Source organism: Tursiops truncatus, chromosome 17, assembly GCF_011762595.2.
Source record: "Tursiops truncatus isolate mTurTru1 chromosome 17, mTurTru1.mat.Y, whole genome shotgun sequence".
NCBI classification, from domain to species: domain Eukaryota; kingdom Metazoa; phylum Chordata; class Mammalia; order Artiodactyla; family Delphinidae; genus Tursiops; species Tursiops truncatus.
The window spans coordinates 19,646,058-19,718,146 of NC_047050.1; positions in this window are offsets into that span (position 1 = coordinate 19,646,058).

The window sequence follows — 72,089 nt, forward strand, 5'->3', positions numbered from 1 at the left end:
AGTAAGTTTCAGTTTACAATTTTCAAGTGGAAATCTGCCAGTTAAACATCTTTGAAAGGCTTTGGCATTGGCACTGAAACTGCTGGCTATCTTTTGTGTGAGGAGAATATCATAGGTAGTTTTCTTGGATGGTAGGATATACATAATGTGGCAGAGATTTTGATGGGCAAGAATAATCTCAGCAGCCCTCATGACTTTTGGTTGAAGCAGTGAAGTTGTGGCAGAAGGTGTTTGTTTCCACAGGAGCATCCAAGTCCTGAAGGACTTTATTCTTAGATTAAATCTCTATATCTGGAAGAGTGGTAAAGAGTGTACACTTAACTCTAAAGAATTATCAGTAGTCTATAGAGGCTTTTTGATAATGAAAATCTAAAGGATGGGGAGAACTAACAATTCCCAAATAGGAAATAGTTCTTATTTGGGTCCAACTGGGTAAATAGTGTCTGTGTAGATGTTAGATTTTCAAGTTAATTTTAGTAATAGAGAATATCTTTTCATTGCCGTGCCTGGTTTCTTTTTCAGACAATTTCACCATCCTCATCAGTGCTGATAACCATAGAAGTTTAGTTTCTGTAGCAAAAACATTTTTCTTTCTTTCTTTCTTTCTTTCTTTCTTTCTTTCTTTCTTTCTTTCTTTCTTTCTTTCTTTCTTTCTTTCTTTCTTTCTTTCTTTCTTTCTTTCTTTCTTTCTTTCTTTCTTTCACATCTTTATTGGTGTATGATTGCTTTTCAATGTTGTGTTAGTTTCTGCTGTATAACAAAGTGAATCAGCTATATGTATACATATATCCCCATATCCCCTCCCTCTTGTGTCTCCCTCCCACACTCCCTAACCCATCCCTCTAGGTGGTCACAAAGCACTGAGCTGATTTTTGAAGACTTGTTCATTTCTTCTTCTTGGTCCCTCTTTCTTTTTTTTTTTTTTCTTTTTAACTATTACCTACCACAACAGATAATCAGTTAACCTCATACAATTTTTGTTTTCTTAGAAGGTTAATATATTTAATATTTCCTTATTTTTGTGTTAAATACTATTATATTTTATTCTAAAATAGTGGGTCAATTCCAGAAAAAAATAAACAAACCCAGAAATCTAGTAAGATTTTATAACAAACAACTGTAGGTCAGGAAAAACTTAATCATACCAGAGAAGGTCAAATCCTGGAAAAGTAGAAAATAAATCTAGTGGCATGGAATTTTTTTCCATATCAATAATTATGTAGGAACAGGGCTCTGGCCAATGATTTCTTCTTCTCTCCAAATGTAATGCAAATTGCATAAAATGCAAATAGCAACTATGTATTGATTGACTAAAATATCTCCTTTAATTCCTCTCCAGTTTTTTTTCCCTCTTTATGCTAAGGCTTGTGGGTAAATTCACATAAGGTTAATGATGTGGAATCATTCCTCAGGATGTGAACCTTAATGAAGGAGAAGGATATCAGATAGGAACCTGGCATTTCCTAATTTAATAAGTACATCTTAATTATGAAATATAAACCTGGCACAATGTTTATTTGCTCATGATTTCAAGCTTTTTAACTATCATACTTCCAATCTAGGTTAATCCTCACACACACATTTTTAAAATTACTTATAGAGTATTGTCATTATTTTGTCATGCGTAACATTCCAGAAAGATTCAATGTCTAGAAAGTTGCATAAATCAGTTCAGCCATGGCTCTTCTTAGAAGTTTGTAATGTGTTAACTTTGTACATAATTTACGTAATGTGTAAATGATATACCTTCTTCTTTCTTATTTCAACATTAACATGATTAGAATTGATTAAAGTGCTATACTTGTCTTGTAAGTTGTGCTTTTCACCTATACCCGCTTATCATAAGAAGAATCATTTCATAATAGCAGCCCAAAACTGTTTGTCAAAAATTTCTTCCAGAGAACAAAAAATATAAATACAATATCCAGTGTATCATTTTAAAATATTTTCTATGTTATAGCCAAATAAGCTATAGCATAGTGATGCTTTTTCCTGTTAAATTTAATATGGGATGCTGACCCTCAATGGTGGAGTCTAGCTCTTCTGATGTATTATGCAATTACATTGATGGATGGTTAATTGAGTCACTGTGGCAGATCATATGTTTACTCATGACCCACATGTCATTGGTCAGGTTATGGCTTCACATCTCTGGCCTATAAACATATTTTGTTTAGGAAAATACCCATTTTAACTATAAACTTCTGGTTTAAACTGCCCATAGTAAAATAAAATTATTAACTTCATAATCAGAAATTTGCACACAATTGCTTTTGTTACTAAGATGACTTAGACTGTGCTTGTAACATGGTTTGAAACTACCAGTAGATCTAGTAAGACTTTTGTGTAAATGGTATCATTGTCTCAACTTAGGTGTTCTCTGTATTAGGGTCACTTGAACTTTCATAAATATATATGTATAGATGTTTAGATAGTAATCAGTTTTCTGGTTTATTGAGAATTTCCCTGAATATCAGGTGGTAAGAAGCCATCGTTTATAAGGTCAGATAGGTAATTGAAGTGAATGGGCTCCCGTGACTTTTAGGAAAGGTGTGTAGCAGAGAGGGATGACTGCAAGCATAGGACTTAGTTGGAATCTTCACTCTGCTACCAACCAGTTCTGGGCTTTGAGCTTATCTTATAACAACCGTAATTGGTTTCCTTATCTGCACAATGGAAATAATAATATCTATATCATAAAATGTTGTGAGGATTAATTAAAATTCTCTCTATATTGCATCGATTATCACTTCTATACTATATTTATATAATAATAAATATATTAGTAATTTTTGTTATTCCTTGAACATCTTACATAAATGCTTGGTAAGTAATATCAATAAAAACAATAATAATACTACTAATAACAACAACTGCCCTTTATTGAGTACTTGGCTTTATGGAAGAATTAGGCTATATGCTCTATCCCAATTTTCTTCACAACAGTTGTATTACATACAATTATTATTTCCATTTTACAGGTAACAACATTGAAGATCAAAGGGTGTATTAGCTTGTTCAAGATCACAAAGTTAATAAGTGATAGAGCATGAAATCAAATTCAAGTTGTGTAATTCCCAAACTGAAACATTGATACACATAACTTATCCCAATTTCGTAATGAAAATAATTGACTTTCATATTCATCTCTCTTTTTTGCATGTCTGTACTTTTATAGCTTGCCCAAAATTATCCTAGTAAAGAAAAAAATGATAGGAAAACCGAGATGAGTTAGAATTTTGACCAAAGTGCTTCTATAAACTACTTGAGTTACCTTTCAGTGTCATTTGATTTTGGATTATGATTGTGGTCTTCTATTATTGGCAATTTTGAGAAAGAAAAGAGGGCTTCAGTTACCTTGTACCATCTACATAATGCTGTATGAAAGCTTGTAATTCCCTGTAACTGTACACTTACCTTCTATCTTGGAAAAAAAATTACAATTACTTTTTTAAATAAGTTTCTCAATACTGTATTACATTCAATCTATCTTGAGTCATATATATATATATATATATATATATATATATATATATATATATATATATATATATGAATGGCACCTGTCACATGAAATAACCAAGTGCATTTTTATCTCATGGTAGACAAATTCTAAGGTGAGCCCCAACAATATCCACCCTCTGGTATATACACCCTCCATAATCCCTAGGACCATGGATATAATGGGCTTTACTCCCCAAATTAGGTTAATTTATATGCCACAGTAGACTTTAACAAAGGGAGATTCTTTAAGGTGAGCCTGACCTAATCAGTGGAGCCCTTTAAATGTACTGGGATTTTCCTCAACTCAGAGATTCAGAGAATGAGAGGGTTTCTACATGAGAAAGATTCTCCTTTGCTGGCTTTGAAGGTGGTGGGAGGGGCATGAGACAAGGAATGCAGGCAGCTTCTACCGGCAGAGCAGAGTGGACCCCCAACTAATAGCCTCCAAGGAAACACATACTTTAGTACTACAATCACAAGGGACTGAATTTTCCCAATAACCTGAATGAATTTTAAAGTGATCCTATCTGAGAGCTTCCAGAGGAGAACTCAGTTTGCCTGACAACTTGATTTCAGACTTAGAACGGGTGAATTCTGACCGGGACCGGAAATTGTAAGCCTGTCACGCTGTGCCTGGACTCATTAATATATCAGTGTTGTTTTAGATACTAAATTTGAGATAATTTGTCACACAGCAATAGAAAACTAATATACACCATTGATAACATAGCTTATTTATAACCAAAAAGATTGCTTTTAGGAGCTAATGAAAATATAAAAGAATAAGCATGCTAATGAAGTAAAATACCCACAGGTTCTACTAGCAGACAATTGCTATGCATCTTTATAATAGAACCATGATTGTAAAGTGTGGTAAGTATTTCAGTAAAATACTTCCTTGAACTGTGACTGTTATTTTTAACTAACCATTTGGATTTTGAGAGTCAGAATAAACGTTTCTGCTTCTTTATCAAAATGACATAAAATGCTTTCTATACGTGTATGAGCTGCTTTGCATAATTTCTCTCTGAACCAACAATTTTTAAAGCTATCTAAATTTCCCAAAAGTTTTAAAGTAAATACTGTTACTTTTCTACATCACCGTGGTATAATATATATTTAAGCAATACTGCTTTGTCTATGACATGCCTTTGATGATGCATCCAGTTTGACAAGTAACTCCTAAGCTCTTTAGTTTGCATCAACACTGAGATAAAATAAGACTTGGACAATGTGTACCATTGAAACGAAATACATACATACATATGTATTACACTGCATTACATATAACATATGTAATACATTGTAAATAAATACATAACATACAATCATTATATTGTTAGGATAAAAATAGCTAATGGAGCAGTACGTTTGCTTCAATCATTGATTTTCTCACAAAACATTTAGAATTAACTTAAATATCTTCTGTCCAATGACTTTAACTTGTAATAAAAAAAAAAGAGGGCTCATCTCTGCTGTATAGTTTTTAGGGTGGCATTGAGAAGGATTACGATAATATACATATAATAGAATTGTCGACAATGGTTGAGTTCTGTAATTGTGAACTAAATTCAAGGAGGCTGCCTTGAAGATGAGAAGTAACAGTGTCTTCATTTTGATTAGCTTACCTTTTCAAGTGTTCTGCTAGGAACCTCTATCACACAAATAGAAGCAGGAACTTTATTATCATCACTATAGCAACTGCAGGGAAATTTATTTCAGAACACTTGGCTACCTGAAAATTTTTTCAGGACAGAAAGAAGAGCAGATGATATGTAATATTTTAATTCATTTAAATTTCTTTCTGTGGTCTAAATAGTGCACTTTTACAAGGGCAAGATAGTCCAGTTACTTTATAAATTTTTTATTTAAGCATTGAGATAATACATATATCTGTGTATAGGCATAAATTAATTTCAAATTTCTTAATGAATTAATGTGTAGAATCTCTTGCATTTTTGAAAGTAGATTACAAAACTCCTTTGTAAGGAATAGTTTTATATGGATCATTCAAAATCTGAGTACATCACTACAGAATGCTTTTTCTGTGAATTATTATATTTAAGTAAAAAAGAGTATACCAAATATTAACATATACAAGCAATTGGAAAATAAATTGATACTATCTTCTTTGCCTTGTATAAGAATTATCACAATTTTAAAGCTGGTTTATTTAACATTTTGTGTTACATTTAACATTTCTTTCTTAAATTTCTGTGCAAAAAAATGCTCTTCCTCCTCCTATAGTATCTTTTCATTTCTCTAAACTTTATCATGAACATGCATGGTTCAAAGTTGCTGACAATCTGCATTTAAAATAAGATAATCATAGAATAGGACTTCCTAGGCAATTTTTAACCTTTATATCTTTGCTGGAGCCAGAGTTCTAAGAACTTCTTTTATAATGGCCTTTTAAAAATGACTTTCTGGATGGATAGGATTTACCTTTTAAGTACTCTTCTCATACTTTAACTGAAAAAGACATGACAAGATTTCAAGATTCCCTGAAATACATTCTTATGTATGAATTATGCACATTCATAGGATGGCATGACGGCCTTTAGGCTTCCCTCATAAAGCCTCCTACTGATAGATTGAGGGAACAAGACCCCTACAAAATGTAGGGGAATTGGTTGCTTTACAAGGCAGATTATGGTATGCATCCATTCTCAAAGCTTCCATAATCTTTGTGTGAATTCTTCTCTTGGAATTAAATCTTATAAGTGTGAAAAATATACATGAAAGAACAATGAAAGGATAAGAAAATGCTTACAGTAAACCAGTAAAATGATGCATGGATTATTTTTTAAAGATCTTATTGATGCTTTAAAATCAAAAGTTGATTTTCCATGTTCATTACTTTCTTTTATTTTAGAATCAATTGAATGAGACATCTGGAATATATATTACAAATACACATATATAAACATCTGGAATATATATATACACATACATATGTATGTACATATGACATTATAGGTATAAATTTAATATTTAATAGTTAATATTTTTACTATTTAAAAATAATGATTATATTTGGTAACTATACATTTTTAAAGCTTTTCCTCAAAAGGCTTATTAAGTCAATTAGTTACATAACTAACTATAAAATTTCATTGTGCTTTTCCTGCAGCCTTTAATCACAAAATCAGCTTTCAATAAAACTCTCATATCTATGCTGTGTACAATTTCTATCAATATTCTTTGGAACTAAATAGTAAGTTAAGAAATAAATTGGTGACATAATGATATCTAGAAATATTAAACAATATTTTTGAACCCTGAATACCTTTTTTATTTAAGGGAGTTTTACCCCTGAAAGTTAGTAAGAACATTGGGATATTAGCTATTTGGTACTTATATCATTTATATTATTCTATGGAAGCATTTCCCTATGAAGGTAATAAAATGTAATGTGCATTTAGATAATACCTCAATTTTTAAATATGTGAGCATATTAATATAGATATTATTTCAAAATCTAGGTATTTCTTTATCAAATATATATATCTTATTTTAAATTGATTAAGTATAACTTGTTTTGTTTAACAGTTTACAGAATTTTGGAGGTTGCCAGTAGATGGCATTCTGGTTTCTGTAAGAGATGTTTATTAGGGATGGACTCTTTTCTTTGGAAAAAGGAAAAAAAAAATCTGTGACAATAGGATTCTGATTGAAAAGATTATTAGACCTTCTTGAGAAATTGTAGCCATTCTAAAAACAGTTAAGTCTCAAGCCTTGTTTCATTTATTACCTTAGTTTACCAAGCCAGGTCAATTTCTTACCTTTCAAAGTTGTGATTTGGATAAAATTAATGTAATTTTATTGGATGCAAATTTAATGTTAAAATATAATGTTATGCCGATTCTACATAAACTAGTGAAATAGTGTTTTAGATTCATTCAAAGCATTTTAATCAATAATCAGCTTATGCCAAGAACTATTTTATTGCCTACTGGCCCAAATTCATACATATTAGCATTATTTAATCATGAATAATCACATGATTTAATTTTACTTTTGTAAAAATATTATTAAGCTCAAATTAACTTCTTCCAAATGATAAACATAATCTAATAAAGTCTCCTGCATAGAGTAGATGATTATTAGGTATTTGTTAAATGAATAAATGAGAACGTACACCTATAACTCACTAAGAGTCTATTTCGGAGTTTATTTGTAAAATTACATATATTGAAAGCCCTCAGGAAACTCTTTCTAAGAATATCAACTGTCCAACACGGAGAATGTGCTGCTCTTTTCCAGGAAGCCTTTCCTTAATTTTTATATCACTTCATAGATAATTAAATTTATGCTATATATTCAGTTCCTCTCTAAAACACTATTCTTAGTAGTTATATAATTTATTTTAGGGCTGGGTTAGTTGAGGAAGTAAACCCCATGATCACTAAAAATCACCCAGCAATTATTTATTTCTAACATGTTTTAAAATACCTAATAAACCAAATGTATTTAAAGCCATTGAGATAACCTTTTCACAAACCATGACAAAAGAATAAGAGATAATTTTCTAAACTAATTGAAAGTGCAAACCAGATCAGGGTAGATGCTCATTCAAAATAGCAATCAATTTCCAAATACTGTTTTCTTCATTGCTTTAGAATTACATGAAAATAATTAACATAGTAATTGCAAAAGTAATCTTTTTATTAAAGCAATCATCCGTAGGAATATGCAATAAAGTACTTTGATAGTTTATATATGCTGAGCAATTGAAAATGAATTAAAGAATTGTTTTCAAAAATTTAGACTTTTATTAATTATAAAATATTTTCCTCTATTGGTCTAATAGAAAAAGATCTGATATAGTAACACTGTACTAGAGTACAAATGATAGTCCATGTTGGAAGAAAGAACTAATTAATCTCAGTTAATACCTTAAAATTTCTGGTGCTATCAATAGAGTTTCCAAAGCAACTGATTTTTCTGAGTCACTATTGTATTCTTCCACTACAGAAAGGTGAGAAGCATGGACATTTCTGGCTGTCTGTACAATTCAAAATGGCAGTTACCTTCCTATTGTAAACCAGAATCTATTTAGAATGTGGTTATTTTAATCCACATAGTGTCAGCAAGTTTATCCATTCTTGATGGCCTTGCTTAAAAGTCATCTCCTCCAAAAATTATTCCCTGATATCCTAAATCAGAAGTTATATTTCTCGGGTTTCAATTCTCATGGCATTTTACACCAATTTTTTAATATAGTTCTAGTTCTTAAAAATTTTGTATTATCTTCATGTATATCTTTTCTATGCAAGAGGTTCTTTAGAGAAATGTTCCTTATTGTATCGCTCACACTGGCTACTATATTGTCTTTTATGTGCCAGTTTCTCAACAATTATTTTCAAACTTAGAATAAAAACTACTGCAATAATACAAAAAGTATTTTTTTTAATTAAGTATGAGATCAATAAATATGAATAAGTTGAATAAAAGAAACATAAATAAGTGATTACGATAGCTTTCAAGGGAACAACAAAGACTAAAGTTATTCCCTGGGGAATGGCACATTATAAATGGTAAATTCAGGTTAATGTTTTGTTTTTGGAGGTTCATCAGTGTTATTTTCCCAGTGGGTTTTTTTCATTCTAGATCAGTGTCTCAACTGTGAATGTCCATTTAGAATCACTGGGATCTTTAAAAATCAATACTTGTTCCTGTGATCCAATCCTAGAATTTCTGATTTAATTTGTTTCACTTTTGCCTCTTCCATCAAGATTATTTAAAATTTCTCCCTAAATGATTAAAATATTTAGTCAGTGTCGATAGCTACAGGTAGAAAAATATAACAGACGAAGTCCTATGGATTCTTCCTCTAAATAGAGAACTAGTTGAGGAATATTTTTCAATATAATTATGCACCTGGGACAACCTTTACTGTGAACATTTATGTAATTTGCTATTTTAAAAAAATTATTCACACAGTTTGCAAGACGTGTTTGAACTGTGCATAGTCTCTGGAGGAACTATTGCCTGAAATAGATATTTCCTCATGGAGAGGGATTCATATGAGGTTTAGTGAACAGAGGACTTGATTTAAAATTCCAGGTCTATATGAGGTCAAGCTTGTAACCTTGAGCAAGAACACTTTTACCCATTCATAAAGAGAAGGTTATCATCCCTTTCTCATAAGATTGTTATGAGGTTTATGTTACAGGAAATTGCCGAGTGATTAGTGTGCAAGATGGCCTTTGGTAAGTTCTATTATAATTAGGCCTATCAGATTGTTAGCACTATAATCATTACTGTCTTGGGTTCTTGTGCCTGGGTGCTGCTATTCTCTTAATTATTTTGGTTCTTATTCAAACTTTATGTCTCATTTTCAAAGGTTCTTTCTTGAAAATGTCTTGAATTATTCCCCAGTATAAGTTAGAATCACCCAATCTGTTATTCTCTCTCATCACATCTCTTTCAGAATGCTTGTTTTAGGTTACTTGCAGAAGATGGTTCAGTTCTCTGCCCTTGACCGTACTTCACTTACTATGCAACAGAAATATGCTCTAGTCATGGGGTGAAGGATACTTCTTCACTACCGACACTTTGAATTTTGGTTGAAACTGTAACTTGCTTTGACCAATATAATGTGTGGGAGATGTGTGTGCCAGTCCCTAGCCAAGCCTTTAGAATACTGATTGCTCTCTAGAAATTTTCTTCCCTTTTAGAGAGGGCCTACACACATGGGTAGTGAAGACCCAACAGGCATAGCAGAAAGTAAAAGCCAGATGGATTGGAAACTCCTTGAATTTTCAATGCATTCCTCAAGTTGTTAAAACATAAGAGAAAACCCAATAGAAAAGTGAGCAAAAAAGGAACAAATAGTCCTTGGATATTTATTCTTTTAAGCCTATGAAAAAATGTTCATCCTCACTTATAATTAAAGAAATGCAAATTGAAACTACATTCATATACTGTATCTCACCTATATTGTCTTCTATTGGGGAGGCTGTAGAGGGACAGATACTCTTCATTTATTGCTGGGGGGAAGAGCAAACGGGTATATCCCTTTTACAGGGGAAACTGGAAATATCTAACAAAACTATTGAGTGCCTACATTTTGGCAAAATAATTCTACTTCCAGTAGTTTATCCTGAAGATACATCTCCAAAAATATGAAATGCACATGCCAAGGTTATTTACTGTATTGTTTGTAGTTTCAATATATTGCAAACAAACAAAATGCTCATATAAAATAAAGCAGTTGTTTAAATTGTGTGAATACTATTAAGCTGAAAAAAATGACAAAGATTTTATATATTTTATGAATATATAAAGAGTGTTTTCTTGGGTATATTGTTAAATGAAGGAAGGAAAGTGCAAAATAATATCTACAATATGCTAGCTTTCCATAAAAGATCATGAGAAAGCTGATCCTTATCAAATATTAAGTATACTATAAAGTCCCTATAATTAAAACTGGTACATGGCTAGACAAACATATCAGTGGAGTAGAATAGAACATTCAGAACTAGAACAAGTACCCATGGAAATTTAGTAAATGATAAAATTGTCATCTCAAAGATAGTATTTTTAATAAATTGTTCTAGGACATAGATTCTGCTTATTTATACAAAAAAGAAACAGGAAAGATAAGCAAACATGACTGAGATTGCTTCTCTACAAGAAAAGGTAGGAATAGGGTAGAAAAGATGGAGGGATGAGAATGGACTAAAAGTGATGGGGAAAATAACACTTTGCTGAGTATATATTTTTATGAAGTTCTGACTTTTAGAAGCATGTCAATGTTTTACCCAGTTAAAAAATAGATACATAAAATCAGCCAAAACTGGAGAATTTGAAAGGAAAAACCCCCACCAATACAGAATATAAACTGAAACAAATAAACCTATGTTCCAAGTGAATATCACCTATATTCTTCTTCTCACCTATAGGTGAGAAGAGTGGGTACTCAGGAAGAAGTAACCTAAGTAACTTTGGAACATAGGACTTTGACAAAATAACTGAAGATTTAAGACAAATAGAATTATAAATAATTATTGTACTAGTTAATAAGTGTTTGTCACAGTAGTACAGGTTAGCAATTCTGAAACTACTTTGTGTGAATTCTAGGACTGAGCAAATTAGTGAATGTATTTGATTAGTAAAAAGCAGGTTTTTCTTTTTTGGAAAAGGAAGTTAGCAATAAGAAAAGGGAGAAGATGAGAATGAACCCTTTGTTGTTGGAGGCATCAGTATGAACTTATGACTTTTTAAAAATATATACATATAGAAATAAATATTAAAACATATCTTAAGCCTTTATTTAATTTTAGGTACTATGAGTGATGATTTTCATACCCATATGTACATTTACAATATTTGTGACAATGCTCTCCTAGAACCTAGAATCTCATCAAGCAGAAAAGTGAACTGGTATCACAAGAGATGCATAATCACTTACTTTTGTTCAAAAATAGACCTACTGGGTTTGGAGTATCACATGAAAGCCAAAGTTTCTCAGATGTGTTCTCTAGTACTTTGTTACCCACACCGTGACACGTGGATTTGCAACATTATTTTCATCTTGAGCTTGTTAGTAATGGAGAATCATGGGTCCCATCCCAGATCTCCTAAATCAGCTGTTCAGGTGCACATTAAACATTACAAGGCATTGCTCCAGTAGTGATGAAGACCAAAATCCACAGTAATGGTCCTTTGCAGGCTTACACATTATTTATCATATTTTACCCACTAGGCAGAAGTAATGATATGGAATCCTTTGTTTAGCCATAGGTAGACATCCTGAAAGCAACCTGAATTCATCACACTTTAGCAAATCGATAGCATTTTAATAGCATCCATGGCAATTTTCTAAAATCTTAATACTATTAATGAACAAAAACTGACTTTTCTTCTTAAAATCCAGCAAATAACTAACCACTGTTTTTCTATCTACATAACTAGCTAAATTATGAATCCAAGTTTTCACTATGGTAAAAGGTTTTGAAAAAATATATTCCATTAAAAATAATACGATGAGTCTTCTTTGAAAAAAAAATTTTTCATTTTATATTAACATCATCTTTGCTTTTTCTTTTGCTAAAACAAAATAAATATATTTAGACAAATTATACAAACCAATTTAAGGATTTTGAAGGAAAATAGAGAGGCTCTGAAGTTTATTGACACTGGTGGTAAAGGTTAGGTTGGAGTGTAGCTGTTGATTGTAAACTAGAGCACCATCCTTATTATGCCTCTGAAGATGTTGTCCCATATTGACCAGCTGGTAACAGTCTGTGCAGGCTTAAATTACTTATTTCATATAATAATCTATGTTGAAAAGGTCCTGCTACCAACTGTTTTCCTTGTGACTAGCTCTTCAGAGCAATAAACCAATTAGTTGAGTCTGTAGAGAGGTCTATATTTTACTCTCTTAAATAAACATTGGTGACACAAAGTTCTTCACATATTTGAAAAGTTAGCATTTCTGTTGATTATTATAAAAACAAATGTATTACCTCACAAGAAAAGAGTTATTAAAAATTGTTACTATATTTTAACTCATAAACATATTTCCGATTATTTGGTAATGAAGTTAATTGCATCAAGTTTATGAGGAATGTAATTTTTAAAGGAATTTACAGAGGATACTTGTTTCCTACTCTCTTTTCCAATCGCAATAAAATCGTTAATTGTTGTTGGGTTGTTTTGTAAATTCAAAGATTAAATAGTCTCTTTTAATACCTTAATGTCTACTTTAAAATAGATGTCTTGGACTTTTATATCTAGAATTTAATTTTGCCTTTTTGTATCTCCAGGCTTTTACCCTCCAACCCTCTATGACTAGAAAGAGAACACAAACATTCAGTTCTGTCATTTGCTTTTCATAGATTTACGTGAGTATATCTGGATGCAGAAGAGGTTATCAGAGGCCTTTTCTACCAAATGCTGTTAGTGGCTAACCTATGCAAAATCTCATTAGAGCCTTGGAAATTGGAAAAAACATAATAATTTCAAAGGAAATATCTTTCAAGATATTCTAGTGCTTAGAGAAAAGGAAGTTTGTACAAGTATGCTTCTAAAATACTTTAACCACTAAATTTTTCAAGTTAGTAGCAATTATATTGCTCTTCAAGTGGGCTGAAATTTTTACTAGGTCTTTATTATGCATCAAGTCTCAGTGGCATTGTAATTTTGCCCACATATTTGTTTCCTGGAGCCAATTAAGTTGGGAAAAGCACTATAACCCACAGTAGATGACATATAAGTTTTTTGATATGTGAAGGATGTCAGGCCCTGCATTTTTTCACATCACATCATAGGATCTTTTGCTACTTATCAGATATTAAGCCTATAGACTATTGTGCTATCACCTAGGACTTCTTCCTAATGGGAATTTTGAGTCATGCAATAGAGATACAGATATAGATACAGATATGAGTAGAGTAAGGCAAATGTGTCCCCCATTTAAAAGTCTAAAAAAAAAAAAGAGCATACCTGCTTAGAAAAACAGAGGCAAAGGAACATAGAAGACCAGTGAAGGTCTTCAACCAGTTCTGTATTTAAATCCTAGCCTCAGAATTTATGTGCTATGAAACTTTGGATAAGTTACCATCCTTTCCGATCCTCAGATTCATTGTTAATACAATGTGTATATTATCAGATATAATATTAAAAATTTTAACTAGCACTTTTGAACAATTTGAGGAGGCTGTAGCTCTTCTAGCCATTTCCTGACCCTGGGCTAGAACAAATATTAGTCCTTTAATTTCTGCCTCAAAAGGAGATGTAGGTATCTTGGGAAGGTACTAGGGTATCAGAAACAATGGGAATAGGTTGGGGGGGCTGAAAGTTTTAGAACAATAGCTATTTATCAACCAAAAAGACATTTTAAAAATATTTAAATTGGTGCATAAGAGGATCAGGCCACTTCTGTTTATTGTGATGATTATATGGGGGAAATGCATATATAAAATAGTTCATTGAGGAGGATTAATAAATTTGGTTATTAGTATTAAGAATAAAAAGTCAAATAAAATGCAAAGCAGTAGGGAAAAGGAAGAAAGTTCATATTTAGCAGAAAATTCCAGAGTAAATAAAGACAAAGCCCCTATGTATTATAGAGTTTAACTTACTCATAAGTGAAAACTAATCAATATTAATGTTTAAATGTGAATATTATCAAGAACTGTGAAGGATGTAAGGTTTTGTCCTACTTGAAAGCTAGTAAGTTAAACTGCCATAGTTTCAGGGAGGCTGACAGAAGACATGAGATCGCTGGGTCAGAGAAAAAAACATTATTACTCATGGTCCAGCAAGCAACATGAACATCAGCATATCTGTGTCAGTTCCCCTTGCTCGAAATCACACTAGGCAATGTTAATGGACCCAGATTAAAGCCTGCATGCATAGCAAGTTTCATTACAAATGAATTCTGAATTTCGGCAAAAGTGCTTGCCCACGCTTTCCTTAGAAGGCAGACATTATCTCTGTCTCCAAAACCTGTTCATTATACAAATATCCTTAAAAAGATAGTCTGGAATAAAGGGAAATCAGTTCTCCTGTTCACAAAATGTGTAGAAATAGAGAATCATGAAGAATTGACTTCCACTAACAAAACATTGTAAATCAACTATCCTCTGACATAAAATAAAAATTAAAAAATTGACTTCCAAAAAAATTGGATATTTTCCTTAACTTATTTTGTGTGAACTATGTCAGATATGTTACAAAACAGTTAGCTGTTACTGCAGTGATTCAAGGAAAGTGTGAAATCAAGCATATTTTAAAAATAAAACCTTTAATTGACAAACATTTTACATTTACAGAAAGATTATAAAAGAGAGAGACTTGCCATACTCCTCATACCTCTTTAGCCCTATTATTACCGTTTAACATTATTATAATACATTTGTTACAATTAATGAACCAATATAGGTACATTATTATAACAAAAACCCTTAATTCAGATTTCCTTGTTTTTTTGACCTACTTCCCTTTTCTATTCCAAGATCCCATTCAGGACACCACATTGTGCTCAACACATTATGTCTCCTTAGGCAACTCTTGCCTATGATAATTTCTCAGACTTTCCTTGTTTTTGATAACATTGACAGTTTTGAGGAGTATTGGTAAGGTAATTTTTTGAATGTCTTCGTTTGGTTTTGTCTGATATTTTCCTCATACTTAGGCTAAGGTTACGTGTTCCTGGAAGGAAGTCACAAAGGTAAAGCATCATTTCCATCACTTCAATGCACTTACTATTATAGCACGGTACATACTATTGACTTGATATCACTAAGGATATTAATCTTGATTACCTGGCTGAGGTATTGTCAGGTTTCTGCATTGTAAAGTTACTGTCTTTTCTCCCTTTTCATACTGTTCTCTTTGGAAGGAAAGCACTATGCCTAGCCGACACTTAACAGAGTGGAGATTTATGCCCCATCTCCTTTGGAGCAGAGTAGGCACATAATTTATTTGGAATACTGCAAGTGAGTTTTGCTCATTCTCTCTCTTTTATTTATTCCATTACTTCTTTATGTAAGTGTAGACTCAGAGATATGTATTTTATACTTAGGGTTATAATCCAATACTATTTCATTTATTTTGTTCAAATTGCTTCAGTTTTGGCCATTGAGAGCTCTTTCAGTTGGCTCCTGTATCCCTTTGACATATTCCCATTAGTGTGTGTGTGTGTGTGTGTGTGTGTATGTGTATGTGTGTGTGTGTTTCTGACACTACAAACGCTCCAGGCTCATCTTGCATATTTCTTGCCCCATTTAGAATTTCTCTAAGGAGCCTTGGTTCTTTCAGTGGAGAATAGTAATAGAAAACAATATCTGGGCACTAGGTAGGCTCGTTATTAGAGGTGCTATTATTATCTAGAGCTGTTGCTTCTAGCCAGTCTCAGCTGACAATGCAACGAGATATATGTGTATATATCAACTCATGTATATTAACATATCAATAAATATTTCTATATGTAACCATCTGTATCTATATTAAGCAAAACATGAATCTGTACTGATGGGTATAATTCTAATCCATTAAACATGGATCATTCTAGCCCCCAGCATTTGCTTGTATGTAACCTCTCAATCCAACAGTGAATAATCTGACTCCCATCATTAACATAAATTCAATTATTGTTCAGTTCTGATATTCATATATAGCAGTAACAGAGTAGTTAACACACACTCCTATGGGAAACAACTTCATCAACTAAGACCACAGTGCTTAGTATAGTTGTTTTTGCCTTTAATCTTATAGTTTCCACTGATTTGCAAATTAACTTTGGCCAGCCCTTTTTTCCTGAATCCCCTTTGGTGAAGTTTTTCACATATTTATAATACATTTAAATTGTTTCTCACACTCTCATTCATTCTTGGGAGCTCCCAACATCCTAAATGACATTTAAAAACTTGCATACATTAAGGTTCACTCTTGTGCTGGAAGTTTCTAAGGTTTTCGACACATGCATAATGTCACGTATTCATCATTACTGTGTCGTAAAAAAGTAGTTTTGCCACCCTAAAAAATCATTTGTGCTTCACCTCATCAACACTTTGTCCTAGCAACCACTGATCTTTTTAGAATCTCTGTAGTTTTGCCTTTTGCAGGGTATCATACAATATGTACACTTTGTATACTGGATTCTTCCACTTACCAGTGTGTATTTAACATTCAGCCATGTTTTTTTGTGGCTTGATACATCATTTCCTTTTACTATTAATAAATTGCCAAACTATCTTCCAACATGGATGTGCCATTTTTAACTTCCACTAGTAATGAATGAGAGTTCCTGTTGTTCTACATTTTCACCAGCAATTATTTTTATTTTTAGTATGTGGTTTTTATAGAATTATTTTTTATCCTTGTAATGTTTTGGGGATGAGTAGATCAGTAGTGATGAATTCTCTTTCATTTCTCATTTTGGTAACTTGTGTCTTCTCTTTTTTTCTTAGCCTGTCTAGAGGTTTATTGATTTTATTCATTTTTTTTTTTTAAAGAACCAGGTCTTGGTTTCACTGATTTTCTGTTATCTTTTTCTGTATTCCATATTTCACTTCTGCTTTAATTTTTATTATTTATTTTCTTCACATTGCTTTAGGTTTGGATTAGCCTTCTTTCTCTAGTATCTTATTGGGGAAGCTTAGGTTATAATTTTTAATCTTTTTTCTCTTCTAATGTATGCTTCTTTGCTTTGCTTTTGCTGCATGCACATAACTTGACATGTATTTTCATTTAGGTTGAAATATTTTAATTTCTCTTGAGACTTGTTCTTTGAGCCATGTGTTATTTAGGAGTATGTAGATTACTTCAAATATTTGGGGATTTCTAAACTATCTTTCTGTTATTAATGTCTAATTTAATTTCATTATGAATTGAAAACATATTTTGTATGATTTCTCTGCTTTTAAATTTGTTTAAGAGTATCTCATGCTGCAGAATATGGTCTATCTTGGTGAATGCTTTATTTGAGCTTGAGAAGAATGTGCATTCTTCTGTTCTATTGATAGAATGGAGTATTATATAAATAACTCTTCCTTCATTTATGTATACCTGAGTTTTTGAACTATATCATTTTACTTCTGCCTGAAAAACTTCTTTTAACATTTTTGCAAGAACAATATGGTGGTGATGAATTCTTTCAGTTTTTGATTGTCAGAGAATGTCTTTATTTTTCTTTCACTTTTTAGAATAATTTTTCTGGATATAGAATTTTACATTGCTTCTTTTTTCTTTTAATAATTAAAATATTTTAGTTTATTCTGTTTTTTCTTGTATGGTTATTGGCAAGAAATTTACTGAAATTCTTATCCTTGCTCCTGTATAGAAAATGTGTATTTCTTTCCCTCTGGCTTCTTTCAAGATGTTTCCTTTGTCTTTGGTTTTCTGCAGTTTGAATATGATATGTCTTGTGTAATAGTTTTGGTGTTTATTCTGCTAGATTATCTCTAAGCTTCCTGGATTTGTGCCTGGATGTCTGACATTAATTTTGGAAAGTTTTCTGTTATTACTACTTCAAATATTTCTTTTGCTCCATTCTTATTTCTTCTGATTACATGTATGCTACACTTTTTGAAGTAGTTCTTTTGTTCTTGGATAGTCTATTCTGTTCATTCTTTTTTTTTTCTCATTACATCTCAGTTTCTGATGTTTCCATTGATTCATTTTCAAGGTCACTGACTTTATTTGTGCATAGTCTACAGATGAGCCCATCAAAGACATCCATCATGTTTGTTACAGTGTTTTTTTTTTTTTTGCAGTAAGTGGGCCTCTCACTGTTGTGGCCTCTCCCGTTGCAGAGCACAGGCTCCTGACGCACAGGCTCAGTGGCCATGGCTCATGGGCCCAGCCGCTCCGCGGCATGTGGGATCTTCCCTGACTGGGGCATGAACCCGTGTCCCCTGCATCGGCAGGTGCACTCTCAACCACTGCACCACCAGGGAAGCCCTCAGTGTTTTGATTTTAACTATTTTCTTTTCTTAGAATTTCTAGCTCTCTGCTTTCATTACCAATCTGTTCTAATGTGTTGTCTACTTTTTTCCTTAGACACTTCAGTATATTAATTATAGTTATTTTAAACTGTGACAATTCTATCATCTGTGTCATATCTGGGTCTGGGTACAGTACTACTTTTTGTCTTTAGATTTTTTTTTCTTATATTTTGCATGCCTTGAACTTTTTTCTTGGAATCTGGAAATTTTGTATTGGGTATTTGAAGCTGGGTTAAATTGACTATTAGTGTGAGGATTTATTTCAATCAGGTTAAGTGTTGGGCTGCGTTTAATATTTACTGTTGCTGTAGGTGCCAAAGGCTTCAATTCATCTAGTGTCCTTTTTGTCTTCACGTCTTTTCTTCTCTAAGTACTCTTCTTCAAAGACACTTTGCATTTTGAAGTTCTTTCAGATGTAATCCACTGGTATCATACTGTCACCCTGTTTCGTGGTGGTTATATGTAGAAGAGGGGAATTTTTGTACAATCTTTGGATTAAATCATAATTTAGTGGTCTTTTTGTCTCTGGGCTGTGATTGCATAAGTGTTTCTTCATTGTTATAGTCTTTTGCCTTCCATAGATTAGACAGAAAACAAAAGAGGGCTGGAGCGGAAGGAATGATGTTTCTCTAGTTTGGATAAGTCTCTGGCAAAGTCTTATATTCTAGGTTTAGGCATTTATTACTGATAATGTGCTGGCATATCTTGCAATGATTACTCTTCACCTCTCTCTGCAGGAGCCACAAAGAGATTTATCTTGGATCTTCAGAGTGATACCCTTGCTCCTGAATAGTATGGTTCTTTAGCAGTAACCCCCTAAGACTACAGGTACAAGGAATTTATGACTCTCATGATAGTCTATACTCAATTTCTAGCAATTCATCAAAATTACCATTACCATTGCTCCTAGTAGCTTATGTTTCCAGTGGGTGGCTTTTGCTCTAGGCAAGCATATCTTGGTTATGATTCTGAATTGGCCTATTTCCAAATGGGGTGATGTTTTCCTCTACAACCTCAGTTCTCTTATGGGTGCTAAAAAAAATTGTATTTTCAGTTAGTTCAGTTTTTTTCTTGTTATAAGGACAGAGTGAAAGTTTTTAAGTTCTTTACATGTCAGAGTTAAAACAGGAAACAAAGTATTTTATTTTTCAAGCATAAATTCAAATGCAGCATTAGGCCACAGTTTGCAAATTGTGAGAGTACACGATGTATTGATGGCTATGGGAAGTGAGAAGATGAGGATCATCATCATCTTGATTATCGTCATGATTCTTATCAAAACTTGGCAAAAGAACCATAATATGACTCTTCTCTAAATTTTCATGGAATGATGAGATGGGAAAAATAAGCTAGAATAGCTCTATTTGTATCATCTCATCTTTTCTTAAATAAGCCTTCACCTCCTGTGAGGAAAGACAACTGAAAAGAAATGTCAATCAAGAACTGCAAAAGCAGTTCCTCTAACCGAAGAAATTTTATAAAATAAAAAGCATTTTTATATTTTTTACGAATAATAAAAAATAATTCTCTTTCTTAAATGAACACTTCTGTAAAGAATAAAAGTGAGAAGGTCTAAGTGAGTCTTAAGAGAAGAAATTGAGAGCTTGGCATTCTGGTTTTAATCAATGAGTTGGGATAAGGTTTCCCAGTCCAGTCAGATACACTTTTCCCCAAAACTTGGCTCTCATTTTTTTATCTGCTCACCATGATATCTTTATTTTTTATCTGAATATTTTTGATTAACAATTTTCCCATTGCTACTATCTCTAGTCACCTTTTGTCAGCCCTTCTCATGTACATAATTCTTCTCCAGCTATCCCTAATGTTTATGTATCAAATTAAAGCTGTCTAACTTTCTTCTTGAACTTTCTAAGGAATAACAACTCAGTATGTCACATGGCATTCTTTATAAACTAAAGGTGGAAGACACTATTGCACAATAATTCTTTGGGGTCTCAGCCCCAAAGATCTCCTATCTCTCATTATTGAATATCTAATGAAAAAGCTAGGCCAAAGTTCAACAATGCATAAAAAGAACTATACACCATGACTAATGGGGTTTGTTCTAAGTATTCCAGGCTGGTTCAACATTTGACAATCAATAGATATAATCCAACACATCAACAAGCTAAAGAAAAAAAATCATATAATTATATCAATTGATATAGACAAAACATTCCACAATCCAATACACATTCATAATAAAAACTCTCAGCAAACTTGGAATAATAGGAACTTCCTTAACTTAATAAAGAATGTCTACAAAAAACCTGCAGCTAACAATATACTTAATGATGATGGACCATTACCTTAATGGTAGTGGGACACCTTCCCCTAAATTGGGAACAGGCATGGATGTCCTCTTTTACTACTCCTATTCAACGTTGTACTGGAAGTCCTAGCTAGTGAAATAAGCAAAGCAAAGCAAAGCAAAGCAAAGCAAAAAGAAAAGAAAAGAAAAGAAAATGTATATTGACTGGAAAAGAACAAATACAATTTTCTTTATTCACAGATGAAATAATTGCCTATTAAACTTCTAGAAGAAAGTATTGGAAAACATCTAGATGACCTTAGTTTTAGTAGTGAAACTGCAAAATACAACACGCAAAGCATGATTATGAAAGAACAAAATGATGTTGGACTTTATTAAAATTCAATTTTCTGCTTTGTGAAAGACACTGTTAGAAAACAAAGACAGGCCACAGACTGGGAGAAAATATTTGCAAATCACATGTGTGATAGATGACTTGAGTCCAAGATCTACAAAGAACATTTAAAACTTAACAATAAGAAAAACAACCCATTTAAAAAATGGGTAAAAAATCTGGATAGACACTTTAACAAAGAAGATATGCAAATAGCAAATAAGCACATACAAAGCTACACAACATGCGTTTTCATTAGAGAATTGAAAATTAAACAAGTTACCACTGCACACCTATTGGAATGGCTAAGCTCCCCAAAACACTGACAGTATCAATTGCTGGTGAAGAGGCAGAACAATAAGTGGGGGATTGTTGGTGGGAATGCCAAATGGTACAGTCATGTTGGAAGAGAGTTTGACAGTTTCTTATAAAGCTAAATATAATTTTAACATAGGATACAGCAATCACACTGTTGAATATTTACCCAACTGATCTGAACATTTATGATGAATTTTCATAACTAATCAATATTATGCATGAAAAATTTCAAAAGTTCAAGAATCAAAAGGAATTTTTTTCCCTGTTCTTAATAATCAGAGGCATAAGGCATTTTTGTATATCTACAGTAGTGAAACTTCCTTAAGTATTCTTATAAAAAGAAGAAATTAGGAGCTGTTATGTAGAAATTTATCCAGATATAATTTTGGCTTATGAATAAGATCAAAATGTCAAATCTTATGTCTCTGAATAAGTCAATTGTAATATTTTCTTCTTGGTTTGAAGATATTTGCCATGTTGTTTTACATTTTGGTGACACTGACAATGAAATATATTAGATTTTTCTTCTGGAAAGAGTACTTCATATATATATTTGATATAGTCACCTTAGGTAGGTATCAGTTGCAATCTTTCTATTAGGCTAAGCTTAATAATTGATATAAAATTGATGGATTCCCTGAGTCAGAGATAATTCATTGATGGTGCAGGACATTTTTCCAAAATTTACTTCAGAATAAAGAGATTTTTGGAGAAAATGTGCAAAAACTGCTATTATGTTATTTATTATTGCCATCTTTTATATAGAGATGTAAAATACATTTCAGAGTGTGAATATTTAAGGCTCTCAATAAATTTAATGAATAAATTGCTTTTCAAAATTATTGTGCTAACTTTTATTCCCACCAATTAATGAGGACTTAACCTATTAAGCCCTGTGAGCATTGGGTATTAAATATTTTGACAATTTATTTTCATTTACATTTCTTCTAGTTTTTTCAAGTTAACCTTTAAAAATATATTATTTGTAATTTTGTGAATAGTTTTTAATGTCCTTTATTTATTTAGATCTTATTGCTTTTTGTTTTTACTTTATTTTAGTAATTTTGGTACTTTGGACTTTGAAAAAATGTCCATTTTGTATAAGTTGTCAAATTTATTGAATGCAAGATGTTCAAAACATTCCCTTATTATCTTTCTAACAACAGTATGATCTACACTAATGCCCTTTCTTCTATATTTGATATTTGTAATTTGTGCCTTCTCTACTTTCTTATTAATTAGTCTAAATATAAGCTTAAAATTTGTTAATCTTTTCAAATAACCATCTTTGAGTTTAATTTACCTCTATTGTATATAATTCTATCTTAGATATATTATACCTTTTAACTTACTTAAGGTTTAACTTCCTCTTGTTTCTCTATATTTTTAAGGTGGAAACTCAGATCATTGATCTTAGACCTATCTTCTTTGGAAATATAAGTACCTAAGGCTATAAATGTTCCTCTACACAATGCTTTACCTTCATTCTACAAATTTGGATGTGTCATGTTTTAATTTTCAATAATCCAAAATATTTTCTAATGGTCTTTTAAATTTTTTCTTGGTTCTACTGGTTATTTAAAATTTATTTGTTTGATTTCTAAGTATTTTGAGATTTTCACAAAAGTCTTTGTTATTGATTTTTAGTTTAATTCCATAGTGGTCAGATTACAATTCCATATGATTTCATTCTTATTAAATTTATTGAGGCTGGTTTCATGTTCCAGAATGTGATCTATGCTATTGAATGCTTTATTTGAGCTAAAAAGAATGTGTATTCCATCATTTTCAGCAAGTTGATCTCTATTTAATGTTTAGGAAAGTGGGGCAATGTTTTTCCAGTTTTCCCTATCCTTAGTATTTTCTGTCTACCTTTCCTAGCAATTATTGAGAGAGGTGTTGAAAACTCTAATTATAATTTGTCTATTTACTATTTGCTTCCAATATTTTGAAACTCTGTAATTAGATGCATACACATTTAGGATTATTACATCAGTTTGTTAAATAGATCCTTTATCATTTTGAAATAACTGTGTTTATCCTTAGTAATATTTCTTGTTCTGAAGGCTACTTTACCTGATATTAAAAAAGCTACTTAATCTTATGATTTTTGTTTACATTGGATACTTTATTTTTAACCTATCCATGTTTTTGTATCTAAAGTAAATTTTTTATGTCCCGTATACTGTGGGGTCTTGCTTTTTTATCTAGTCTGACAATAGCTGCTATTTAACTTTTTGGTTTAGACTGTTTGAATTAATGAAATCATTAATGTGGTTTTATTTTTCAAATCTATCTTCATGCTACTTGCTCTTTCTAAAAAATTGTCTTATAATGTGATTTTTTTACATAACACAAAATTATTTTAAAGTGAACAATTCAAAGGAAATTAGTAATTTACAATGTTATAAACCACTACCTTTATCTAGTTCCAAAACATTTTAATCACCTCAAAAGGAAATCACATACCCATTAAGCAATTACTCCCCATCCTGACACCCTACTCCTCAGCCCTGGTTCACCACAAATCTGTGTTATGTTTCTATGGATTTACCTATTCTGAATAGTTCAAACGAATGGAACTATACACTATGTGCCTTTTGTGTCTGGCTCCTTTGACATGGCAGAATGTTTTTTATATCATCTACTTTGTAGCATAGATCTATAATTCGTTCCTTTTTATATTGTAATAATATTACCAACCCATTGTATGCATATACTACAATTCATTCATTCATTGCCATTGAGCTGTTTACACCTTATGGCTATCATGAATAGTGCTGCTACAAATATACATGTACACGTACTTGTTTTAGTACCTACTTTCCATTCTTTGAGGTATGTGTATACCTATGAGTAGAACTGCTGTAGGCTCACATGGTAATTCTATGCTTAACTTTTTGAGGGAACACCAGTTTTTCACTGTGATCAAACTGTTTTACCTTCCTGTCAGCAATATACAAGGGTTTCAATTTCTCCACATCCTTTCCAACACTTGTTCCCCAACCCCCTTTTAAAAAATAACTATCCTAGTAGGTATAAAGTAGTATCCCTTTGAGGTTTTATTTGAATTCCCCTAATGACTAAGGATGTTTAGCATCTTTTCATGTGCTTTTTGGCCTTTAGTGTATCTTCTTTGGAGAACTGTTTATTCAACCCTGCCCATTTTTTAAATTAGGTTGTCTTTGTATTGAATTGTTAGTATTCTTTGTATATTCTGGATATGAGACTCTTATCAAATATAAAATTTGCAAACATTTTTTGCCATTATGTATGTTGTTTATTCACCTTGACAATGGTCTTTCATGTACAAAAAGTTTTTAATTTTGATGAAATCCAACTTATCTATTTTTCCTTTTGTTGTTCATGTTTTTGATTTCATATCTAAGAATTATTCTTTGCCAGATCCAAGGTTATTGAGATTTACCCCTGTTTTCATTTAAGAGTTTTATGGTTTTAGCTCTTATATTTAGTTTGTTGAAGCATTTTGAGTTAATTTTTGTATACGGTGAGAGTTAGGGGGTCCAATTTTATTTATTTTTGCATGTGGATTTGCAGCTATCTACATATTATTTGTTGAAGAGACTTTTCTTTTCCCCATTCAATTTTCTTGACACCCTTGTTGACTCTCAGTTGACCATATATGTATGGTTTTATTTCTGGAATCTTATGTCTATTTCACTGATCTACATGTTCATCTACATTGCTTTGGTTACTGTAGTTTGGTAGCAAGTTTTGAAAGTGGGAGTGTGACTCCTCCAGTTTTATTCTTTTTCTATATTTTTTAGCTGTTTGGGAACCCTTGAAATCCTGTATGAATTTGAGGATCAGCTTTTCCATTTCTACAAAAAAGCAGCATTAGAATTTTGATAGGGATTGCATTGCACCTATAGATCACTTTGGGTTGTATTGTCATCTTGACAATATTAAATTTTCTAATCCATGAACACGGGATGTCTTTCCCTTTATTTAGGTTTGTGAAATAAATTTGGTTTTGATTTGCCCCATGTGTTGCTTATTCTTCTTTTCCTCTAATTAAACTTCTGCATTTATTAAATTTTTGTTTAGTGGTTTTATTTAAGGACTGCTTTTGGATTATTAGCTATATCCCTGTTTTTTTTTTTTTGTGGTTACTCAATGGATTGCAACAGACATCCTTAATTTATCACAACTGAGTTTCAAATAATACTACATGACATCATGCTTAATGTAGGATTACAGTTCACTCTTGAACTATGTGGAGGTTAGGGTGCCGACCACTCACAGTTGAAAATCTGAGTATAGCTTTACACTCTGCCCTCCATATTTGTGGTTCCAGATCCAAGGATTCAACCAAACACCAACTGTGTATTATTGTAGTATATATTTATTGAAAAAAATCCTCCTATAGATGAACCCATGCAGTTCTAACCAGTGCTGTTCAAGGGTCAACTGTTTTACAATAGTATCTTTCCATCTCCCTTCCATTCTTTATCCTTATCCCCTTCCATTATATTTACAACTTTTGACATGCATCAATATTTGGGTAGATTCTAGTTTCTATCTAGTGTCATTTTCCCCTCAACCTGAAGTACTTCCTTTAACATTTCTTATAGTCTACACCTACTGGCAACAGATTTTGTCATCTTTATTCATAGTTCTTTATTTCATAATAGTTTTTGATAGATGATTTGCTAGTTAAAGAATTCTAAATTACCAGATTTTCTTTCAACTCTTTAGAGATGATGTTTCATTGGTTTTTGTTTGCAGTTTCTGAAAATAATTCTGTGAACTTCTGATCTTATTTCCTGTGTATATGCCTTCTTTTTCTGGGTGTTTGAAAGATGTTTTTTCACTTGCTTTCAACAAGTAGTTTTCATTGTGTTTATTCCATTTTAGATTACTTGACATCTTGGATCTGTGTATTTATAATTATGAAATTTATATAACTCAATCTCTTTCTGGAACTCTAATTACATGTATATTAGACTACTCTTTTATCTCTATGCTACATTTTTAATAGTTTTTATTGCTGTGCTTTCAAGTTCACTTATTTTTCTTTTAATGTATTTCATCTGATGTTGATTCAAAATGTGAAATTTTTACTTCCAGAATATTTTATTTCCAGATATTTTTATCTCCAGGATTCCCTTTGATTATCTTTTATACCTTATATCTCTCTCTTCATTATGTCCATGTTTGTCTTTAAATCTTGGAACATATTTATAATATTTATAACAGCTGTTTAATAGTTTCTGTCTCTTAAGTCTATCATCTGTTATTTTTCTGTTTGTTTCTAATGACTGCTTATTCTGGATATGTTTTACATTTTTCTGCCTCATTACATTCAGTAAATTTTGAATGGATGCTGGATATTGTAAATTTTATAATGTAGAGTACTGGATTATGTTATATTTCTTTAAAGAACATACTTTATTCTTACAGGTAGTTAAACTCCTTGCATAACAAGGTGAGTTTCTTCCGGCTTATTCTGAATTTTCATAAGGTGAGTCTAAATAGCCTAGAGTCTACAGCTAGTTTCACTTGACTTCTAAAGCTTGACCTTTCTTAATCTTAATATATATATATATATATATATATATATATATATATATATATATATATATATATATACAATTTCTCTCCACTTTGGTTAGTAGGAAAACTGGAATTACTCTCAGATCTCTCTGAAGTCTGAAATTATTAAGCTTATAGATTCTTACTAATTGTTCTTTCCCTATAGCTGGTTGATGCCTGTCTCATGAAATTTCACTTTATGGATGACAGATGGGGTTCAGACAGAAATACAGTAAAGCTCTTTCTCTGTTTTGTTCCCTACTCTCTGTCACTCTGCCCTATAAATTCTAGAAACCTCTGCCTCCCAAAATAGTAACCTTTGCTTCCTTAACTCAGTGAAACTTCAAATTCTGTTTTGTTCAACCCTCTCTGCCCCTGCTTGGGAAATTGCCTCTAGTCAGAATATGAGCATTAAAGTAAGGTCTGCCTCAATTTTTTTCCTTCCTAGTTAACCAAGGGAGAGCAAATTACAAAAAAAGTATACTTCATGAGTGGAAACATATTTTTACCAAAATTTACAAATTATTTTTTTCTTTTTAGTTGCTAAAAGGTAGACTTTACAAAGAAATGTTTCCTAATTTTTTTCAGAGGTTTCATTGTTTAGAATTAACAAGAAATTTTCTTTATAGACCAGATGAAATCAATTTTGAATCATAATCTTAACAGTCTGAAAAAATCTCAATTCTGTAATTTTAACTTATCATAATTTCATTAGCTATACAAACAATAATGTTTCTTTTAAAGGTCTTAAATGTCTTTCATAGATTATACCATTTATCAGATTTGGGAGGTGAAAAACTTATAAGTTAAAGCAAATTATTTCCATTATAAGTGCAGATACAAATTAACCAAGGAGTAGATTTCAAATCTCTCAAGAAAGCCTCATGATTCATTCACCTGTCATTCCAGCATATATTTATGTTGTATGAGGCATCAAAAATTTTCATGAATAATCTCTATTTTCATTTCTTAGATCAAGGTTTACTTCCTCTGTGCTGCTACATTTTTGTTTTCATCAGTCTCCAAAAAAATTGGCTTGATTTGTTACTTTTGTCTACTCTGCAGATCTCTGAGTGCTGTATGACTCTTCCCAGCAAGAACACTTTCAAATGGCCCACAGTTCCCCCACCTCTCTCTTCCCGAAGGCAAACAGATACACTTGTTGCTTTGCTAAGGAACTATACAGGACATTTATTTTCAGTGGAGTAGTTATAAAGCTTAATAATTTTATAGATTAATTGAAGAAAGTCATATTTCCTTTCTTCTTGATTCCCTCAATTATGGAAGCAAAGTTTGAGAGACTCAAAGGAATGTTTTTACTTTTAAAAAGTTTTCCCATAAAAGCCACTCTATGACTTCTGTTTACAGTTCATTGTACATGTCTAACTGTAAGACAATGTATAGCTGTAAGGGAGTCTGACAAAGTACTTTTACTTTCCAGCTTCCATAATAGAGTTCATCTTTCTAAACTACTAGTTAATAAAATCTACAGTAAATTATTGTCTTACTTTCTGGTTGAATAATTACTGCCTATCTTCTTCAAATTTTAAAAACCTGAAGTAGATTTGGTACAAGATTGCTCTTTAAACTTACTTACCATTTTAACCTTAACTGAAGTTAATGAATTTGGAAGGAAGAGGATTATTTCTAAATTTGTTCAACATGGAGAACTGTAAAAGTAATTGATGGTTCATCATTTTAATTTTATCACTGAAAGACTCTGTTTCAGAGCCCAACTCTAAGACCATACCATCTCAGATTTGAATCCAGGTTGTGTATTTTAGGCAAGTGACTAAATTTCACAAAGTCTCAGGTTTTTTCTTTAAAATGCAGATAAATATGTCTAGATCATAAGGCTGTGGGAATTTAAAGAAGCAATATGTGTTTATGCTTAGTTCAGTGCCTAGAAGAAATTAGATCTTAATATATGATAGCTATTATTACTTTTAGTGTTAACTATTATTTAGCAACTCAGATTGTGGCATAGTGTTAGTTCAAATTACTTTCTTAATTTGTATTAGCTATCAAAGTATAGCTGAACAAAATTATATTAATTCAAAAAACCCTGTCATTGAACATATGTAGAGAAAGTTGCATTTGTTTAGCACAACATGAAATGAATATTTATTAACATCCAATTAATCACATTGTAAATGACATTATCAGAATAATATATATAAATCAGTGGGTACAAAAATACCTATAGGATTTGGGTCATACATATAATTTCCTAATCTGACTCAGTTTGTGTATACTTGATGCCATATACTTGCTGAGAATTTGCTTCTCATGAACTGGAAGACAAAACTTAGAATCAGGCCATGTAAGTGGCCTGGTACAAAATCCTACTATCAACCCGTTATTTAAAAATTCAGAGATAGATGTGTTAACATTTAGAAAGAGGTTTGAACCTTCCTTATCTCAAGGTTTCATGTTTTTATGTTGTATATTAGTTTCCTAGGGCTGCCATAACAAAGTATTACAGATTGAAAGGCTTAAACACAGAAATTTATTTTTTCACAATCCTTGAAGCTAGATGTCCAAGATCAAAGTGTTAGCAAAGTTGGTTTCTTTTCCTCAGCTTATAGAAGGTCATTTCCTCTCTGTGTCTTCATATGGTCTTCCTTGTGTACATTTCTTCATCCTAATCTCTTCTTATTATAAGGACATCAGTCATATTGGATTAGGGCTCAACCTAATGATCTCATTTTATTACCTCCTTAAAGATCCTATCTCCAAACACAGTCATATTCTGAGATATTAGGGCTTAGGACTTCAACATATGCATTTGAGGGTGACACAATTCAGCCTATAAAATGTGGGTATTAGATTGTGAAATAGTGGATATAGGAAGGAGCATTCTTAATTTTGTTTATTCAAATCTTTGATCCATAAAGTAATTTTTAAGTCATATTCTAATTCTAATGGCTTTCTTATTGTGAAAAAATAGGGCAGTGGTGCTGTAATAATTGATGGATTTCCTTTGAAACTATCTAATAGCTTATTTTTAAAATCATATGAAGTGTTTAATTTTTAAATTAATGCTTTGATGCATTGAGAATATCCATTTTCTCTGCATGGTCACAAAATGGATTGCAAAACCAAAAATATGGCTTAGGTAGTTAGAAACACCTGTTTGAAATTTATGCAAAACTAGGAACATTTGAATACCTTGACAATGTATTTGTAGAACTTAATAGAGACTATCATTTATTCTCTTGGAAATTAAAGATTAATTAAAGCTAAATCCCTATTCATAAGTTTTCTGCTGTTATGTATTTTGCTAACTATTTTTACTCTTTTTATTGCATATCTGAGAATGTGTTATTGGTGAATTCCTATTTATCATAATTATTATCATCTGAGACCTAGTGGAATTATTTTTTAGCAGATGCTAGTATTTATAATTATTGATTGTGTGCAACTTTGTGTATACATAGCATAAGAGGAAATTATTGAAAGCACAATATTTATTTTCCTTGTCTAATGTGCCATAGTGCTTCAACAATTGTAATGCTGAAAAAGAAATAATGTTTGATGAGGCACAAGGAACAGAGGCTCACACAGAATGGCACGTGGTAACTTCCAGGAAAACATTTTAATAGTAGTGAGATTTTCTTTAATGTCTGCACAGTTGTAATACAAATTAGGTAAAAATAACAAAATGTATAGATGTATTCTAGAGTCATTGTATTTATTTTGTCTAGTATGTATTTTTCCTGAAAGTCACTTCCTTCTACTAGATATTTATTATGCACAATTATGTGTATATATATATATATATATATGTGTGTGTGTGTGTGTGTGTGTGTGTGTGTGTGTATTTATTACATAAATATGCTTGGCTTTATAAGTTTTCACATTAGCTGGTTATGTAACACAGCATGCAATTTTGTCCTTTGTTAAACATTTCCAGTGGTTTATATTGTTTTCAATAGATGAATTAGAAAATCTCAGAAAACTGGTGACTGAAATTGCAATGGGAATGGTACAATCCATTCTGAAACCTGCCTTTTGGTGTTTACCTCAAAACATGCTTCTGCGTGTTTGCTTGATTTACATTTAGCAATATCTACGTGCAAATAGTAATCATACACCAAAGTAAACAGGACTATATGCAGTTGCTTCCTCCGTTTCTTCAATTGCAGTTGCAATCCCATAGATTTCCATCTTGACAGTTAGCATAATTAGAAAATTCTCTTTGTCTTATTAAATGTGACTCTTCTCAATAGAATTCACTTCATTGCCAGCAAAGAACAGAAAATATACTTCAAATCTAAAATAGGAAGTCAAGGGGGGCTGTTTTATTTTTATCTGTCTTTGTGCCAGTGACATTATTATCAAAGGATATTGTAATGCTGAAAATGTACTTTGGGGATTTAAATCACGCGTTAGCCTGGAAAGCAAAAAGTGCTGTAGGGCCCATGCAATATATTTTCTCATTAATCTGATTGAAAGATTATCCTTCCTATAGCTATGAAAAGTCTAATACTCGTATATCCATCTTCTATGCTAGTAAAATTCAGCTTTATGCAAAGTCATTGTCTCTTGTGTCGAGAGTCCAAGACTTTTCTTCTCTTGGCATAAGTCCATCTGTATTAAAATAAAGTCAAAGCAGGCCACCATTTCATGCACACATTTTGATTATTTCATAAGCTGCTGTGGAAAATGGAAGTATCAGCAAGCTATGCAGTTTCCTGGTAATGTAATGCTGTCATTACCTCAGTGGTCATGTGAGAAAGTTTAGCTGTACTGTCTTTGACAAATGTTCAGTGAGTCAAAACAGTGCATTTAAATGAAATGCAGATATGAATGAGCCATTATTGCAATCACAACTCCAGCTTAAAAATTATCTTCTGTGAATATATACACTTTCTCTGTAACCTGACATTTGTGGTACAGAACTAGCTATGCATTTACTCTCCCACCATTCACCCCGCCTCTTTTCTGTACATCCTCCCCCAGACTCAGAATGAAGGAAGGTATTATGATCAGAGGCTGTATGCAGTAATTGAAGACACTCCTGATGATTCCATGCAATCAGAGTGACACGTTATCTGTGAAGAAAATTAAGTAAAGAAACAAAGCAGATTTATAGGTTGCTTTGCTATGGTCAGTGCCTCTACAAAGATTAGCAAGTGTACACATATAAGCACCATCAAAAAAAAAAAAGGAAAAAGGAAAAACAAAACAAAACAGAACCAACAACCACTTATATGCTTTTCCACATAAGAGGCTCACAAAATTTTGTATAACCTTAGTCGTAACTCCCAGCGCTTAGCGATTTTAAGTTTTAATGAAACTACAGAAAATGTCTTAAACTGAATGATTTCTATTCAGAGCACTCAGAGTGCTGATACCATGAACAGTATAGATGGCTCCAGCCATAACTGTCACACAGATAATATTCTTTTATGCCTCAAGACACTAAGATGGTGCTGTAGATAACCAAAAGAAATAAGCTGCCACCATCACTAATCTGCAGCTTTGAAACCGTATAGCTTTTGCATGGTTAAGAGAAGGTACAATCACCTACCAGTGTAATAGAGAAGACATTTTAAAAGTGAACAGGACCTGGAAGAATTAAGGCTTTCATATTTATTTGTAATCCATATGCACCATGGATCAAATCATCCATATCTGATTTTATGTGTTTATGTATGACAATTGGAAATGCAAAATGAGCTGGGGACTTTCCATTCCCCCAGGACATTTTTGCTAATGTCGTGAAATGAAAATCTAAGGAGTATTTGGCCTTAGTGTTTCCTTCAGAGGTTAACTTTGGAAATCTTAAGTGTGTTCTTATGGCTGGATTTGTAATGTATGTAGCAGATTAGAATGTATTATGATATTCAGATGCACCACCCAAACAGTATAAAAAAATTGCTGTCTGTATTTTTCTCACCCAGCAAATATTGCTTGAGGGCTTTTCACATGGATAAAATTGAATTTTACATTCCAATTGCATAATGTGACTTATCAGCTACTTTCTGTATGTGTGAGCCTGGGGTTTGGTGAACACAAATCATAACCAAAGTTGGATGAACATCTTCCATAAAGCTAAGATACTAGATCCATAAAAAAAGAACATAATTAGGTTTATGTCTGGAGCTACATTTTGGGGTGAAATACATCATTTCATATCACAATGGAATGCATCTTTACTGGCGAGGAAAAATACTATTCCTTGCTACTTGCCCATAAGAAAAAAATAAATATAAGATCAAAATGAATTTTGAAATACCAAAGGTATTTATTTTTATTTAATTTCAACGGTCGTTTTTTATATTCAGTTTGGAAATCTCAAATCAGAAATCCTTTCATTTGAGAGTACAGGCTGACATTCAAGACTCTAGGAAACAGAGAAAACATAATGATAAACCAAATATCATGAGAATTGGACCCTACGATAAAACCATTTTCTCATTATTTGTTCTAAGAATGTGATAGCTTTCCAGGGAAAAGAAAAAATCTACTTGAAAATGTAGAGCAAGATATACAATTTTTTTAATCGAACACAAGAACTATCAATACTAATCTGCTAATTTGTGCCCCAAAATGTAATCATATTGTTGGGACAAAAACACAATGCATTCAGGAAGCTATTAAATGCACAGCAGTATTTGAAATCGAACCACAGTGACTTGTTGTTATGGCAGGCTGACATTATTGGTTCTTGTATATAGTTACATAATGATCTCTGAAGCCAGCTTTAAAAACTGTTCTATAAAACCAGTTAACAGATGTCAAAATCTGACTAAGAGTCAACTTTCTAAGACACTTACTTTACAGCTACATTTAAGAACCTTTTGTCTACGTTAAAAAATAAAAATCCAAAACCAACGTATTATACTATTTTCTCTCTCCAAAGGATCTCTGTTGCACAGTAAACTCTATTGCCTTTTATTCCAAATTTATTAGGGATGTCATCATCCAGTGGTCATTAACCTAAAAAATATGCACCACTGAAATTATGTCGATGTGAAGTAAAAGATTGTTATGATTTTTTTCTGTCTGCTTTACTAACACAGCATACAGTTTTTACTCTGTATAAAGATTCATTATCTTTCTATAGAAAGTTTGCATCATTTCAAACATACAAAAGACAGTATAATCAGAAATCATTTTATCTATAACATTATCATACTATTATGGTCATATCGTGTAACATAATAGGATTTGCTGTGAATGTCATCTTGTAATATGAAAAAATAAAAGAGTGATGGTGCTATAGCAGCCAGTAGTATTGTGGACAAATATTTTGGATCATTATTTTCTAACTCAAAGTAAATGATTTGTCCTCACAATAGTTATAAAATAAAAATGAAAATACACTTGAAATAATTAAACATTCTCTTCCCTTTTCTAGTGTCTATATAAAACAACTCAAAAATTAGTATACACAAAAAAGAAAAAAAAAACATTTTCAATGCTTTTGCATATTTCTCAAATAAAGAAGGTGGAATCTAGAAAATAGAATTGTTACAGTAAAACTGCTTTCTGTTCTGTGAAAGCCCTTGTTTTTGTAATTGTAAATGAAGCTGTTTCATCTGGTTTATATGCTGCTGTTCCCACTATTGCAGCTCAGGGCAATACAAATGATTAGTTGCCTGATTCCAGATTCATACAGGCTCAACTATAACAACTAGACTCCGGCATTTAAATGACTGAACTGATGTGAGAACATAAACCATTCCAGACCATTTATACAAATGGAACCGGCCAGGCATTTTATCAAATCTCCTATTACAAGAAAAAACCCTGTATCACCTCCATGCAATTCTTTTGTTTGTTTGTTTTTTACTCACAAAATATTGGGGTGTGCTTTATGCTAATTTTTAATTTTAAAAAGTTTTGCTATAAATACCACCACCAAAATGATATTTTCAGGTCACAGCTGCAAATGGTCAAAGCCTCATGTTTCACTCAGTTACATTTCAGTGAAGAGGTCTCTATAAAAAATATTTCCTTCAAAGGAAAGCATCTTTTTCTGCAAATTAAATTTCTGAGAAGTTTCCCTGGAATACAAAAGTGTGGATTTCAACTGAGCTCAAAAGATACAATTTACATATAAAAATCAATCATTCTATTTTGGGTTGAACATCAAAATTACGTGCCTAAGCTTTCATATTGGTAATTTCATATTCCTAAAGAGTTTGAAATGTCAGTGAATACTCTCCAAATCCTCATTTCTACCTTTCACCAGAAGTTCTAGAATGTCAGTTTGAAAAATTGCACGAACTGTATGAAGTTTTACAAAAAATTTCAACACATAATTTAAACAGCCTCCTAAATTAGCACAATTGAAATTTAGATTTTAATACCATGGTTTATGAGCTTGAGCTTCTGTCTCCCTGAAGTTAATGGAATAGTAACTGGCAATAATATATGTGAAAAAGATTAGAAAGAAATAACTGAATTTTTTAAGCCACCCAGGCAGATTAGTCCCTTTACTTACAATAATAATGAACACTATGAACAACATGAATGACAATGAACGGCAGAACAACAAGAACAAAATGGAGAGCACGACTTTTATGAAGGTTTATAAGAAAAATTAAGAACCAGGCAGAATTTTATTAACTGAGATGAAAAATTAGTTCAATTTTTTTAAGACTATTTTTTAGAGCAGCTTTAGGTTCCCAGCAAAACTGAAGGGAAAGTAGAGAGAATTCCCCTATACCCCAGAGATAATTAGAGCAGGCAGTGACTTTATCTATGTGATGGTAGTAGCTTGGAATGGAAAATAACTGGTAAGAACAGACTATTTAGGGGGTGAAATATGTGGATAGATGGAAATATAAGTCTAAGTTTCCCAACCAACCAATGGTGATAAGGGGATCTCATATAGAACAAACAGTATATGCGATGTCATGAGGAATATATAAGCAGTTTGATATTATGGGAACATCAAGAATAGGGAGGAACACATTAAATGAAACTAGGAGGTGAACAAAGATCAGGTTATAAAACGATCTTAGACCATAGTAAAGATCTTTAATTTTATTATTTAGGCCACTTGGGACAGGGGATTGTCAAGAAAGATATTTAGTATGGGAAACGGATGATAGATTTGAGACTATTTGTGCTAGTTTCAAGTAAGGAATCCATATGAAGGGATTGTGGTGTTGAGGAGAGGGTTCCTGGGGGTTCAGGCTAAGTAAGGGAAACCAGAAAGCTACTCCTTTAAGCCCTAGTGGGCACACCGTCTGCAGTCACATACCCCTTAGTGAATCCATACCACCACCTACTAACCACTACCACAGAAATCATTGTATTTGGGGTAACCATGTACCTGTCTATGCCATAACTCACCATCCGTCCCAGCCTCCAACCCACCTTCGAGATGATAAACTCATTGAATGTAAACTTTGTCGTCTCCCTCCCCCATACAAACCATAGTGTGGTACATATTAAGGCTCAATAAGTGTTTAAATGCATCAATAAGAATTTTATGGAAAATTAAAAACATCACTGTGTAACATTAGGCCTGTGTTGTTTCTAGCTATTTCTACAACCTGAAATCAGCCACACATTTATTACTATTTTAGATACCTACTAAACTTGTAAAAATTACATGAGAATGGAATTTTTAAATTTAATTCCAAAGTTATATCTCATACATAAGTTTACAAACTTTATCTTTCATATAATGAATATCTAAAAGTTAACTTATAAAGGAAGGCAACTAAAGTTGATTCAGTACTCTCTGAGTCTCAAAACACTGTTATATGGGGGTTATTACTAGGGGTCATAACTGGAGGTCTAGGGATACCTGAATCACATCTCTTTCCTTTCTACTGGAAGTATGAAATTAAAATAAATTTCTTTTTTCAAAAATAGAAAACAGAATAGAGAAATGACTTTAGTAAGAGTTACACAAGTTTCTGAGAATGTAAGCAAAGGTTGAATAAAAGCCAAGCTGATGCTTATGGCCTAGGCTCAAACCCTACATGGAGCTTCAAACTTCTATCTAAAAATAAACCTTGGATCCACACAGTTAGGTAAGCTGGCAAGGAGAGGGAGATAAACAGACCCCAGGAGAGTCCCTGGGTCCATTTAAACACCAATTATAAGGAAGCAGGAGAGAAAGGTTCCTTTGGAGCCCTGTTCTATCTAGTTGATTCCATTACTGCATTTGGAGTAGAAGAGGAACATCCAGGGGTCTGAGGTAGGAATATGTAAAAGGGAGTGGGAGTTTTTCTTTTAACACAGTGTCTCTAGCAAGAGATAACTTTGGCTCATCAGTGCTTGACAATCTTGCCAAAATAAGCCATAGAGATCCTTTCTTTACAGAGTAGATGATATTACTATTATTTTATGGATGAATAAGATGAAATTTAGAGAAGTTATATGGTTTGCCAAAAGGTACAGAGGTAGAGAGGCTGAAATTTTTACCACATTTGCCAGGCTTTAAATCTGTGCTCTAACTGAAACCATATGGGAGAGCCTTAGTTGATGCCATTTGGTGCACAAGATCCACCTAGTAAACTCTGTCGAAACACTTAACTCCTCAGAATTGTCAGCTGATAAAACGGCTGCTGCTTAAACCATTAAGTTTTGGGGAAGTCTGATATGCAGCAATAGATAGCTGAACTACATGCATTTTCTGAGAGTATCTTTATTTAGTACTGTATACTTTAATAAAACATGCATGTCCTTACTGATTAAGGGGTTAGAGGGAAGGGAGCCTCACTTAGCTTAATGTTGAAATTCATTCTAGAACCACAGTTGATCTGAGATCACTAGTAGAGGTCTGGAGAGCTTCCCAGATAGTCAAAGCTTAAATAAACAAAGTATTGTGACTTTTTTTTTTAATGAATCAAGATCATATTACATACCTTCACCAGAGAAGTAACCCTTGGCAAACACTGAAGAATAGTCTATTGACCCAACTTTCAACAAATACATAAACTAACAATCCTGTATCATTTAATTAAAAAAGTCAGTATTTCCAAGTTAGAGCCCTGTCAAAAGCAGAAAAAATCATGTTCCTGTACATTATGATTCTCAAAATGTAAACAAAAGTATGATACTTCTTTTTCATACTCTGTCTATGCATCTCACTTCTTTTACTCAGGTACTTTAAAGCAATTTCTCTGAACTCAAACATTTAGCTGCTAAGTGGATTTGGCTCTTTTCAAAATGTTTTTACATAAATGACAATAGTAGCAAATAAAAATGTTGTAGATTGCCTGGGCGATTATTATTATCAGCAGCAGGTTCTTGTGAAACATAAGATTTTTAGCCTAATTATTGAGGAAAGCTGTATGGAATCGACCTTTCAAGCATATAAATGATTGAAATAAAGATTTAAATGTAATCAAACGTTTACATGTTATGTTGGTCAATGGAAGTTATATTTGTGATTGTGAATTATGCTGAAAGTTAATATTATTAAAAGGAAACAAGAAACATGATGATTAATAATTCATTAGCATTCTTTCACCTTCCTTTAAAATAAGCTATTACCTGAATTGTGGGAAAGCAGATAATAGACTATAATTTATCATTTTTCAGGGACTAGAAATGGTCCTATATTTTAAATCCTTGTTTTAATTATCTAGCCTGATATTTTGATAACCAATATTATAACACCAGGAGTCTCAGAAGATACTGTAGGAGAGATATTTTGACATATTTAGTCTACATTTCTTGATTTCATAGTGAGATTGTAATGAGGAATTCCCATTTACTCTTGAGCTCAGCATTTAGATAATTGAATAATAAACCACAATCAATGAGAACCTTTAAAGATTGTCACTCTTATGTTAAGATTGAACTTAAAAAAAATAGCTTCTTAGCTTGCAAACATTTTTGGCTGAACCCCATTTGGTATTCAGAATGTAAATGAGATTTGTTATCAGGCAGGAAACCTGAAACTGATTTAACCTAGATATTAATCTTCATATTAAGGACATATTTACATTTCTTGCATAGCACAGTAGGTTAGCACTAAGGAGGATCTGCATTTAATTTTTTTAAAATGGCTTAGCTCAATTGATGTACAGTGCATATTTCTCATTTTAACTATTTTGTTTATTTCCTAGATTCTTTTATTTTCCCATGGTCATGTTAAGGCTTGCTGGATTGAAAACATGCCGCAAATAGAAGCCAAACCACAGTAAAATGACTCTGCCTAACCCTAAGAGTTCCAGTCATTTCCTTTTATATTTTATAATAAGATATGACAACTCAATTTAAAGAAAATACACAATAGTTGCTGACTACAGTGAAAAGTTTATATTAAAATAATGTGTTGCTGTGGGGAGGTGGATAATTGAGCATTCAGTAGGTATTTTCTGGCAGGGCTCCTGAAATAAGCAAAAGTAATATCTGTTAACAGAGGATAAATGCAGATAAAGTTACTCTAGTCAGTAATTAGGATTTTACAGATGCCTGTTTAAATGCTGATGCAAGAGAAAATGAAGAAGGCTGCACTTAGTCATTAAAGTTGAGCTGATCCAAACTCTCTCAGTAAGACCTGACCTTTGATTGAGCCCCGTTCCTACTAATATGTGACTCCGCCAGTTTTCTTCTGCATGTAATGAAGAATGAGCACACTTGAGAAGTACAAACAAAATCTAACTGAAACTGTTAATTTTAAGATGTGACTGGGTGGGGTAGGGGGGAAGGGTTGGGATTTGAAACCGGAAAGCTCTAGTAAGTTTCCCTAGATTTCAAACAGAACCTTTGGTTATTTTGTCTTCTTCAGCCATCTTATTTAATTCCAGGAAATAGAGTTGTAACTCTTTGACATCATGAAGGAAGAGGTGAGGTGACCAGGTATCAACTTTTTCAAGGGGATAGTTCTTAGAAAATTCCAATTGACTACTCTCTCCTTTCCTTCAAGAGAATTTATAAAATCAACGTACACAACATCTTCTCAAGCAGTCGTGTTCACCAAAACAACAGTAACTTGAATGATCAAATTAGTGTTAAGAATAGGAGAGCAGGTATTTTTCCTCAAGAAACACTACAACATGAAAGTACCTGTGCACTGAATACTGCCTTACACACAAAAATCTAAAAGCCAAACTTATTCCCAAAATTATGTCAAATAACTCCTCCCTCCTTTCCACTTTGTTGCCAAAAGGGATTATGGGGTGCTAGCAATGGTCAGCCTTCATCCATTACCATTTTTGCTTAGGAAATTTTATAGGAATCTAGAGATGATTAATATGGATCATCATACTCCCTTGCAAAAGAAAAGAATTGGGGACTTTGAGGTTATCATCACTTATTGTGCTTTGAATAATTTCTCCCACAATGTTTCCTTGCTACTTGGCCCAGTAAGGAGATTTTTGCAAGCATAAGTAGGATGGATTAAAGCGGGGAGAGAATAGAGTTAAGGAAGCAATTAGTAAGGTATTTCAAAATGTATTGGGGTGAAAGTCTCCATTATCATTTATCATTGTTCTTTAGCTAGAACCTAGAGACAAGCCTCTAATCAAGCATTACTGTAAATGATAGACACTTGAACCTCTATAATCATAAACTTCTCCATAGGCTTGGGAGCTTCTCATTCTATTCCCACTAAATCCCCTTTATCCACTTGATCAAGTGTCCTGTCAACTCTTGCTCAGTTACTTTAGGTCATCTGGGATGAGTATTGACTGCTTTCTTCCATTACTAGTCTATACCTACCCCTGGTTACTATCCTTAGATATTTTTTTGCTCTAAGGTTAATTACTATAGCTCTGCCTTTTTACTTGAACAGAGGGAACTCCTTGACCCCTACCCTAAGTTAAATCCCTCTGTTATATAGTTCCATAGGACCTTATATTACACTCATTTTTAAAAAATTGAATCACTCAACAAATACTTGTGGAGTGCTTATTCTGTTCTAGGTACAACAGTGAACAAAAGTTCCAGGCCTCATAGAGCTTACATACTATAATTATATGCTATTTAAAGCCTTCAGATCTCCAGCTAAAATAAAACTCTTTGAAAGCAAGAATTATAACTGTCTTCTTCATCACTGTTTCCCCGGCACTTTGCAGAGTACCTGGAATATTGAAAAGGTACAATGAATATTTATTGAATTATTAAATAAATAAATAAACATTGCAGTTTTACAGAAACATAGATGTTTTATTTGTTCATGAGCAAAATTCAGCAGTATAAAATTACCAGTAAAAAGTGTCTATAAAAAGTGACCTAATGAAACTATTAGACTAAAACACACTAGTACATGTGCACCAGCCATATGACTGCATTGCTACTTACAAATAAACTATTTTCTAGAAAATTATTTGGTTTGTTTCATGTGCTGTGTTTTCAACAGACAGCAAGGCATTGATTAAGCACGTCCTAATATTCAGTTTAAGTCAATGTAGTACAATAAAACACATCATTCATACTTATTAAAGTGACACCAAAGAACCCATCCTAGAATTCTAGGAGCAAAATATGTGACATAAGATTCAGATGTAAACAATTTTTCACCTTATAGTAAACACACACACACACACACACACACGCACACCCCATCTTCACAAGATCCTTTGAATGAATGAGTTGAAGCATTTTTACTGTTAATATGGTGTTTAAAAGTGTGAGTCTTTTGATTGTATTAATGAGAGCAGGGAGTTCCCAATGATGAAAAAGCTAAAGTTGTATGCCTGCATGAAGACCAGAATTGCCTTCAATTGTCTTATATTTTGTTCCTAAATTTATCTGTAGCCAAGATTAGAGAAAATAGACAAACACAGACATAATCTAGGTCTCTTCACTCACCAACTGTTTCAGCCCATGGAAATGGTTAAATCACACAAAAAAGAGTGCCATGAAACTATGCATCACATATGATCCCTTTATTTTTGAAGTATCAAAAATAAGCCCACAAGATAGTATTAGAAGTAAAAGGAAATTATTGGCTCCTTGAACAAAAAATCTAGTAATAGCTGGTATTAGCTACCATTTAATAGTGGGTACAAGTGATATCACCAAGACCCATTTCACAGCTTGAGATTCTCAGAGTTGGCTTCATTCTCAGTCATTGCACATGATGGGAATAAAGCATCCATATTCTAAGTCTCATATATTCATGCCAACAACAATCGAGGCACAATGACCAGGAGGGTTAATTTGGGGGGAAAGGGTAGCAAATTTTATAAAGTATATTATAGAGTCCAACAGAGTCCATATTTGTCACATGAATATGTTACAACTTGCCCCAGTAAAAACTTTATTCTTTCTGCTGAAGAAATAAACAAAACCCAAGTCCCATGAAGCCAAGATCTAACGAATGCTCATCTCACCGAAAGGTACAGAGCCGAGTTTCTCAGCCAGTACTGTCCTTTTAAGGGGTATTTGGAAATAGTGCGGGTGCTTTTGGTTCACATAATGACTGGGCTGTGATATGGCATTGGGTGTTCAGGATCTGAGGTTTTTCACCATCCTGAACTTCCTTGATAGTGCTTTACAATGACAAATTATTCTGCCTGAAAGGCCAACAGCGCTCCCTCTCACTGACACACACAGCAACAGAGAAATGCCTATAGTGGCAGAGACCAAACAGTGATGGACTTGTTCGGTGAAATGGCAGCCACCTCTTTTGAGACTGTATTGACAATGGCAAAAACAGTTTTCTCAGCAATAAAACTGATAAATTCTGAACTTAAAATGAAACTTTTTGGAACATTGTGTATTTTTAAAAGCAACCTTTGGTAAGAAAAAATCTAGTGAGCCTATCTGAGCAATCCACCTGACCCTTCCTTCTATTTCTTTCCCTGAACACCGCTCTTTGAATTTTTCTAGAGAATGGGCCAATTCAGGGTGGAGGTTTGTTCCCAAGGCAATCAGCCTTTCACTACTGGTCCTAAGGTTTACCCATCTCCCACACCCCCAGTCATTCCTCAGGTACCTTAAATTACACCCAAGCCCATCTCCGCCCAACCTAGCCAGTGCTTCTAAAGAGTTCCAGATTCCACCAATGGACGCAGAGCCGGATCCGGCCCTCCCTGGTCCGTCCCCTATTCTAGGTAAGTCCAACTCCCGCCAGCCAGTGCAGAGCCAGGTTCTGGCCTTTTATATCTCTGGCTGCAGCTGGAACCTGCCTTCCTCCTTGGCATTTAGTTTCCTCCACTCAACGCTCTGCGGCGTGTCTGGCTGCTGTCCGGCCATCCTCTCCCTGCTCTGTTCTAAATTCGTCTTTTCTAACCAATCACCGTAGAGTTACCCTGCTAGCCTAGGTAGAGCCCTGGACCCACCCACTCGTTCCCGGGGCTGTGCCCAGTTAAAAAACACGTACACACAGAGTAAGGAAGAATTGAAAATGGATTTTAAGAAAGGCAAGCACTAGGTGTTGCCTCCAGAGTCTGTTGCGTGTGGTTGGACAAAGTACAAAATGCATGTGTATACAGAGTTGTAATCCCTGAGCGTTAAGTTTAATCACCGTCAACGAATTGTATATGCCATCTACATAAACTCCTAACCTCCTGTTATTGTTAATTTGTACAACATAGAGATCAAGATTTTACTTTGAAACCAAGGTGAGAGAGCCTTATAAAATGAATCTATAACTATTTCTGCTTTTCAAGGTATACTAAACATTAGGCAACAATATATTCATTCTGATTTGCACATGCTAGTTAGCAGTGACCTGTGATGGATTCCTGGCTCTGGAAAAAGCAAATAAAACTTCTCAGTCAGTTAGCAGTTGGCCTCAGTAAACAGCACAACTGAACTAGGGAGAAAATGGATGCTGGACACTGAGAGCCATATAAATACTGTAAAATAGTAACATAATAGCTGAAGTAATAAAAAATATGTTGGTAGTAGAGGTCAAGAACACTAGGGAATTAAGAACATTTTATAGGTGGTGGAATTATATTTTGAAGTCTAATTAATTAGTCTCTCCTTCACTTCTTTTTATGTGATGCTCCCTTTATATTACTCAGAATCATCCCTTACTTCAGGAATAGTTAGGAAGAGTCAGTATGTAGCTCATTAGTTTAAAATAAACATTTCAATTCACAGAAGTCAGAGTAGCACTGACTATATTAAAATAAAAATAACTGTAAAACAGAAAGATGGGTTATATTGCGTCCCCTTGACTCTCCATTAGATAAGCGCCATCTGATCTGGAGAAGAAAAAGATGGTGGGTGCGTGGAGAGAACATCCCACAAAGGTTTACTGATTTTGTGGCATGCAAAAAGAGTTCCACATCCTGCTTACCTCCTGAGAATAAGGAAAGAATCTCAGAAAATTTAAATATAGGAGGGATTGTTTGATTCGATTTCAGGACTATAGTCCTGAGATGACACCAAGCCTTGAGGAGAAGCCCAATGCTCTGTACATTGCTGGGCCAATAGATTTAAAATGGCTCTATAAGATTTCTAGAAAATTAGGTGACATTTTTTTTCTGCATGTCCCAAGAAGGTTGTGTAAGTTCTTTCAAAGTGAGACAAACGGTGGGTCTGCAGAGATCTTGTGGTGAAAGTAAAAGAACACTTTTGAAGAAGGTGAGGCACATAGGTTGCCTAGAGAGATCAGATAAAAACCCATTTTGTTTCTGCTCGTTCTTGCATAGAGGAAAATGACTGCTTGAGGACCACGCTGGGCGGTGTGTCTCCACAAAGACCAATGGAGTTTGAAGACCAGGGAGTATGAAGCTAGTGGGGGTGGAGCACAATAATGAATGACCTCACACTCTTTCCTCAGTGACATATAAATCTCACGCAGTCCTAAATTGAAGGAGGTAGGATAGAAATTATGAATCAAGTTTACACTTGAAATGACAGAGAAACTTGAAGTGACTGAATTTGCCTGGAAATAATCAGATTATCTTTGATGACACCAAGTAGGTCAGACTTCAGAAGAATAAGCAGTTATAGGAAAATAAACTTGTACTTACCTAAATAGTACAATAAACTTGTGGAATGCCTTCCTTGAAATGGCCATAAATTGAGTACAATGCTAGTAGTGAGGAAACTTTCCTGGAAAAATCAGTTTTCTCATTTGTAAGTTCAGAGAAGTAAGGTTGCATCCAGTTCAAATCAGGCAAAAGCACCAGTTAGCAATGGAGAGAGGGGAATGCAGATTCATGGCTATGACAATAGCATAACTAAATGCAAGGAAGCATTAAAGTAAGTGACTGGAAACAAGAAAGTACTATAAGGGAGGAGAAGATAACTTGTGATGAAGGGAGAGAGGAAATGCCTGGTCAGCTCGAAAGGAAGACATATCCTAACACTAGGGCCAATTTAGATCCAAAGCCATAGATCCAATAAGTCCTGTAATACCTGCTCATCACAACGTAGTTGGCAGACTAGCAACACATCAGCATTACCAGGAAGCTTATTAGAAATGCCAAGTCTCAGGGCCCAACCCAGAGCAACTGTATAAGAATTTCAATTTTGACAAGACCCCTAAGTGATTCGTTTGCACAAGAAGCACAGCTCTAATTGATCCACAGAAGAATGGGTAAGAAAATATGAATGTAAGTTCATGTGGGCAGGTAATTTTGGCTATTAGTTGTTCTATCCATAGTATCTGTAAGAGTGCTTGACATACAGTGAGTACGTAATAAATAGTTGTTAAATATATGAGACTTCTTAACTTCACCTTCATTACAAAAGAAAGCAAAATGCTTACATATACAGTTGATCGTGTAACTTTTGAATATGAAAAGCAGACTCAGTCACTTAATTGCCTAGCCAATAACTAAAAACAAAATTAATGTCAAAACTTTGAAAGTTTCCTTATTTATATCAAATTAATCAATACTTTGGCCCTTTCACTACTCTTCCATATAATAATGAAAAGACATTCAGAACTTCACATTTTTATATGTTGTTGGTTGGTAAGAAAATATTGCTTATAGAATTAATTTATTTCTTTTGATCCATAACTAAACTGATTATTCATTCAGAAACATTATTTCTACATTCTGTGAATTACACTCAGTGTTCTGGAGGAAAGTTTGAAACATACACAATCATTGTCTTAAGTGAAAATGCAGGGGGAGAATAAAAGTTTAAACTAACTGCACATATTAATCAGAAGAGAATTAATTTTATACAATAGAATTTATAAACAAAATAATGAGAGACTGTATCAAGCATATACAAGACAAGAAAATGCCAAGGCTTGACTGATTCATCAGGTAAAGATGCAACATGCCACTTTTAGATCCATACAGTGTATTACTTATATAGACAATGAAAGGTAGAGTAGCCAAAGATGGCAGCCAAAGCTGCCACACACCAAAACAGACAATACCAGAGGGTCAACGTGAGTTATGGGATATCCTATCACTGAGGAACAAATTCTAGACTATAGCTAAGCAGTTTTACAGTTTGCAGTTCTGTTCTGAGAGGGACCAGGCAGAAAGCCCCATACCTCATCAGAATCCTGATGGCGATAAGAAACTGTGTCCTGATAGCCACTCAGGTGAGATAGGAAGGTGAGGGGGAGAGGGCTTCAAAGGGGCTCTTCTGAGGCCTCCCATCCAGGAGAATCATGGGACACTGGCAACAGTCAGATTAGTTGCAGGTCAAGTTCGAGTCTTTGCCTGTGTGGCCGATGTGGGTATGTGCAAGACCTCGAGGGCACCATGGTGGAGCTCTTTTCCTACAGAAGGCAGAATTAGGAATAATTAATTCTATTTGGATTCATTGTAGAGCCTTAAAAGGCCAAGAGGTTTTGTTAGTGTCATCAGTGTTTCTGCTCTCAAAAGTGGCATTGTATTACTGGGAATAGATTAAACGGAAAAGAGATGAAATTCCCTTTCATCTGTTCAGTCAGAGGATGCCTGTGAAAATAATTCTTTGATGAATAAGGTGGTAGTACATAAGGAAGTGAAGATGTGGTTGTGGAAAACAAGAAGAAAATACAAGGTAGTGAATAGTGAATATGTGGAACTTGTCACTCTAAGAGATGGTAAATATAAACTGTATAAGCAGAAGCCAGTAATGTTTAGATATCATATCAGGCACAGCTTAATGCACGTCCCATGATCCTCTTGATTCCATAGTCTTCCAGCCCCTCAGTTGTTTGTCCCTCTTCAGCCATCATCATAGTATATCCCCCCAGAGGGACCACCCACTATCTGGCAGTCACAGCCTACTGACTTAGCCTGGGTATGTGTAGTGCCAGCACCTGGGGCTATTCACAAGGTCTGAATTCTCTACACTTTGGCCTCAGGGCCAAACCAGCCACAAGCATTGAATGGCAGTTTTCTCCATTACTCCCAGGTTGGATGCAGGCATAGTTTTCTAAACAACTACCAAAGGGACCAGAAAATACAACTCTGAAATGTGGGGCAGTTAATTCCCTGATAGGCAAGTTTCATTAAATGGAAAACAGAAGATGGGAGGATACATTTCCTCTCCTTTCTCCCTTCCATAGAGTTCTCCGAGCAATGTTTTATTCACACAGTGCATCCGAAGGAGTCATGAGTGGCTAAGCAGATGCATGTGTCAAGTTATGGGTGTATCTCTGTGGTTCTGCATAAAGCAGGGGGCAACGCAGTAACACGTTACCTTACATTGCTTTACATCCCTCTCTGTCTCACTACCTTTTTCTTTCAGTCTCCGTGCTCTAGGATGTTACCTTCCAAATAAAACATCAGTACTTAGACCTTTGCTCCAGGTTCTTTTCTCTTGGGAACTAGAGCTAGGATGGATATATTTGTGGACAATCTAGGCACAAAATCAAGGACAAGATGGGTTCAGAGTTCCTCCTAATCTTTGAGATTGTGTGACATTCTCCTGGAAAAAAAAAATAATACTGTCAAAAACTCTTACAGTGCCTCGTACGTAGTAACCACTCAGTCAAAGGTGTATTATGTGAATCATACAATCAGAGTTGAATAGAACAAAAGGGCATAATAAAGTCACCAGTTCCATATACGAAGAAGAAATCAATTGCTCTGCAAAAAGGCCTGCACTAACAGAGAGTTCACTGTATGAATGGATAGGAGAATCAGATGTAAGAGTTACTATTTTAAAAACATCAAACATACAAACAAATAAACAAACAGAAAACCCATTTATGGTACTTAATAACAAACAGGACCATTTAAATCCTTTTAGAATGTCTTTGGTTTATCACTTTTACTTTTTGCTCTTCTTTTTCTTGCTGCCAGCTGGAGACATTGTCTAAATTCCAACACTAACCTTTATATCACTGTCTTCTTCCCCCTCTTCCTATCCTTTTTACATTCTCTCAGTGATCTTAACCACTCATGTGACATCATGTTGTATCATTTGTATCCAAATAACTCTCACTGTATAATATGTGGTTACAACCTGTCAAATTATTTCTGTATTTTTTTTTTTTTTTTTTTGTGGTACACGGGCCTCTCACTGCTGTGGCCTCTTCCGTTAAGGAGCACAGGCTCCGGACACTCACGCCCAGCGGGCATGGCTCACGGGCCCAGCTGCTCCGCGGCACGTGGGATCTTCCTGGTCCAGGGCAGGAACCCGTGTCCCCTGCATCGGCAGGCGGATTCTCAACCACTGCGCCACCAGGGAAGCCCCTTATTTCTGTATATTTTCTTTAACTTTTAAAATATTCTACCTAGAGTGTTCCACTGACTCTTCCCATTTTATGCATCAAAAACTAAACTCATTAGTACCACTAAACAGTTCTTTTTCTTACCTCTTTTATGACAGTGATATTTTGTCGTGAAGTATCTTTCTAAAAATCCCCATGTCAATTGAGCAAAGGTATTTACTGATATTGACTGAACTTATACATTGTGGAATTTCTGCCAATTCCACATTGGAATTCCTACTACCTATTGCAGGACAGCTTTCTTCAGCTCCTGGATACATTTTCTTGCCCACTGGCTACCAATCAACAGATCCTGGCCTTTTAGTTGCTGACTGTATGTCAGATATTCTAATGAAACCCTTTGGATCTTTTACAAAATTAATTTCACTCACTAGGTTCTCTAAAATGCTACCCACTTCAACTAAATTCACAGCTTAAAGAGCAAAACTTTATTTACTCACATTAACACTAAAAATATATCAACCAGATGAAGGGAGAGGATGCAGATAGAAATATTTCCAACATTTCTGAAAACTTAGAAAAATGAAAATGAGATGAAGGGCAGGCAAAGGATATAAGTGCCAGTATGCTGATAGGAGAGCAAAAACCTGAAAGCCTGGATTCTTCTCCAGCACTTCTATTTGTCTTTCCATTAATCATTACAATAAATGCCTATCAATCTTTATTCAATAACAGACTCCAATTAATCAGATCCTTCTTTTGGCTTTGTTCAAAAGTTAACATTACTTGACTCTGAAAGAGACTCCAGTAAAGAAAAATTTAGCTCAAGATATCCTTAGTCCATTAAAAAAATTACAACCAATAGTCTTTTAAAAAAAAGTCAATATGCAATGTCAAAACAACCATCACCACAGTAGTCATTCAGAGTTCAGGCTCTAGGTCTACTTGGAATCCATAATTTGTTGAATAATATTGAACAATTAAGTTCCTTGTAACTCAGTTTGCTCATAATAACATTTCCCTAATTTTGTTACTAATTAAATGAGATAAGTTACTTATAGTGTTTAAAAGACCAACTTGAATAATTGCACAATAAATGTGAGCTCTTCATTATGAAGTCCTTATTCTGTATCAGAACAACTCTTTGCAGGCTGAAGGACCATAACTTATGCATTTTAGTGTAATCCATGTTGTATAGCTGTAAGAAGCCACAGAACATTTGTTGAAGAAGTGAAATTTTCAAATACCAGTGATTTGATGACTGATGATTCTGAAATTTTCCACGTGGATCACCACTCTAGATGAATTAGATGAAATAGAGAATTAGAGTCGTCTTGTTAGTGTTGCTAGCAGGACATTTCATTTGGGAAAATTTTCAACCATTGTGAAATATCTAAACCAATGGGCATAAATGAGTATATGGTGAGTAATTGTATTAAACACTTTATATTTACTGAGCATTGACTATCAAACCAAGCATTATGTTAGACACTAGTGAGGCAAAGATGAGCTAGATAAAATCCTTGCCTTCATAAAACTTATAATCTTTGAGTTATATGAGTCAGGTACAGGAAAGCAGCTGAGCCTGAGACAATAAATGTTGTACCACAAAATGAATAATTAAAGGAAAAGGTATAATGTGAGGAATGCTTCCGAAGGATGATTCAGCACCCATTGCAAGTTGCAAAGTTCTGATTTTTTTAAATGACATTCACAAATTCATAGTAAATGTGACATGTCAGAATGCCCGAAGATTAAAAAGCTTCAGGTTTCATTTTTACATTTTTTTTTTAAAGCAGAAAGTCTTAGGCTTCCACAAGGATCATATGTGTCCATAATTTCCCAGAGAAACTGACTGAGTTGCTAAACAATTCAGGCAGAGTTTAAACACCTTTCCCAATATCTTCTTTCCTCTAAGGACTTTGGTTGGTCACTGTGTCAGTGAGGCAGTACCACTGTTTCAAACAGATTTCCTCCTTTATTGAGAGGTCAACCACAGAGCCCTGGGCAGGCTAAGGCAGAGTTCACCTTTGCTCTCTTCCTTGGCTGTGTCATGTACCTGTTCAAGTGGAATCCCCAGTTAGAGTCATCCCTGAGGCCAAGAACTTCTATTAAACTGCAGCAAGAATTGGTCAGCTATTTGCTCCTGGGAAAATCCTACTGCTACGACTAATAACTATTTCAAAAGAAATAAATGAGCATGTCATTCATCCTATGATTACAGGATGAGCTTCAAGGGAGTTGCTCGTCAGCAGGCCTTTCACTAACCTCAAGTTACTGAGTTCTTTCCCTAAATAGTACAAATTGTCCCATGACAGGATTAAATCCTTTTCCAACCACTACCATGGCAAATCTGGTGGGGGATCACAGCATACAGTGAGATGAAGGAAATGTTTGCTACCTTATGCGGGAAGGCAAAATGGTATTTGTGCCACTTGAGTCAACAGGGAAATTAGTTATAAGGTTTTATATTCTAATTACATAAAATATAGTTATAATTTAAAGATTCAAGGGCAACGCATGTAATGACTGTTATTCCTAAAATATTAACTATATACCTGAGGACACATTGTGCTACATTCTCTGTAAAGTGGGATCTACAATCATTGTGTACCACCACCACTAAGACCACCACCAAACCTTCACCTCATTGCTATTATTTCAAAATAAAACAGAATAGAAGAATGAATATGTATAACATTAATGCTTTATCCTCACCTATGGTTTTGACTTTCTATCTTCTGTATCTTCTTCAAAGTCAAGGATACCTATGAACCACCTGTGAAATCTTCCCTGGGAACAATTTCATTCTTTTCTCACCTTTCTTAGCATATTTTCTATACATCTCTCATGGTTTTTTATACATCTCTTTTGGTTTTCTATACATCTCTTATAGATCACATTTACCTTGGACTCTAGATATTTATGAACTTATTTAACTTTCTCTACTGCATGAAAATGAAATCTCTTTAAAATTAGGTCTATGTTTAATTCACTCCAGTTTAAATGCCTTCCTTATGTTAAGTATTCAGTAAATAAATGTCAATAAGTGAAGGAAAAGGGAAAGTTTAAAGATGAACAAACAGTGTATCATTTTCACTCTATTTGTCAAATGTGTTTTAAAATAAGCCCCACTTTTTTAAAACCTCTTTTTCATATCTGTGGTTTTCTTTTTTATCTATTTATATTCCTTCAACTTTTCCTTAATGGAGCCAGATGATAAACATCATGTCAGAAAGAACATACAGAAGCCAGTTGGAGGTAGCATGGCACTTTCCTTAGTTTTTTATAGATGCATCTCCTATTTGTCCACCAGGCCTCGTTTCAATGCTCCCATCATTAGTTTGCTGTGTTGTACTCCAATTCTCAAAACTTATAATAGAGTTATTCTACTCTCTGTCTGTACTGATGATTCCTTTGTACTCATTTATTTACCTTTCAACCTTCAGCTCTTTTAGTTGTGACATTGCCATAGCTCTAGACAAGACATTTTCCTTCAGAAAGCCCTCCTGACTGTGTGTGTTGGGGGGAAGGGGGGGTGGTTTGAAGCTTGCTAAGACATCCATGCCAATAGAAAAGAACTGAATATGTGTGTGTGTGTGTGTGTGTGTGTGTGTGTGTGTGTGTGTGTACATATATATATATATATATATATATAAGTTTTTATATATAAAAACTTTTTGACTTATGTTATTTCTGCCAGATGCAAGATAATAATTTGTAAAATAGCTATACCCTGGCTACTTTAAAAAATGAAATTAAAATAAAAGAACATTATTACATACAGAAAAGCAATTTTCTTTTATGTTCTGCATCTATGCTATTTCATTTACTCAGACTGCTCCTTAAGATTTGTTTAGACTCTCAAGGTAAAAAGGAAAATATAATGGTTCATATAATTATCTTAATTAAAGGAAACCTATATTCCCAGTTAGATAAACTTTTGTTCTATTTCTAAGTTCTAATAGGATTATGAATCTTAATGTGAGGGACATTGATAAAAAATATATTTGGTAGAGCTTTTATAGAAGATGCAAAACAATTTCTCCATTAAGATTTTTATGAATGTAGAAGTCAATGATATTACAACAATGCTTACTTGAATGAAGACAATCTGTAATGAGCTAATAATTATAGACATTTCCAGGGCTCAAATTCATATAAATGTAGATGGAACATCTGTATGAACAAATGATTAGTATGTCTCTTAGATCATCTATCATTGAAAAATTGTCAACTTAAAATTATTTGTCCAGAAAAATAGTCTTTGCACATGAGGGTGAAATAAAAATATTTTCAGATAGATAAAGGCTGAGTTAAGTTTACTGTGCTGTAAGATATGTTAAGGGAAGTTCTTCAGGCTACAGGGAAATGTCAACAAATGGAATTTAGATCTCTAAGAAAGACTAAAAATCACCCCAAAATGGTAGATGGTAAATATGAAAGATTTTCCTTTTTATTGTCTTAATTCCTTAAAAGTTATTTGAATATTTTAAAAAAGATAACATTATATTGTGAAGATTTGTAATGTATATATTAATAAATTATGTGACAAAGTGCAAAAAGAATAGGGCTAAGTCTAATTGTATTTTTAAATTTTAATGTAAAGTGTAAATATTAACTCTAGTTAGATTGTAACATGTTAAGATTTCACATTTCAATCTCTAGAGTAATGACTGAAAAATAAAGAGCTGATAAGACAATAGTGGAGATAAAATGAAATACTAAAACACACTAAATTGATACAAAAAGAGGGCAGGAAAACAGTTAAGGAACAATTGAAAGATAGGACAAGTGATAAATAAATAGCAAAATGGTAGATCTAAGTAAAATCACATTAATAATTACATTAAATAAAAATGGAGTAAATACTACAATTGAAAGAGATAGAGTCAGACCACTTGTAAAAGGAAGGCTTATCTATATGTGGTCCACTTATAAAGGCATAGATAGGTTGAATAAAAAAGGAAGGTAAAAGGCATGTATGCAAATATTAAACATAGAAAAGTTAGTGTAGCTATGTTAATATTAAATAAATTGGATATCAGAACAAGGGACATTACCAGAAAAAAAGAGTGACTATTCATAAGATAAATGGATAATGTATTAGGAAGATAGAAAAATTTTGTAAATGCCAAAACATATGATGCAAAAACTGGCATAGCTAAAGGTAAAATTAGACAAGTCAAAATATCATTGTTGAAATTTTTAACATCCACTATCAAAATTGATAGAACAAAGAGACTAAAATCTCTAAAGATACAGACTTGAACAACATGATGAGCTGAGGTAACTTAATTAAAGTTTATGTGATATTACCCGCAAAATCTACAGTGTATACAATATTTTTAAATGCACATGGGATATTTGTTAACATAAATGTTCTCCTAGGGCATAAAATAAGTCTTCAACAACTTTTGAAAAATTTGAACTTTACAGAGGATTTTCTATGACCATAATGAAATTAAATTAGAGCTCAATAGCAATAAGATAATAGGAAACCTCCCAGTACTTAGAAACAGCACACTTGTAAATGACATATAGTTCACAAAGAAAAGTAAAACTGGAAAATATTTCTGCTGAATGTGAGTAAAAATGGAAATATTCACAATGCAGGCCATAGAGGGAATTTTATGTCTTTAAATGCTGTATTAGTAAGAAAACAGACCTAAAATCAATGATATATGCAACAACAAGAAGAAAACTTTAAAAAGAAAATAAAATATTAAAAATGGCAGACACAAATGAATGCATACTCCTTGATTTTATTTACATGAAGTACAAAAGCAATAAAAACTTTAACAAAAATTGAAACCATGGTTGCCCATAGGGGCTGGGAAGGACAGGAAGAGGGCATGAAGGGATTTCTAGGAATAAGGAAAATGTTCTAATATCTTTGTTATTCAGTTGTGTATTATTTGTGAATTGGATCTTTAAGGTCTGAGCTTAGGTGCTCAGACCTGTGAATTTTACAAAAACAAAAAGAAAAGGCAACTAGACAAGAAGAAAACAAACCCTGAACCCCAAAATAAATTTAATTACATTCTTCCAATTGACACATAGCATTTCTGCCTAAATTCAAGAGGTTCCAACTATAATCAAGTAGTCTCAGCCTTTAATTTAAAGCCTTCAATCTTTGGCTAATTTCAGTCATTGGGTGGTGAAAAAGGGAGAAAAGTTTTCTTACAAAGTTATTGATGCAACTAAGGTCTAACTCTCAAAAAGTATTTTCCTGGTAATTTTTTCCCAATAGTTTGTTATACATAAAATAGTTTCATTTTGGCGTCTGTTGGTTAACTGATTTTAAATAGTTCGGTATCATGACACACTCACCGCCCTCCCAAATAATGACATAACTGATCGGCAGGAAATTGTTATGTAGTTTTGCCTATCTGAACACTGGAGAATGTCAGCTGAAAACAACTATTTGATTTTTGGCCCACATGATGCTGAACAGCTCTTTAGGACAATAATTTAAAGAGCAATTTCCGTTGTTTACTGGAACCCATTCAGAATTCAATAATATAATATAAACTAAACAAAGATGCTTATATTCCTAATTTTTAGGGCATGTACATACACAGTATATTTAAAAGATAAATAAACATTTTGATCTGGAAAATAAACATTAAGGTGACTGACTTTGGTATACAAATTTATCCTGTCAACATAGTTAAATTAATAAAACATTCTTATGTATTTTAATCATTTTTATGTATTTGTTATGTATTTTTTTCTTCCTGGCATGAGTTAACTGCCACATTTACATATTGAATCAAAAAAAAAAAAAAACCAATGTCTTGAAGTTTTATTGTTCATTGAAAACACCACCAATAAAAATAACAAAAAGAATGTTGCCTGAATGGCCTCAGTCTTTTTTGTTAGTTTACTTGTTTCTGCAGTAATCATGTAAAATAAAGTATAAAATAAAGTAGGTTTAAATAAAGCCAAGGACCTAGGTGGTCTTGCTTTAGTTAAGATCACAATGTTTTTAATAATGTATTCTTTCCTTCTCACACAGCAGCAATAACTACCTCTGGATATTTTAAAGTGTACACTATGTTTTTACATCTTAGAGTGTTTCTCATTCTCCAAGTAAAGTAGTCATCTTGGGCTTGACCTTGCAGCCTTTACTCTAAAAATGTTTCCCCAGAAGCCCTTAATGACTTCTGTAAGATCTGTGGAATCATGCCCCACAAGAAGTGTTTGCATCATTGCACTGAATTCAAGAAAAGATTAGTTATGAAGCTGAATGGGGTGTGTGTGAAACAACAGGCTGATAGTGAGTCCTCTCCACATCAAAATTTGCATTTTTTAAGACTATTTTGACCCATAAACCTAACTTTCAAACGTGCGTAGCAGAAGTAGGCATAGGCACATGCTGAATGCCTAGTAAGCTATAACATATTGAAATTTCAATTCAGTCCAAAGCATTTAAACACTAGTGAATTTGAATGATTAGAAAAGAAGACAACCTACATGTTTAACTTCAAATAAGGCATACAGGTAGCACTTCAAATGCAACTTTGATATTATTTTTAAATGGCCAAAATTTGATCATATTTTACATACATTTCCTCTTTGGCCAAAAATTTCTGCAAAAACTGATGTCACTCATTTTATTTATTTAATCCACATTAGTTTTTTAAAGTTTCTTTCAGGAACTGTTCTAGGTATGTGAATACAGTAAAGAATAAAGCAGGCAGGGTCCTTGTCCTCATGGAATTTTTATTCTATTAGGACAGATGGGCCAACAAACAGAAATATTAACAAATTCAGGGAGTGGAGGTCATTTTATTTGTGGAGAGTTATGAATGAAAAGCAGAATAAAGCAAAGGAAGGTAGAGCATTCTAGGAAGAGAAAATTACAAGTGCCGATATCTTGAGATGAAACAAGACTGGTATATTAGTATACCAATTGGTATAAATCCGATTGGTATAAATCAGAGTGGCTAGAGAGGAATGAAAAGAGAGAAGGTGGTAGGAGATGTGAGAAATGAACAATCATGAATGGGCTTAGAGGTTATGGTGAGGAATATAGAGTTAATTTTAAATAAGAAGGAAGGTGATTGGAGGATGCTTAGCAGGGGAGTGAGATGTCTTGATCATTCTGACTGCTGTGTAAAGAAATTACTCTTTTCCAAATTCCTTCAAATGACTGGAAGAGTGAGCTATAGTCTGGCTTCTGCAATGCAGGAATCAGAAAGCCAGAATCAACTGTCATTTGTCATCATTTATCATGCCACAACTACTTTTCAGCACCCAGGAAACTAGAGAATGAATCCTAGAATGTTGCCACATAAAATAATCAATTTCCATAACTTTGCTAGTGAGCAAGGAAAAATAAAACCTAAGATAGAGGAAGATAGCCTCTACCTTACTTCTGCCTTTCAAATTTTGAGCAAGTATACCTAATTGCAAAAACAAATTCACATTTAAGAAGCCTAGCTTCAAAGGAGTCCATTTCCTATGGAAAATGTGGTTTTTACTTTCCTGTCCTTCGGGGACAAGAAAGTACTCTAGAATAAGAGTAAGATAATGATAGAGCAGCCCTTAAACATTACACTAGTCTAGGAGAGAGAGAATGATGGTTTGAACTGAAGTGAGACACGGTGAGAAGCAGTTAGAATCTAGATAAATTTGTAGAGTTAAAAGAACTGCCAAACGATAGAATCTGGGATGTGAAGAAAAGAGTGGAGCCAGGGTTGACTCTTAATTTTTGGTCTCATCAACTGGACAAACAGAGGTCATTCCTTGAGGTTGGATGATGGAAAGAAGAAGGAAATCAAGAGTTCTATCTTGGTCATTTAAGTTTGAAATACCAGTAATTACATATAGTTAAATAAATCTGGAGATCAAGGAAGAAATATTTTTCAGTGTCACATGCATATCAATGACATTTAACTTTATGCCAGGGTGAAATCACCTTGAAAGCATCAATAAGTGTGAAAAAAAGAGAAGGAAACTGTAGACAAAGCCCTGTAGCACTCCATCTTTGAGATAGCAGCAAGAGAAGTGGATCAAGCAATGGAAATTGAGTAGATACAGTCAGTGGAGAAGGGCAAACCCAAGAGAATGCAGCATCCAAGAAGTCAAGTGAAGAAATTGTTTCAAGAAGTAGGGCATTGTCAGCCATGTTAAATGCTAATGAGTCAAGGAATGTGAGAACTGAGGGGCAGAAAGACCTCCATTCCAGCCATGAGTTTATCTAGTGGGGAAGAGAAGCGTTGTAACTCTGAATCAGTTGGGATACTGGAGTTTTATCCAAGACAGACTGAATTTTAATCATGGAATGTGATACAAAGGTTTTAGAATATATCGTTAAGGGATAGAAAAGGGGATTGACAGAACAGAGATGAAAATGGTGATTGGAAAAATGAAATGCCATGAGTATTCATGGCACTCCTTAGTTGATATCCATAAGTCTGTTTCAGAAGAATTGGCATTTATGAGTGTAGTATTACATGTGTTTTATGAAGACTATGATTATGTTTATTCAGCCATTCATTAAATATTTATTGAAAACTTATAAGGTATTGGGCATTGGGGAACTTAAAATTACATATAAAGATTACTAGACAGCAAACACTGGTGTTTTTCTTTCCAGTTTTATTGAGATATAATTAACATACAGCACTGTATAAGTTTAAGGTGTACAGCACAATGATTTGACTTAAATACAGCATGAAATGATCATCACAATACGATTAGTGAACATTCATCATCTCATAGATAAAAAATTAAAGAAATAGAAAAAAAATGTTCTCCTTGTGATGAGGACTCCTAGGATTTACTCTGTTAACAACTTCCATATGTAACATACAGCAGGGTTCATTCTATCTACCATGTTGCACATTACAATCTAAGTACTTATTTGTCACATAAGTGGAAGGTATATTTTTTCCCATCCAACTCACTCACTGTCTTTGGTAACCAAAAACCTAATCTCTTTGTCTGTGAGTTTATTGGTTTTTGAAGTATGTTTTTGAAGTGTACTAGATTCATTCATGTTACACAACATAGTGATTCTATATTTCTGTACATTTCAAAATGATCACCACGATAATTATAATTACAATATGTCACCATACAAAGATGCTACATAGTTATTGAATATATTCCCTACTCTGTGCATTTCATGCCTGCGACTCATTTATTTTGCAACTTAATGTTTGTACCTCTTAATCTCCCTTACCTATTTCTTTCCCTCCCTCACCTCCCTCCCCTCTGGCAACAACCTGATTTTTCTCTGTGTCCATAATTCTTTTTGTTGTTGTTGTTGTTATGTTGTTCATTTGTTTTGTTTTTTTAGATTCAACAAAGAAGTCATACAGAACTTGCCTTTATCTGACATATTTTACTTAGCATAATACCCTCTAGATACATCCACATTGTCACAAATGGCAAGGTTTCATTCTTTTTTATGGCTGAGTAGTATTCCACTGTGTACATATACCATATCTTCTTTATCCATTCATGTACTGATAGGCATTTAAGTTGCTTCCATATCTTAGCTAATGTAAATAATGGTGCAATGAACACAGGGGTGCATAAATCTTTTTCTAATTAGTGTTTTCCTTTCCTTTGGATAAATACCCAGGAGTGGAATTGCTGGATCATATGGTAGTTCTATTTTTAATTTTTATAGGAATCTCCACACTGTTTTCTGTAGTGGCTGCACCAATTTACATTCCCACCAAGAGTTCAAAATGGTTCCCTTCTTACCACATCATTTCCAATGTTTATTATTTATTGTGTTTTTGATAATAGCCATTCTGACACGTGTGAGATAATATCTCATTACGGTTTTGATTTACATTTCCTTAGTGATTAGGAATGCTGTACATCTTTTAATGTGTCTGTTGACTATCTGTATGTCTTCTTTGGAAAAATGTCTATTCAGCTACTCTGCTCATTTTTTGATTGGGTTGTTTATTTTTTTGCTGTTGAGTTGTATGAGTTCTTTGTATATTGTGAATATTATCCCCTTACTGAACATATTGTTTGCAAATATCTTCTCCCATTCAGTAGGCAGCCTTTTCATTTTCTTGACAGTTTCCTTTGCTGTACAAAAGATTTTTAGTTTGATATAACCCCATTTGTTTATTTTTGCTTTTGTGTCCCTTGCCAGAGGAGACATATCCAAAAAAATATTACTAAGACCAATGTTAAAGAACCTACTGCATATGTCTTCTTCTAGAAATTTTATGGTTTCTGGTCTTATATTTAAGTCTTTAATCTATTTTTAATTTATTTTGTGCATGGTGTGAGAGAGTGGTCCAGTTTGATTCTTTTGCATGTAGCTGTCCAGTTTTCCCAAAACCATTTATTGAAGAGGCTGTCTATTCTCTTGTATATTCTTACCTCCTTTGACAGAGAATAATTGTCCATGTAAGTGTGGGTCCATTTCTGTGCTTTCTATTCTGTTCCATTGATCTATGTGTTTGTTTTGGTGCCAGATCATGTGTTTTGATTTCTGTAGCTCTGCAGTATAGTTTGAAGTCAGGAAATGTGATATATCCAGCTTTGTTCTTTCTCAAGATTGTTACAGGTATTCAGGAGTTTTGTATTTCCATACAAATTTTAGAATTATTTGCTCTAGTTTGATGAAAAATGCCATTTAGGAGACTAAAAACTGTTAGAGTTAGGGCATTACAGTATATTCTTGATTGCTGTTGTTGCTCTTCTTCAATCAGATATTTCATGGCCAATGTGATTTTGCTTTTCATACATTAGGCAGCACCAATGATTGGAAGCTGGACAAAATGAACCTCAAATATCTATTATAACACTACAATTTTATGATCTCTGGGAAATAATATTAGTAAATTAAGATAATATATTAGGATAATAAGCTGCTGCTTTAGAAAAGTATCTGGATACTCAATAGGACTCTGAGTTTGTGGCATCTAGAGCTGAGAGAAAATACTGATGGCAAAAGTGGAGTGGACAGGGGCTTCCCCGGTGGCGCAGTGGTTGAGAGTCCACCTGCCGATGCAGGGGACATGGGTTCGTTCCCCAGTCCTGGAAGATCCCACATGTCGCGGAGCGGCTGGGCCTGTGAGCCATGGCCACTGAGACTGCGTGTCCGGAGCCTGTACTGCGCAACGGGAGAGGCCATGACAGTGAGAGGCCCGCGTACCACAGAAAAAAAAATTAAAAAATAAAGTTGAGTGGACAGTTTTTATTCTGGTGAGTCAGCATGAGTGTTTTTTTTTCTATTTGCATTAGAAACTATGTTTTTGATATTACCTTTCAAAGCCCAGGGAGCTGAGGCTGAACCAAAACAACTGCAATGATGCTTGATATAGTCATAATAAACTATGTGGGTGACTGCACAATCACATTTACTTGAATGTACACAATCAATTGTAGAGATACAAAAATAGTAATAGTTTTGTAAAATAACATACTTGATAGAACTGACAACTATTTAAGGTACACATTTATGACATTTATTATTTTCTACTTTGTTGGAAATATATAAGAATTAACTTTTATCTGTTTTAAATGTCTCTGCCATTCATAAAACCAGAAATAGTTATAATTTCAGATAATTTATTTGATAAAATTTAGATTTTTTAAAATCTGTTGTTCTCAAATAATTGATATGTGTTCACCTACTTATGTATTCAACAAATAATAATGGAGCACCTATTATGTGTCAGATATTATACTAGGTGCTATGGATAAAGTGGTAGACAGATACAGTCCTATATTAAATTAAAGTCCTATATATTAAAGCCTACATTTCATGTGGCATTGGAATTTTTTGAGATATAAGATTTTTCTAAGGCTACCTAGTAATTTTTACAAGTCAATGATTATAAAGTTGGACAATGGAGCTGGGTGAGAAAAAATAGGAAGATACGTGAGTTGATGAGAGTTAATAAGAAGTGGTAGGGTAAATCACTTGTAGGACCCAGTGAGATCAAAGAATGATTTGAGTGCAATACTAAAAGAGAATTAGCTGAAAAGTAATAGGTTGTGCTTAGAGAATGGAATCCTTTTAAGTGAGATTCTCTTGGTGAAAGGATGGATAGAAGAGGAGGCTCTGTACCAGGATCACATAGACACCAGGAGCGCATAGAGCTGTGGTGTCTCTTCTCCTCTAATATTTGAGGGTCGAGACCTTTTATTCTCTAATGTCATCTGACATATACTAGGGTTACCACAGTCAATCAGGCCTGTTTTTATTCATCTTTACTCCAATACTAAACATGGTTCTAATTCTTTTTCTCAGGATAGCCTCAGATACCATTAAATCCCATTAGATCAGAGGACATAAATGAATATTTCCATAGAAGTGTTGCATTTCTTTATTTCTTTAAGCCTGACTCTTGTATAGTCAAGAAGCTCATAACTGCTGGAATCTAATCACATTGATATTAAGTGGCAATGTTCCTACCATGTAATGTATGTTCAGTAAATATTTATTGACTACTGGCTCTTGACTGACTCATGATGTAATCACATGAAACCAGAAACAGCATAAATCCTTACCCTTTTATGAGTGAAACTAATCTTTTCCTTTAGGAGAACTGGGAAGGAATAGAAGAAGAAGAATGATGTGCTGTTAGTGACATTCCATTATCAAAGCTGGAATTGGGAAGGTGGGCAGAGGTTAAACCTCTGTAACTAGCTGCCTGTCTTTTTTTCTTGGGACCATAGGAAGTTGCAGAGAATATGACAATGGCAGCAATCTGTTTTCAGCGTGTTTCAATGCTTTTTGGTTATAGTGCCAAGATCTAAAACAATCAGTCATAAGTAAAAGTAATTAATGTATTTGAAGATCTGTCACCAAAAATCTAATCATTTAAATATCTTTTTGTACTTCACCATTTGTTTTGCTCTTCTTCAAAAGTATCCAAATTAATGGGAATATTCTGGTCATTTACTCCTGGTACAATTTTCTTTAGTCTTGTGATATAAAAAGTGGTAGCAAGGGCTTCCCTGGTGGCGCAGTGGTTGAGGGTCCGCCTGCCGATGCGGCGGATGCGGGTTCGTGCCCCGGTCCGGGAGGGTCCTGCGTACCGCGGAGCGGCTGGGCCCGTGGGTAGTGGCCGCTGGGTGGTAGCAAGGAAACTACATTTTTAAGAATAGAAAAGGAAAAACTCTTATATCTATAGGTGGCGCTAATGCAAACTTTCTGAAGCAAATGGGGTTTTTATTACCTTAACGCTTTGTATAATTTAAATATATCTCAAGAGCAGACATGAGTGTTAAGCACAAATTGTTCTTCAGTGGTAGAAGTGAAATTCAATATTAGCTTTATTGTGCAGCATGAGATTTTTTCCTACCACAACTGAGCAGCTAGTTTTAAAGAACAACGTGAGCAGTTCTCATTCAGATGCTGCTACTTAGAATTCTGGATGAAGGAAATAAGTAATAACAAATCAACCAGGTCTAGAAATGCTTAAATGCATTCAAAAAGTTTCTTATTTAAAACCACATTTCCAAATGTTTGGAATCTAAGAGTAACATGGAAAAAGCAAGTTCAATAATATTATTATAAGCTTTATGAAAATATAAAATGTGTGTTAACCTGAAATAGAGCCCACATTCCTCAACTGACTAGGAGTAATTCTGTGTGAGCACAGACTCTTAGAGCTTTCTTCTTAAAAAAAAAAAAACAAATATTTCCAATATTCAAGGAATATGGGTAATTAATTCAAAAGTGTATTATTATAAGGATCTTTACATGATATATAGAATATAAAGGGAAGTGAACAATTAGAGGAAATTTAGTAACACATGAAGAAAAATAACAGTTTGTAGAAAGATCTAAAATATTTTTTCCTTTGCTCAGCTTCTGATCCCCCACCTAGAAATGGGCCATTAGACCTAATTGTCACCAAGAGACATAGAAGAAGCCAAGAGCAGTGATTTCAGTAAATCTGGGCATGGGATTCAAGGAAGCTATCTGCCATCTTTTGTCATTTGTGTAGATTCCAGAACTAAGTTTTTGCCTTTTCAAAAAGCTATTTATGTACCTGTCATTCTCCCTGATCAGAATGTACACTCCTTTAGACAAAGGGTATTTTGATCATCCTTTTACATCCCCTTCAGAACCTAGCACTATTTCTAGTTCTGAATAGGTCTTCAACAAATGTTGCAGGAATTGAATTAAATTCAATATTGGCTAATAAGGCATAAAAATCTACAGTACTACTGAATGCAAAGAGAGTCCAATCATTAACTCATAATTCTCGGATGATGTCCAACTAAGTGGAAGAGATTAATTCATAATTGAGACAAATAAAAATTAAGCAGGAAACAATCATGGATTATTATTAGCAAAGTGATTGGTAAGTTAAGAACAATATTTTTTGGACAAATTTACTCACAGATTGGAGACTAATGAAAATGGTTAGTGGTGAAATAAAGGATTAAAAATAGTCTGAACTTGAAATATTTGGGAAGTAGTGCCAGTTTTAGATTATTAAATGCTTTTTTATAGAAAGGGGATAAGATGACCAAATACTTAGGGAAGACAATATATTTGTATCTTTGTATTAAAGGATATTACCCATCAGAGAGGTTGGAATATTACACTAAGCAAATAGTAAATATAATCAAATATCACAGGAAGACAAGATATCATATCTAAGGATGTACAGATGAGAGAATTGTTTTCAAACATGTGGCTATTTTGGATTCCAACATTTTTTTTCCCACTTAACATTTTTAAATACATCTTTAAAAGATCAGCTAAGAAGCACTACAGAGAACTTTAAAATTAAAATAATTTCTCATTGTTTCTAACTCTCCTCTTTTTATCTAAACTCTAGGCATATTCTGCTCATTCAGAATATGGGACTGTTCCTACATTGCCCAGAATTTAAAAATTCAGATTTGTTTACAAACATTTGTATAGTGTTTTCTATGCTCCAAGCATTCTAAGAGCTTTAGAAAATTCTCTTATTTAACCCTCATAATGCTATGATAGAGATATAATTACTAGTTTTCCTCTTTACCTAAGAGGGAACCTGATGTGTGTAGAAGATCAGTAATTTGGCCACAGCCAAACATTCGTAAGTGGTGGCTCCAGGTTCCCATGCTTGGTTCCTACTCCCAGAACTCTGCTCTCTCCCTGTGTACTCTCACCATTTAGTGTCACCTATGTCACTCAGTTGAAGGCAGAATGAATTGACTTAGATATAACCTGTGCCCATAATGCAACAAGTTCATATTTTTAATGAACATATTGTTACTTATACTTTAGAGTACATATTTTTCAAAAAGTACTCAATTTAGAAGCTACAGATTTACTCCAATGAATGTGCACTTATCACATTATTTGTGAAATGTATCTCTTGCCCTTAGAACAAGTTTAAAATTCTAACAATGAAATCAGTATTGTTATTTTCAATCTCTCTCTCTCCATCCTCTCCACCATAAACTATGTCACAGTGTAATTCTCCTCTTTGGACTCGAGACATGAGTTTGGCTTGAGTATCTTTTGTCCATGCTTCAAATCAAATTCATTCTCTAATAATGAAAATTTTCCACGATGAGAGACGTTCCTTAAAAATTTATCTAAAACATGAGATACCATTACACTCCAGTTAGAATGGTCAAGACCTGGAACACTGACAACATCAAATGCTAGTGAAGATGTGGAGCAAAAGAAGCTCTCATTCATTGTTACTGGGAATGCAAAATGGTGCAGCCACTTTGGAAGAGGGTTTGGCAGTTTTTACAAAATTAAACATATTCTTACCATAAAATCAAGCAACTGTACTCCTTTGTATTTTCCCAGAGGAGTTGAAAACGTATGTGCACACAAAAACCTGCACCTGGATGTTGATAAGAGCTTTATTCATAATTTCCCAAACTTGGAAACAACCAAGATGTCTTTCAGTAGGTGAATGGATAAATAAACTATGCTACATCCAAGCAATGGAATATTATTCAGCACTAAAAAGAAATGAGCTATTAAACCATAAAAAGACATGCAGGAAACTTAAATACATATTGCTAAGTGAAAGAAGCCATTCTGAAAGGACTACACACTGTATGATTGCAACTATATGGCATTCTGGAAAAGGCTAAAATATTGAGACAATAAAAAGATCAGTAGTTACCAAAGATTAGGAGTGGGGAGAGGGATGAATAGGCAGGAAGCAGAGGATTTTTAGGGCAGTGAAAATACTCTATGACACCTTAATGATGGGTACATGTCATTATACATCAAACCCATAGAATTTATAACTCCAAGAGCTAAGCATATTTTAAGCTATGGACTTTGGGTGATTATGATATGTCAATGTAGTTTCCTTAATTTTAACAAATGTACCACTCTGGTGGTGACTGGTGATAGTAAGAGAGGCTATACACATGGGGGTGGCAGGAAGTATATGAGAAATATCTGTACCTTCCCTTCAGTTTTGCTGTGAATCTTAAACTGCTCTAAAAATTAGTCTTAATGTTAAAACTTTTCATAGTTTTACAATATATCATCTATAAAAGGTCAAGTACAGTGCCTTACATAAGCAGCTGTTAAATAAATTGTTATTCCTCATTGGTCACCAGGCTTATTGCTTCTTTTTTCTAATAACTGCCTTCAGTTCCTCCTTTCCATTTTCTCTGCTTCTATTTATTCTGAGACCATAACAGTCTGTTAAAGAACTTGAGCTTCGGGACCTTTCTTAGTTACCTATTGCTGCTAAAACTAACCATCACAAATTTAGTGACTTAAATGAACACAAATTTATGTTGCATTCAGAATAAATATATAGTCCTAAAATCAAGGTGTAGGTAGAGCTTTATTCCTTCTGGAGACACTAGAAGACAATCTGTTTTCATACCTTTTCCAGTTTCTAGAGGCCACCAGCATTCCTTGGATCGTAGCCCCTTCCTCCATCTTCAACACGTATCATTCCAACTATTTTTATCATTCCATCTCCCTTTTCTGACTTTGGTTCTGCTGTCTCTCTCTTTCCCTTATAGGTAATTTGTGACTACATTGAGCCCACCTAGATAATCCAAGATGAGTTCCCCATGTCAAGGTCTTCATCTGTGAAGTCTTTTTTAACACGTAAAGTAACATATTCACTGGTTCTGAGGAGCAGGTGGTGAATATCTATGGAGGTCATTACTCTGTCTACCATAGGGCCAGAATGCCTGAGCTACAATACTTCTTCTGCTGTTTATTTGCTGTTTTTTTTTTTAAGGCAAATTACTTAAACTTCCAGAGCCTAAATCTTCTCATCTGTGAAGTGAGGCTCAAGAGAGGAACTCGTAGGATCGTTGTGAGGATTAAATTATGTTGTACCATGTATATAGAGGACCACAACAACTGTCACTGAGTAAGTACTCAAATCTCAACTATTATTATTTGTGTTAATCTTGTCTGATAGAAACAAACTCATGTTAATGAAGCTCACAGAAAGCAATGCACAAATTTAAAATGCTCACATATCCATTTACAATTAGAAGTGCAATCTTGGGATTAGCAATCCTGTTATTTAGAGAAACTAAAAAAAAGCCATGTTACAATCAGAAGTTGGATTGATGGACATAGGGTCCAAAAAGCAGTGATAAATCAAAGCATGTCCACTCGCCAGGGTCCCTTTAAGTTAAATCTTTACTACTCAAAGTGTGCTAGCATAACCTGGCAGCTTTCTCATATTCAGAATCTCAAGCCTCACTCTAGACCTTTAAGTAAGAATCTGAATTTTCCTATGATTTCCAAGTGATTTGCATGCAGATTAAAGTTTGAGAAGTGCTCCCTGTGACAGTGCTTCAAAGTGCTTTGCCCTCCATCTCTGCTTTCATAACAGGGAACAACCACCATCACCATGCATGAATCCATTCTGTCTTTACATATGTCAATACCTTCTAAAGGGAATGCTGCTATGCACTTTCCCTTTGACATGACTTGGGATAAGTCTTGTATGCTGATTATTTTGTGTGATTTAAGTTTAACTCTCAGTGTACATCCTTTAGTTCTTCAGCTCTAAGCTGGTAAATAAAGAAGGCTTGCCTTCTGAAGGCCTAGAAATAACAACAAACATACCTCTGGAAAGTAAGCATACATTCTTTTTCTTAATAGCTCTGCCAAATTTTATTATTAGCTTAATTCCATTATTAGGCTATTATTTTTAATATTTAAAAACTTAGATCTACAAGAAAATTCAGACAATAAAAATTAATTAATTAATTACATTAATCCATCATAGCTAAATAATACATTTTCAATGGGAAGTAAAGAAAAAGAACCATATGGAAAACATTTTCTCATACTGAACAATAATTGTTGAAGTATGGTTTTGAAATGAGAGCAAATATCAAAGTATAAATTACATTTCTTCAATGAAATGTGCCCACTAACACCAAAAGGTAAGTACAGAGCAATTTATGTTTGTCTTCAAAGTGGATTGAGTCACAGATTAAAATTCTTAGAGATACAAAGACACTGACAATAATTTAATGAATTACAACATTTGAACATTACTTCAATATATACTTATTGCACATCTGGTACATGTAAGGCTCTTTGTTACTCACACTTTTGTCAAACAAAAGAGGCTTCATCAAACAAACCTGTTGATAAGACACAAGTTTATTCTTACTTCATAAGTGAGAATACTACCCTGACAGAGACTTCCTTGACTCAGGGAAAAGAGTAGGCAAAGTTAGGGTATTTATGAGATTTTAGAGTCAGTTTATGGAGGATCTTTCAATGTGGAGGTGGGCGGGGGAGGGGCGACTAGAACTGAAAAATGATTATGATATAATAGTATATATTATACACTCAACATGGGCAGGGTCTTCAGGTGAGGGCGTACAAAGAGACTAGAAGACCAAGTAGTCATATGATGCTATCTATTGAAAAGTTTAACAGTTTGATGTTCATTTAAATTGTTTTTCCAGGAAGCTTCTAAATGAACAATAAAGTTACTTGCAACTTATCTTCCCAGGCAAGGGTTTCCTAGAATGGTAAACTTACATTGATGAAAACAATGGAATAGTAAAGTGTTATTGGTAAAGACAGCCTAATGGTCGAGCAGAGTTATGTTAATGTAGAGAATAAACCATGTGCCATAGATGGTTTCAGCTTTCACTCTTGTGACTCAAAGTTAAATAGGGCATAGTCACTATACTAAAAGAATATATTATAGAATATGAAAGTTTTTAGTGAATACTAAAACAGATTTGTTCTGATTATAATTATTGAGAAAAATAGAGAAAAATATAAACAAGAAAATAAAAATCACCAAATTCCATCAACATGACAGAGCATTTCTAACATTTTAACATGTTTGTGTTCATTTGTGCTTAGTTTATATGCATAATCTATGCATATAATAAAATATACATATTTCTTAACCAAAAGTTAGGTCCTTATCATCAATAAGCTTTGTAGGCAGCTTTATCTTTCACTAAATTAAAAAAGCCATGAACATTTTCTAACGTTATTAATTGTTCTTTGAAAACTTGAATTTTTAATATCTATGTGTGTTTGTGTGTGTGTGTGTGTGTGTATATATATATATATATATATATATATATATAGACTGAATTTATTTATTTACCTAACAAGACATCACTGAATGAAAAGATGGCTAAAAAGTAATCATCAATGTTATAATTATCTTTTATGGAAATATTGTATATATCTTTATTTCCTTAACAAAGTTTCTAGATGCTGGATATCACTATTTTTAATGACCCTTTAAACAGATAATCATGTGCTGAAATATGAAAGCTAAGGAGACATTTTTGTTAATGCCTCATTCTGAAGCATCTTTGCTTGCTCAGAGGCAATGAAAATATTTATTTGATAGAATTGTTTCAAAACATTTGGATCAGTACTTCTTAGCTGCATCTGTCAATAGTGACAGAAGAATGAATACAAATGTCCATTCATTTGTTTAACTTAGATCAAAACTGCTGAATGTAATCATAAAATTCCTTTAAAGCCTCATCTTTACCTTTTAAAATAATTTTATGATGTTTATAATAATTTAAATTTTATTATGTTTTCTATAATATGTCAATGATTTTTAAATACAAATTAATTTTCTCCCAAAGTTTTGAGTAGAATTGATTCTCTAGGGAGTTGCAAGAGCTTTTACAATTCCTACTATAGAAGCTACATTCCTAAGGGTATATATAATATATTCCAGCTTGTGAATCATGATGACCATGATACAATTCATACAGTATTAAAGTAATCATTCACAAGGTTGTTCTGGATTCTAAAGAACAACAAGTCAGTGAGGAATGGAGCCAACTTTAAATATTATGTTTTAATGTTGCATTCCAAATAGAAAATCTGGGAAGGAGGGAAAAAGGGAAACAAAACATTTAAATTAGTTGAGTCCAGTTAGATTTATAAGGGGTAGCAAGAAGAGGTTAATATTTGACAAGCCCAACTGAACTGCATTGAAAGGGATTAAGAAAAGGACCATTTAAAGGGCAAGAAGGAGTTAGTGTTATAGCAGGAAAAAGAGATCATAGTAGAAATGGAAGTTTGTGTTACCACTGTCACTCTGTATTAGCAAAATGCAAATATCAAAGATACACAATATTATAGGGAGAAATCTCCCACTGTAAGAAGGAAGCACTAATTTTTAAAAGAGAAGTTTTTGTTAACTTTCGGAAATTTTAAGTTCCCAGACTGGGAAATATCTCAAGAGGCAAGTGAGGAATCCTTAGAATGGAATTTTGCAGATAGCAAATGTGGTGAAAGTGAGAATAGGGACACTTTCCTTCTCCCCAAAGAATTACAGATATAAAGAGGTCAGGAGCAGGGCACAGCCAGAAAGTTATATAATACAAAGGGTAGCATAAAACTTAGGTGGCTTTAAGATCCTGCTGAAATTAGGGAAATACATCAGACAGAAACAGAAAGATGAAATTGCCAAAGTCATAAATTTTATTTTTTACAACACTGATCAGAGCTGCTCTCACGGAAATCAGATTCCACACTTAATTCAGGATTCTAGCCAGGTAGGGATACAAGAGTGTAGTATGACTTACACACTACTTGTTGCCAAGTTTGTACACTTAAGCAACATTAATTTTATACCCCCAATGCTCTGCCCCCTGCTAACCACCATTTATGTTTTTTTACAAGTTTGACTTTTTAAATTTCCACATATAAGTGATATCATACAGTGTTTGTTTTTCTTTGTGTGACTTATCTCACTCAGCAGAATGTGCTCAACGTACATCCATTTATCGAAAATGGCAGGATTTCTTTCCTGCCTTTCCAGCCTTTCTTATGGTTGAATAATATTTCATTGTGTATATATACCACATTCTTTTATATCCATTCATCTACAGATGGAAACTTAGGTTGTTTCCATATCTTGGCTATTGTAAATAATGCTGCAATGAACATGGGAATGAGTGCATAAAAAAGGGTATAGGAGCAAATGAATAGATTCCTAACAAATACGAACAGAAATCAAAGGATATTAAAATCTGAGAAAGAGAGACAATTTGTAAAGTTCTCAGTTTTTGTTGTTGTTGTTGTTCTGTTTTTTTTTGTTTGTTTTTTTCTGACAAGAGCAGATTAGAATCTAGGCTCTAGGAAAGGAATCAGTTTGCATGTGGTAGACTCCTCTTGAAGGAATGGAATCCCTTCCAAATAGGAACCAATAAATACATCTGATCTCAGAGAGATATCTCTCCCAATTGTATTTTAGATTCATTAATAAACATTTGAAAACTGGCATGGATTAACCAGAATCCTGAAGAAACTGAAACTGCCTTTCTGGGCTTCAGATAGTATTCCCATTTTCTTTACTTTTTCCTCTAGGCTAAAACTTTGGATAGCCCAGGGAAATTATTGCCTTTTCTGTCTGTAGGCTTAAATTAGGAAGCCAAGAGCAGACAATATATTGAATCCTAGGAATTGGCTTATCTTATCTAAGATAACTCAGTTATCATTAAACTGTAGGTCTTTAGAGTAAGGATATAATTGGACATTGGATAAAAAAGAAAGAGAGAGGAAATAGGAGGTTAGGGATGTGTACTCCAATACACAATTCAAATATTTCCAAGAAAGGTAGTATAATATTTAGTCACATATTAAAATAAGTAGTTATTCTCAGATGTATTATACTGCAGTCTAAATTAAATATAGCTATTTCAAAATAGTTTAAAGAAGAGAAATAGTAAAAT